Raw genomic sequence first — 69,157 nt, 5'->3', positions numbered from 1 at the left:
AGAGCCTGGAGCCTGCTTCGGATTCTGTGTCTCCCTCTCTCTCTGCCCCTCCCCAGCTCATAAATTAAAAAAACTTAAAAAAAAAAATTAAAGTTGATACACCGATAGCACCCGGACTTATGCACCAGGGCCGGACCTCACTCCGACACCCCATGCTCCCTACCTGCTCAGATGTCGAATGGGCATCTCAGACTCAGCACGCCCCTGACCTTTGCTGAGTCTCTTCTGGTACCGTCTTCCCCAACTGTCGATGGCAGCTCTGTCCCCCACTTTGCCCTCCCCGCAACACATCCAACCTGTCAGAAGTCCAGTTGGCTCTACCTTCAGAGGAGCTCCAGAGTCTGAGCCTCCTCTCCTCCTTCCAGAAGGCTCCCAGCCTGAGTTACAGCGACAGTGTCCTGGCTGGGGTCCCTGCTTCCTGCTTCCCCCACCCCTTGCCCACCTACACGTCATTCTCAGCGGAGAAGCCAGAGTGATACGTAGACCATTCTTCTGCTCCCAATACCGAAACGGCTTCCCCTTTTGCTTGGAACCAAGGTCAAGGTCCTTACACTAATCCTCCAGACCTGTCATGGTGCCACAGGGACATACCCTAGGGCCCTTCTCCCTTTGGCCCTCTCCTCTCCACCCACGCTGACTCTTGCTTCTTGAACACCACAGAGTATCAGCCCTGGCTGTCTCTCTGTCCAGAATGGCTTTCCTCCAGCCTTCCCAACGGCTAAACCCTCACCTCTTTCAAGTCTGCTCAAGTATCTCACTGAGTCTTATTTAAGGTTATGGTGCCCTTCTGCCCACACTTCTGATGGCCCTACCCCCTCTACGTTTTTCTTTAACCCATAGAATGCAGCCCCTTCTAAACATGCTAGGACAGGAGTGTATTTGTCGTGGTGATTGCTGATTGACACTCGACCCCGTGACGGGGACAGAGATCTTTGTCTTATTCGCTCGCGTACCTAAGACGCAAAAACGCCAGGCACGCAGTAGGCGCTCAATACATGTCGTTTCAAAGGGTTGGCGAGGATGCGGGAAGACAGGCAAGCTTCGGCAGGGAGAGTTCACCCCGGCCCAGGGCCCCTGAGGGGGTGGGAAGTTCATGGGAAGCAGCCCGTCTCCTCCCGGGTGCCCGTGAGCTCCCTTGGAGGCCCCAAAGGTGGTCTGAGCCCAACCACAGGACTACGCTGCCTGGAAGAGGGACAGCCAGGTATCGAATCTCCCACCCTGAGACTCCTGGCTTCCTCAGCGAGGGGCGGTCTGAAGAAGAGTGCCTTGTTTTGCACCTGCACGCCCCCCACACCCTGCACTGACCGCGCTGTTCACGAGTGCGTGTTGGCCATGCACTTCCTGTGTGTCGGTGGTGGGAGGGGCTACTAAACCTTCTGGGCGCTCCCGGGCTCCCTAGGGAGACCCTTAGCCTCATCCGGAAAAATGAAAGAATAATGCTCATGATGGTTGATTCGGCTTCCTGCCACGCTGGGACACTTGGCGCTCTGAGGTCACCGGAGGAAAGGGTCCTGGGACCCCGGGTGGCCGGGGCTGGTTTCAGAGCTTTGATCAGAGAACAAGATGGACAAAGGGCTGTATTCTCCCTGGGAGGTGCAGGAAGAGCCTGGAAAAAGGGACAAAGTGGGTGAGTGTGTCAGGCCCTGTGATGGAAGGTGGCTGACTGCCCAGTCATTTCTTTTTTTTTTTTAATTTTTTTTAAATGTTTATTTATTTTGGACAGAGAGAGAGACAGAGCATGAGCAGGGGAGGGGCAGAGAGAGAGGGAGACACTGAATCCGAAGCAGGCTCCAGGCTCTGAGCTGCCAGCCCAGAGCCTGATGCGGGGCTCGAACTCACAGACCACAAGATCATGACCTGAACCGAAGTCGGACACTCAACCGACTGAGCCCCCGCGTGCCCCATGCCCAGTCATTTCTAACATAAGGCCTTGCAGGGCAGAGCGGCCACATTGTGTGTGTGTGTGTGTGTGTGTGTGTGTGTTGCCTGAGATGCTCGCCAGACAGGGATAGGGTGTGTGGGAATGTGCTGTTCCCTCCTCCATCCTGTAGGCTGAGGGCCCTCACTTCTTCTGCTGAAAATGTCCAATGAGGCCTCATCCTTCCGGGACTCCAGCTTGTTCTCTGTCTCCCCTGCCCGCTGCCCCAGGCAGGACAGGAGCACTCCTCTTCTCGGTGGTGTAAGGGACCAGGAAGGAGGCCCCGATCTCACGGCAGCATTGAGGCTATGCCGGTTGGTGATGGGATGTTTGTGTGTCCTTCAAACTGGGTGGTTGGACAACCTCACAGGAGGCCGTGTGTGAAGGGGTAGGATGTTCACCACGGTCTGTGGTGGCCAGATGGCCTCAGCTCCAAGGGATGGGCCACAGCAGACCGCCAGTGCCCCCCTCTGTTGGCCTGAGAACACCCCCACCCCTAGGCCCTGACTCATGCTGCCCCTGGCTCTCTGCCCTGCCCTGCCCTCCGCTCCCCTAGGTAACTCATTGCCCCTTCAGGAGAATCTGGGACATTTCCAGCCCAGAGTGACTCGGTAGCTAGATATTCTCTGCTTCAACCCTGCTCCAGCTCTGCGGCTGAGAGCCCCATGCAGGCAGGCGCTGGCCTCCATTTTGGAAGGCTGGACCCTCCCCTCCCTACCGTCCACCAAGGCTCACCAGACTCTCCTTCCACCAGCCGGCCTGACCCTGAGGCCACTCCTCTCGATGTCCTCACGACCCCGTGGCCTTGACCTGGCTAGCGCGACTTACCTGTGTGGGACAGTGTGCTGTCTGACCGTCACTCCGTGACACTGTCCCTTTGCTTGGAAACGCGCTCCTGAGTGGCATCGGGGGCTCCACCTGGACAACCCAGGTGGGACGCAGGATGCTGCAGCAGGGGGCATGAGGTGGGTTGCGTCCGGAGGGTGCTGGGGTCAAGGACAGCCCTTCATGGCCACCCATGCAGCTCCAGCACCTCCCACCCTTGTTAGCCTCAGATGCCGAGTGTTCCAGGCTTTCCGGGGCTGGGTTGGCGGGATTCAGGCCGGGCAGGGAAGCTGACCAGGGCAGGAAGGGCAGCGCGGTGGTGCGGTGAGGGTGCGGTGGGGGGGCCCTCTGGCCTGAGGCTCTTGCAGCCCCTCCAGCCTCAAGTTCGCGTAGAAGGATCTGGAATGGAAACACCTACCCGGCTCCGGGCATGAACCATTGTCCCGGGGCGGGGTGGGCGGGGAGTGGAGCGGAGCAGAAGTGGTGGCTTTTCTTCCTCAAATCATCTGCATGTAAACCATTAGCTTGCACTGTATGAAATTACCCATATGGGACCTTTTTCTTTTTAACTTCTACAAATGGCCATTTTCATATGATTCATTTCAACACGCTGTTCATCCTCCAAATATTTTCTTTAAAAAATTGTTTTTAATGTTTCTTTATTTTTGACAGAGAGAGAGAGAGAGACAACATGAGCAGGGGAGGGGCAGAGAGAGAGGGAGACCCAGAATCCCAAGCAGGCTCCAGGCTCCGAGCTGTCAGCACAGAGCCCGACGTGGGGCTGGAACTCACGGAGTGTGAGATCCTGGCCTGAGCTGAAGTCAGACGCTCAACTACCTGAGCCACCCAGGCGCCCCTGTTTTGTTTCTTTTAAAGCCCCCTTCCCCGAAAATTCTGTCTGCATGTCCAGTTTGGGCACATGGCACCTCCTTCCTCCTGGTTACTAAGGTCAAAGGCCCCGGTGTCTTCCCTGACCCCTCCCCGCAGCCACGCTGTCCCCGTGGTCTCGATCTTGCTGCTGTCACTGCCACAGCTCACCTGCTGCTCTCCTGCTCCGTCCGTTCCCCCCAGGCCCCAGAGCGAGCTTTTAAACATGCAAGTCTGGTTGCCTTCCTTCCCTTCGTAAAACTTTCCAGTGGCCTCCTTTCGCATTAGAATTAAATATTAAATCTTCCCGTGTCCTACCAGACCCTGCGTGAACTGACCTCTGCCATTCCTGCCTCCCAGAGTGCAGCTTGCTCATCACTGCCTGGCCACAGGGACCTTCCTGCAGACCCTTCTGGATCTTTCCAGAAGGGCTTTCGGGTGGCTCATTCCCCAGCACGGCAGGCCTTTCCCCTTGGCCGTCCCTGCGGGTCTCAGCGTGGGCTGGTCCCCGGAGTCACCCTTTGTGTCAACCTGCCCCGGCCCTACTTGGCTCCCTCGTTACTCCTGCTCACAATTTTTGGCTCTTCTCCGTAGAGCTTAACGCATTTTTTAAAAAAATTTTATTTATTTTTAAATTTGCATCCAAGTCAGCATATAGTGCGATACTCATTTCAGGAGTAGATTCCAGCGATTCATCCCCAAGTATAACCCCCAGGCTCATCCCAACACGTGTCCTCCTTGATGACCCTCCCCCATTTAGCCCATCCCCCCACCCACCCATTTAGCTCATCCCTCCACCTACAACCCCCCCATCAGCCCTCAGTTTGTTCTCCGTATTTAAGAGTCTCTTCTGTTCTGTCCCCCTCCCTGTTTTTATATTATTTTTGCTTCCCTTCCCTTGTGTTCATCTGTTTCGTCTCTTAAATTCCACACATGAGCGAAGTCTTCGGATATTTGTCTTTCTCTGAGTGGCTAATTTCGCTTAGCACGATACCCTCCAGTTCCATCCCCGTAGTTGCAAAGAGCTTAACACAGTTTTAATTGGAGGTTGTGTGTATCTGTTTATTGTCTGTCTGTCTCTAGACTAGACTGCAAGCTTCCTGGGTGCAGGGCCCCATCTGTCTGGCTCACGGCTGTGTTCCCAGGGTGCTACCCGCTCATTACAAGATGTGCTGCGTGGTGACTGCTGGGGACAGACTGCTCAGTCCTCCGGGAAACCAGGGGCCGTTGTCCCGGTCTGATCAAGACCCACTCCCCCGTGTTCCTTTAGAGCTGCAGTGACAGCTGGTGGGGGACGCCATGGGGGGAGGTCTCAGGTTCAAGAGGTGGGTGGGAATCATGATAGAAAGAAATCCAGGGGGAGAAGTGTCCATATTGCCCTTAACACTTGCAGTGCTAAACCGAGCTAACAGTTTGTTACGGAAAACACGTCCTGCCCTCCTACTTTGACAAGTACACCTTCAAAATGACCCGGAAGGCCAGATCCAGATTCCGAAATCTTGGCTTTTGGGGGTTTCGTAGCAGGGCTCAGTCTCCAAAGAAGACTCCCCCCTCCCCTTCTTGCCCACAACTCTGTCCCACACACTGTGAGGGGCTTGCCCACCTGCGTGGCACCCTGGCTCCGTGTCTGAGCTTCGAGCTGACCCCCAAAGCTGCCTCTTAGCTGCCCTCAGGCGTAGGGGTGCCCATACAGGCACTTTGTTCCATCTTTGGGAGGGCAAGTGCAGGAAAGGGCTTGTACAAGGCCCAGGTTCCCATGTGGACAAGGGATTCCAGGATTCTGGATGTTCTAGAAGGGTAAGAGGGAGCTCCAGGTGGACGGACCCTTGCCTGTGCAGGAGACTCACAGCAAGCTCTGCGGTACAGACCCGGGGCCGCGGCCCTCTCGCCTTGGCAGAAGGGTGACACTATCTATGCTCGCGGCCTCCGGGAATAACTGGACAGGGAGTGGAGAGGCAGACACCCTGTTGTACCTGTCCTTGCTGGACACAACCCTCGGAAGAACAAACTCTGCAGGGTCCGCTGCCCGGAGTTGGCCGAGGCTCTAGCTGGTCCCTCTCGGGTGAGTCATACGAGAGAGCTCTCCATTTCCTCCTGGCTGTTGTCCCCTGGAGGGGACCCTAAGGGCAACCCGCCGACCCACCGGGGATGCTGCCCTGGGAAGACCGGCCCCTGGAAACCTCTGTGCCGTAGTTCCTCCTGATGGAAGCTCCACTCCCAGCCGGAGTCTCTGTCCCTTTCGTCACTTTCTTCGGGGACCTGACTGCCCTCCTTGGGGACCGACGTCTCAGGAGCCAGGAGATGCCTTGGCGCACACGCTGGGGGCTGCATGACGGTTTACTCGCTGGCATCGGACTGCGACGCCTCTATCTGGCCTCCTCTGCCTCCCGGCTGGTGCTGGGGCAAGAGGAGACCGGCAGGTGAGCGGTCGGTGTGTTACAGATGGACCGATAGACGCATTGCCTTCCCTACTGATCCCAGTTCAGACTTCTTCTTGCCCTTGATTTTGTTAAACCGACACCCCCTCGGACAAGATGTCCCGCGACTCTTCTCTGTTCCCCACAGGGAGGACCCCTGATCCCAGCTAGGCCGACTGCGCCCAGTTTGTTTGCCGGGAATTTCGATCTTCAGACTGAACAGAAAGAGAGCAGATTTATTCGACGGCGGCCCCGAGGACGCTGTGCCAATGCCTGTATCCCCGAGGCCACCTGGCTTTGTCCTTTCTGAGGCCCCGTTCCTCAGTGTTTTCTTTGGCTCTCCCAGTGCTGTAGACCGAACATTTGTGTTCCCTCTCCCCAAATTCATATGCTGAAATCCAGTTCCCAGTGTAAAAGTATTTGGAGGTAGGGCCTTCAGAAGAGACCAGGTCCTGAGGACAGGGCCCCTGGGAATGGAATTAGTGCCTTTATAGAAGGGACCCCAGAGAGCTCTCTCTCCCCTTCTGCCATGTGAGGACACGGTGGGAAGATGGCCATCCATCCGTGAGCCAGGAGGTGGGCTCTCCCCGGACACCGAATCAGCCAGCACCTTGATCTTGGACTTCCCAGCCTCCAGAACCACGAGAAATAAATTTCTGTTGTTTCTAAGCCACCTAGACTCTGGTATTCTTCTAGAGCAGCCTGAACTAAGACACTGAGCTACCTACAGCTTTCTAGAAAATTCCTCCTTTTGCATTAGTTAAAACCAGAGTTGGTTTCTGTTCTTTGCCTCCAAAGAACTCTGATGCCAGGTTTTCACAATATTGTTAGATATCCTAAAGAACATGGCTATTTACTTATTTATTAAATTTTTTTAATGTTTATTTATCTGAGAGAGAGAGAGAGAGAGAGAGAGAGAGAGAGAGAGAATGAGCAGGGGAGGGGCAGAAAGAGAGGGACACACAGAATCCGAAGCAGGTTCCAGGCTCTGTGCTGTCAGCACAGAGCCCGACGCGGGCCTCGAACCCACAAACCCTGAGATCGTGACCTGAGCTGAAGTCGGATGCGTAACCGACTGAGCCACCCAGGCGCCCCAAGAGCATGATTTATTAAACGGCCAAATGTATCCTATTGACTTATTTGGCTGATTTCGTGTCGTTTTGTGCTTTCCTGGCTTTCCCACTGATGCCTCCCCCTGTTCATTTCTGGTACATTCCTGGGCAACAGGCCGAGAGAAGGGCGGAGGAAAGGAAGCTGGGAGAAATCTTGTTTGCAGGAAGCTGGCGTGTTTCTGACACACAAGCTGAATCGTCTCATCGGCCTCCTTCATTTCGCTGTCCCCTCATTCTTCCCTTACTTTACAATTCTCGTGTGATGTGGGAAGGCTCTTATGGGTTGTGCAGGGCAGGGATGGCTAATAGGTTTCATCTTGGCTCCCAACTTCTGTTAATTGGCCCGAGTCACTTGAGCGTTGGGCTGCCTGGGGACTCAGTGGGAGCAGTGTGTCATAAGTAATTATGCCCGACACGGTGCTGGAGGGCGGCGTGGAGGGAGCGCATATTTGTCATTCCCGATGTGCCGCGACTTCCCACCTGACACGAAAAGGCTCTAGTCTGTAATATCGCTCTGCGATGGGTTCTGTGCCACCGCTGTCACCAAAACAGCTCACTTCATATTGGGCTCTCCATCTGGCAGGGAGCTTTTCCCTGGCAGTGCGGTGCAGGGGAGGGGCTGGGCCGATTCGATAACCTGAAGCTAACTCTGACTCTGTCACTGACCAATTATGTTGTTCCAAGGAGTAACCATCTCTTTGGGCCTTGGCTTTCCCCCTGAGAAATGAGAAACCTGAACTGAGAAACCACAACGTTTCCTTCCAGCTTGAAGGTCCTATTACTGGTATGAGTCACCATCTGCCTCTCAGGGATGTGTTCCTGTGGCCTCGGCTGTACAACCTGCCTACGGGAGAGCCCTTCGAACACTTGGGGACCCCCTGAGTCTTCTGTTCTAGGCTCAGTATGACCAGTTTCTTCTGTCATTTCTCGGATGATAAGGCTTCTAGACTTTTCGCGATTTGGGTCATTCTCTTCTTGACACCCAAGTTTTCCGGTGGTTCCCTGGAAGTGTGGCTCCCAGAACTGGCTAGTTGTGCAGAGGGAGTATCTCTGTTACTTACCTGTGTGCTCAGCCTGCCATCCCCCCCACACCCCTGGCAGACGGGGCCGACGCTGACCAGGGCACAGCCCGAGGGGAGGCACCCACTGAAACTTTCCCGGATCTGGGGGTGGTTGAGATGGTTGCTCTGTGCCGTCCTTTTTTTTGTTTTTATTTAATTTGTTTAATGTCTATCTATTTTTGAGAGAGAGAGAGAGAGAGACAGAGCACAGGCAGGGGAAGGGCAGAGAGAAAGGGAGAGAGAGAATCCCAAGCAGGCTCCACAGCGTCAGCGCAGAGCCAGAGGCAGGGCTCGAACTCACAAACCGTGAGATCACGACCTGAGCCAAAGTCGAGAGTCAGACGCTAAACCCACTGGGCCACCCAGGCGCCCCTGCGAAACTTTTTAAATGAGGAACTGGGCGTTCCTATCCCCACTGATGCCAAAAAACCATGTATCTCTCACACTTCTCTTCTGCCGTGCCCCCCTCTCCACTCTCTCTGGCATCGTGTCACAGGACCCCTCCACCCTAGCAGCTCTTGCTTTTGTGCTTTGCATGGAAGGACAGGTACAAAGCCTCTTGCTCAAGGAAAGTTGGATGAAAACAAAGAGCAAAAAACAGAGCCTACCGGAAATAATGGTATAAAGGTTGTCGTGGGAGGAATCTGGCACCCAAACAGATGGGGGCGCTCCTGGCTACCTCAACCCCAAGGATGTGTATTCTGAAGACCACAAGGTCCCCCCTGCTGTGGCCCCAGTCGCCCCGACCCTCCCATTCCGCCCTCCCCCACCGCACCCTCCCTGGCCTCCACTAGCGTGGAGTTTTGGAAAGCACTAACCATGCCCCCACTTCCGGGCCTTTCTTTGTACCCTCTGCTCTCTGGATTACTCTTGGCCCACCCACCGCACGGTTCACCCCACTTGCCCATCTGAGATGGGCCCCGCCTCCCCAGCACACCCTTCTCTAGCCTTTTACTCTGCTTTATCTTCTTTTTTTTTTTTTAAGTTTATTTATTTTGAGAGAGAGAAAGAGAGAGCATGGCAGAGAGAGAGGGAGAGAGAGAGAGAATCCCTGTGCCAGCAGCGCAGAGCCTGACTCGGGGTTTGAACCCACGAACCGCGAGATCATAACTGGAACCATGAAATCAAGCTCCAGACGCCTAACCGACTGAGCCACTCAGGCGCCCCGCTGCTTTATCTTCTTATTAGAGCCCATCGACCTCTGACACATACCTCCTTGCTTGTTTGTATTTCTAGAATATAAACTCCACGAAGGAAGGGCTTTGTCCGCTTCTGATTTGCCTCAGACCGTACCCAGCACGTGCCGAACCTTCAATCGATGTTTGTCCTGTGTGACCTTTAAACCATCGGTCCCGGTGCTTGTTAGCACGTGGTTCTCTCAGAAGTTCTTTGGGTTTTTCGGTGGAGGGCTGATTAGTCCACTAGCTGACAAGTGTATCGTGGGGAACGGGAGCATCCGTCTATTTGAGCGGCGTGGGCCTATTTAAAAAGGCCCCGGTGCACCACATCACAGAACCACGGCTAAATGAGGTCACTAAGAGTTAACTCATGAAGGGAGAAATGTGGGTCCCACCCCCCATCCAGAATTTGCCTGATCTGAGGTGGGGCCTGGGAGATGGAGGGAAGAAAGTAGGGGGGATACAGGGTGTGTGTGTGTGTGTGTGTGTGTGTGTGTGTGTGTTTCCTCCACACAGCCACCATGGCTCCTTGCTAGATCCTGGGCTGTCTCTTCCACATCATTTTTAGGGATGGAGGCCAGTTTTGCATGAGAAATCAGTGACCATAGGGAATGCCTCTAGGTGGCAGGTGGGGGCAACACCCGTTTCCAGGTTGGGAGGCCACAAGCACTGTTTAGGGGGACAGGGGGAAGGTTGGGTGGGGACAAGTGGGTGCAGGAAAGGCAAGAAGACAGGTGTTGCCCCGGTGACCCGCTGGGGACCACTGAGCAGAGCCGGCAGGCAGGGAAATTCCAGAACAAGTTGAGTGGAGGAGTGGGGATGTGACGCTAGAGGCCAGCTGTGCTGACCCTGACCATTCGTTGAAGGTAAAGTGACTTTCCAGCAATTGGGAGAAAGAGGGGAGATCCTGGCACAGGACTGACCTAGTGAGTGACTGAAGTTTCCCTGGGAAAATACTTCAAAACTTGCCCCGTTTCCTCACTGTTATCACAGAACATCCCCTCTAAGACACTGGATGTTCTGCAGGATCCACAGGGACATTGACTGTTCAGGCATTCACCCCCCCCCTCCCCCCACTGCTGATGAACTATTGTTGTGGACTGGATTTGTCTCTTCAAAATCCATTCGTCCAAGTCCTAACCCCCAAGATCTCACAATACGACTGTACTTGCAAATAGGACTTCAAAGAGATAATTAAAGTTAAATGAGGTCACTGGGATGGGCCCTAGTCCATTATGACTGGTGTCCTTATAAAAGAGGGAGAGACACCAGGGATACGTGCACACGTAGAGAAGAGGCCACGGAAGGACACCTAGACAAGGAAGGCATCTGCAAGCTAAGGAGAGAGGCCTCACAAGAAACCAAAGCTGCCTACACCTTGGTCTTGTGCTTTTAGCCTCCAAGGCTACGAGAAAGTGAATTTCTGTTCTTTAAGCCCCCGATTCTGTGATATCTTGTTACGGCGGCCCTAGCAGACCGATGCAAGTATTAACTAACTGGCACCAAAGAATTGCATCCAGTCTGGGTCCCGGACCCTAAAAGATATTAGACATTTGAACTAACAGAGAAACTGTGAATCGCCCATTTCCAGCTCTGGCCCCAGCCCCACCCCTGTAGTTTGAGACCCCGATGTCCCCTGATGACCAAGGCCTTATCATGAGATCTAGAGATAGACAAAGGTGAAGGAGGGGGTGCTCTGTGATCTTGCCCCGAGCAGAGCCAGGACATGCAAGGAGCGGAGGGTGGGGGGCGGGCGGAGAAGGAGGGGACGTGGAAGGTTGTGCCAGTGTTTTCCGTGTGGTGGCTCCCAGTGCAAGAGCTTCCCGGGCTGCTCCTGGAGGTGGGACAGGAGTGTCACCAGAGGCATGAGGACCATGGTCGTTTCCAGACACCAGCTATGGCCCAGAGCATCGTGTACTTCCTGATGGTCCAGGCAACAGTTTATATCCTCCTTCTTTGCAGACCCTACACAAGGGGATTCTCCGTCTCTGGAGCCACTCTGTCGGTACAGATGTCCTTCTGCTTTTTCCCTGGCAAAGAGATCAGAAAGGTTACCTTCCAACAGCTGCCCTCTCACTTTGGAATCTCGGCTTGGCCCGAAGCCATCCCGGACAGCCTGGGGTGGACATCCCCATGAAGCCCAGGTCAGTGGGGTGTTTCTGTCAGGGGCAGGGCATCCTGGGGTCCAGGCAGGGGCTGTGCCGGAGGGATGGCTCAGAACCCAGCCCCACCTCTGACTTTCCCCTTTTCTCTTCTCCTGGAGAAGGAGGACTTATCAGCTCCTGGCCAGACAGGTACTTCTCTCAGGGAGCATTTCCTAGGAATGGTGGGCAAGCACGGGGCTGGCGTCCATTTAGACTTGTGCTCAACAGAACTTTATCCCTACGAGCGCTGTTCCAGGGACCATCGCTAGACAACCCGGTGGCAAGTCAGCCTTTGCCTTCAAGGGGCTGAGAAGGCAGCGGGAGAGTGAGTGCAACGAGGGCTGGGGGCGATGGAGATTAAAGGAAGAACACCAACCGCGCCTGGGCTGGGGGAGCAGGTCAGGAAGGCCTCCGGGAGCAGGTGCACCTTGGAGACTGTGGAGGAGATAGTCACATGAAGAAGGGGGATTGGGCGGAAGCCATGGAAAGTGCGTTCCAGACAGAGAGAACGGCTGGCACGAAGGCCTGAAGAGGCAGGCAAGAGGAGCGGTCATTTTCAGAAGTGCAACAGACACTTTGCCTTGTTTAATCTGATTGGAGACCAGGGGATGCGGTGAGAGTCAGGACCTGATGTGATAGAGGGAAGGAGGACAGACCATGCGAAGCCTAAAACGGAGGAGGTCCAACCTTGCCTTCCTTCCCAGTAGGTCCTCCTCCTCCAAGGACATCTGGCGTCTGGAGGACTCCTACCTGAGTAGCAGGGGTGCCAGACAGAGAGGAGACCAGCCAGGGTCAGGAGCAGGGCCACGGGCACCACCACCAGCACCATGTCTTTGTAGGAGGACTTTCCTGGGGCTGGACACGGAGGGGGCAGGGTCAGAGGGGGGCTGGAGGCTTCACAATCCCTTAACCACTGACCCCCGGCCCTTGGCATACCTGCCTCGTGATGGCAGCTCTCCCAAGGGGTGACGGTGGCCACGTCCCGGCTGACAGGGTTGGAGACAGTGCAGGAATAGGCCACACTCTTGTCTCCTGGTCCCAGCGAAACCTTCAGCACCTGTCCATCCGTGAAGAGGCTGCTTGGCTCAATACCAAAGTCAGTGGTCCCCTCCCGTCGCCAGCTATAGGTTATGTCACTGATGTTGGGGGCCCAACAGGACAGGAGCACCTGGCAGGTCTTGGGGGGCTGAGCGTCCCCCGACACAGCGATGAATACTTGCACCACGGGCCTGGGCACTGCATCTAGGCAAGAACAGAAGAGCAGGCACGGGTTACAGTGATGCTGGGCAGGGCCCAGAGCGCCAGCCCCGGGATCCATGCAGGGTTGGAGGTCACCTCTGACCAGGCGCCGCACTCTTGCTGCAGAGCCTAGTCTGGTTTCCCGTTGTCCAGGACAGAAGCTGAGTTCCTTAGTCTGGGAGTCGAGACCCTTCAGGAGATAGTCAATGCCAACCTCTCCGGTGGTAGCTTCCTGCCGGTCTGACTCACCTGCCCTAATGAATTTCCAGTTCTCCGGAGCACGGCGCCCTTCCGCGTCTCTCATGCTCTCATATGGGTCGCCTGCGCACGTGTACCTTTCTCTTCTCTTCCTCCTAGGGAACTCCTACCAATCCTTCAAGACCCAGCTCGGACACGTTGCTTACTGCTCCGATTGTGAAGCCTTCCCTCACATTCCAGGCTCCGAACTCTCCAAGAACTCGGCCTGTCCCTTGTCATAGCACTTTCTTCATGATATATCAGCCAGAGAGATGATCGGCAGATATTGAGTCAGGCAAGAAAACAGACACATTCCTGGACTATTCGAGCTTACAGTTTGGTGGAGAAGACAAGTGATTGAATAACTAAGAAAATAATTACAAGGCTGCAACGCCCTACGAAGGAGACCCGGGCAGGGGGCTGGGGGTTCTGTTTTGTTTTCTTCATAACCTTAGCCCTCTAGGTGCACAGACACCTGGACCACTGCGCAAATTGGAGTCCTGGCATCCTAGACTGTGGCTTCCCTTTCCTGTGTAGCTTGATGAGTAAATCCTGAGTCTCTGTGGCAATGGGGGCCAGCGGGAGAGCATTCTAGTGACAACGGGAGGGCTCAGTCTCTGACAGTATTCCAAAGTCAAGCCGAGTAAAACCTCATTAATGCCAGCTCAATCTGGGGGGATTTGTGAGATGGCAAAGGAAAGATTTGCTGGGCACACTAATAGTATAAACAAAGATTAACACACGTGCGCGCGCGCGTGCGTGTGTGTGTGTGTGTGTGTGCGTGCGCGTGTGGTGGATATTTACATCGCTTAAGAGGACAAGCTGCTTCCAAACACTATCAGGCACAGTAGAAACACCCATTGACATTTCTAGTAACTGATCTGCTAATTCAAATCATTCTTATCTATTGTCAAAGCAGAGCTCCCCAGGACGGCTACTTGGCAGCTTTGTGCAATTAGTTCTAATCACGCTATGTATTTGGAAGCAATAAAACAGCAATTTCCTTAAAATCTGTAATTCAGATGCTGAGAACAAGGCATTTTAGAGCTTAGTGGTGTGGGTGCTGCATGTATTATCACATTCAATGTCCTCATTTCACATGTGCAGCAGCTGAGACTTAGAATAGGAAGAGGCTCCAGGGCTGCCTGTGTGGTTGTGGAGGTTATTCACTGCACAAGGGAATGGGGCTGAGGGGATAACAGGTGAGGGTGGGGCTGCCTAAATCCAGCCCCCCCTCTGCTTGCCAAGCTGGGCAGCTGGGTTCAGGGCTGCGTGCATTCGGGACACCCATCTAACCGCACACTGGCACCCCAGGGGCTCACCCAAGGGCAGCCAGCTAGCTGTCTTTGGGTTGGTTCATGGGGGGCGCTCTCTCCTTCCCAGTTTACGACTGCCCTTCTCTCCCTCACCGTCTTCTTCCTCCCAGGTGTCGCTCGTGCTTTTCATTCTTAAAGTTGGGCTTTGCTCTCCCCACTACTCTACCAAATGTCTGAGGTTTTACTGAAATAGTGGTTGGGGGTAACTCACCCACCTTTTCCGAGCCATTAGGTAGATGAATGAGAGCTCAAAGGCCACTGTTTTTTGCTTGTTCGGCAGGAATACAGTGGAGGTGGGGGCAGTAGATGCAGAAGTAGAGGGGCTGATGGTGACAGAGGTGATGTGGCAGGAGGCAGAGGGAGCAGGGGGGAAGTTGCTGGAAAGCAGGGTCCACCTAGTCCGCAGCGAAGTCAGCCGCCCCAGCTGAGGTGCCGAACGCAGCCGCCTGAACGACCTTGGCGGACCTCGGGGAGCAGGAGGCCCACCCAGCCGAGCCCCGTCACCCACAGATCATGAGAAATTAACAGCGTTGTTTTCAGCCCGTAGGTTTGGGGACGGTTTGCTCTGCGACAGTGAACAACGGAGAGAACCTGTGACCGTTATACATCGGAAAATCTCTAAACACGGCGAAAAGAACTCTCGAAAGCAGTGTCAAATAAAAATTCCACACTGTATGATAAAAAACATCGCGTCGTGGTCTGATGGGCCGTACTTTTTTCCCCTGTAGGAGTTTGTCAGGTAATGGCACATCCTATGAGCTTAGAAGTTTGCAGTGCGGGCCCAGCGCCCTCTCAGATGTTTTCCCAGACGCGCTCTGTTTCCCCCTTTGCAGGTGCCTCGTTGTGACATTGCTCACGACGCCCGTTTTCTAAGGGAGAAAGGTGAGCGCCAGGGAGGCTTAACCTTGTGTCCTTGGCCACCGAGCCAAGAAGAGGCCGCTCTGGAGTTCAGGCGAGGACCGCGGGGTGGCAAAGCCAGGCTGCCCCAGCAGGGAGCTCACCTGGGAGCACCGGAGGAACTTTCTCAGCTGTGCCGTGGGGACAGCTGTGCCCCGCGTCAGCCGGGAGGTCAGAGGCCAGAGGCCCCTGGAACCCTGTCCTCCCCAGCTCCCAGGACGCAGGATGCCTTTCCAGTGTCGGGGGTACTCACCATGCACCTTGAGCTGCAGGATCTGGGTCCGGGCCCGACCCCCCGTGTCCACCAGCAGCACGGAGAAGTTGCCGCTGTCTCCCGACTCCAGCGGCTGGAGCGCCAGGCTCAGGTTCTTGTGCAGCTGGGCTCGGCCCAGGAAGCGGGAGTGGTAGAGAGTCTCCGGGGCGCCCCGGAAAAACGTGGCCACGAGCTCCTCCGAAGGCCAGAGCGATCTCCAGATGGCCTCTCGGACTTGGAAGCCGGGGGGGCACTCTGCCGCCAGCAGCACGGAGCCCCCGATCTGGCCGTGCACTTGGGCACCATGGACGGCGGCGGGAAGGAGGGCTGAAAGGACGGAGCCCATCAGTCTGCCTGCCCCACAGCTCCTCGCCTCTCTCCCTCTGCTCCTCCCGCACCCCGCCAAGCTGCCGTGAAGCCAGCACATTAGGGCCCCTCTCCCCACGCTCCCGCCACCCACGCTGAGCAGGTGCACCGTGCCAGGGACCGGGAATAAAACCGTCAGGGAGAGAATCCCTTACGCTCACAGAGGAAGTCAGACTCTAAGCGAATGATTAAAATATAGTAAGCACCACGATGGGGAGAAAGGGAGGCTCCGGGAGAACCCAGGGAGGGTGAATGGTCTTGAGGGGCTCAGAGGGGAAATGGCTAAGCTGAGACCAGAAGGGGGAGTGGGGATCAGCCAGGCCTAGGAGAAGAGGGCTGTCTGGAGCCGGGAAGCGTCTCAGGCAGAGGGAAGGACGGCGGAGGGTAGGAAGGCCCGGCCAGCAGGCGAGCAGGAGGGCAGGGTGCAGGGAAACTGAAACCAGTTCTCTGCAGGGGGGAGTCAGAAACCGTACTGCGGAGTCCTTGGCCGGAGCCAACCCGGGGCCTGAAAGCAGCGTCTGGTTTTATCTTTAGAGCCGTGGGAGGCCTTGCGCAGGGTTTAAGTAAGAGAGTAACAGGATGAAATTCTGGTTCGAAAGACCATGGGGGGGGGGGGAGCGCGGGGAATGTGCCGGAAGCTTCGGGGGCGGGCTGCTGCTGTTTTTCCACCTGCAGTGAGTGAACTCCTGCTGCAGGGGGGTGGGCGGCAGCGATGGGGAGAAGTGGGAGGGGTGGAGAGGGATTCAGGTGTGCAATCAGTGAGGCCTGAGCCTAGTTGTGGTCCGGGGAGCCAAGGAGGGGGAGTCACGGATGCCAGGGACCCGAGGGCGCCGGTCTCTGCCGTCAGGAGCTGGCGGAGGTGAGAGGCTGAGGTGGGGTGATGCCTCTGCGGGAGGTACCCCTGAACCCTTTGCTGGCCGATCGCTGCTCATCCGGACCCACTGCCTCCCCTGAACCCCCCCTCCCGTCAGGGCAACATCCACCCTGCTTCTCTGTGCGCCCAGCACCCTGGGGCGCCCCGTTCCTCTGCTGCGATTGCCCATAGATGAGTCAGGCGCCTGCCGCGAGACGGCGAGCTCCTCTTGTCCTCTTCGTACCCCCTGCCCGCCACTGTTCAGAAACTCAACTTGCCGTACTGGGTGGATGATGGGATTCCCGGGGGACTCACCTGGCGCCTGGCACAGGGGGCACCTGGCACAGGGGTCACCCGGGGTGCGGGGCACAACACGGCCCGTAGAGAACGCACCCAAGCGCAGGGCGTCTGCTTAAGGAGTCGTGTTCTGGGGGCGACGCTCGGCCGGCCCCCTGCCCCTCTCGCTGCCCTCCCTGGCCCTACGCATCGGGCCCGGCCGCAGAGGCTACAGTGTTAATGCGTACTGGGTGTGCAGAGTGGTGCTGGCTCCCAGTCGAGGCTCCTAGGCCTCCCGCAGGCTGATGGAAAGACGTGCTTCTTTGTGAGAGTCTGCTCTGCCCTGTCTTCCTCTACGAGAATCCCCTCGCCCTTCTCACAACCGTCTCTGTCCGAACCACTGGCACCACCAGCCTAAGTTTTAACGGCCCTGGACCACAGGACATGTCTCACGGACGCGGATGCTTCTAGAGCAGCCAGCACATCCCATCCAGGACCCTGCATCTCTTTGGCTCCCTCCGGCTTTTCAAGGTTGCCTGAGAACCTGCTTCCGCCTTCCCTGGACCTCCTCGGCCCCTGGGTCCTTGCTTGGGATGAGGCCCCTGCCCAGAAGGCTGGTGAGGGGCCCTGGTCACGCACCTGCCCCACTTACCTTCCCAGAGAAGCAGACTCCACAGGGACCACATGGCCATCCTTCTCCAGAGAGGCCAGCAAGCTCTTTCGACAACCCCAGTCCAGAACATCCTGGGTCAAGTGGATACCCAGAGGGAGCTGTGGTCCTTCTGGGAAGTCCCATGTTCAGAAGGAGGAATCTTGACTCAGAACAGGATGGCCCGAAAGTGAAAATATCCAGAGGAAAGTGGAAGTTGGCCATCGGCCTAGCTGGACTTTCTCAGGAGCGGATTCTTGTAAGTCAGCCTCTTTCATGTGCCCGTGGTTGGCCAATGCCATTGCCAGTGGCAGGCGCCCCAACACAAGCCCACGTCTTCCTGTGGGACCCGCCGGCCCTCCCTGCATCCCACTGGCCCCCTGGCTGGCCGCCTTTCCTGCCGCAGCCACAGAGAGGCCTCCAGATCGCAATTCCCTCTGTTACTTCTCTAAAATTCTTCCGCACCTCCCGCCGCCCTCAAAATAAAGACGAAAGTCTCGGCCTGGTGTGCAAGACTCTCCTAAGTTCGACTCCGGCACGCTTGTCCGAGCTGGCCTCCCCGGCCCAGCCTGCTCTCTGGCCATCCCAAGCCAGGAGTGCTCCTCCTGGGAGCACCCTCTCCAGCCCGGTGCTGGCTCCTCCAGTGGGCGCCCTGCTCCGTTCGCCCCTCCGGGCCGGGTAGGCTGCAGCCAGCGGGCTCCCACCTGAGCAGACGGAGTGAGGGACCTCCTCTCCCGAGCCCAGTGCCGGCCGGGTCTCTGCCATGACCCTTGGCACGCTGTCCTGTGATGGCTTTCTTGTCTCCACGCACTGTTTGCCGGCGAGGTCTTCACTCGTTCATGTCTGTGTTCCCCTTGGCGCTCGGCACACCATGGGCGTTTAATAAACACTTGGAAAGGAGCGCACAAATCCTGCACACGGTCACAGGCCTCCTCCGCGAGGGTCTCATTGCCGCCTGTCAGGCGTGGGGCCGAGGTCAGCCCCGTGCGGAGGTCACGAGTGCGAGCTGGGACGGGAGCCTCACCCTTGGGAGCCCGGGCCACGTTGCCAGAGCTGTGTCTCCCCCGCCCTGGGTCTCTTCGCGCTTCCGGTTATGTGGCCGCTTCAGTCTGGGGAGGCTTTTCGGGAAGACGAGGGGAGTCCCCGCGTCCCGAGCGTGGCTCGCCGTGTCTGGTCCCGCAGAACTCCTGGCCTCTGCTAGGGACCCGACCAGGAACGAGGCAGCCATGGTGTCGGGACAGCAGGAGGATAGGCTTCCTGCCTTTCAGGTGCTCACAAGCCAAGTGTCCTGGCTTGGATATGCCCAGGATGAAGGTCGGCCGTGCCGCAGGCTCTGTGCCATGGGCAGCACGGCTTCTCCGTGCAGAGGGTGCGGTGGGGAAGAGGCGTCCGTGGATGTGGGCAGGGGACGCTTCCCTAGAAGGTGGGCTTTGAGCCGCACCTTGAAGATAGGCACGATTTGGGTAGGCGGAGAAAAGGGATGAGCCAGAGGCTGGAAAAGAAGAGCCAGGTGGATAAGGCCAGGCAGGGGGAGCCCCAGGTGGGCTCCAGGACAATGAAGGAGGGCAGGGAGGGGAGGAGCCCCTCAGGGCTGGCGTGGGTGGGGCTGGAAAAGGAGGTCGAGGGTCAGATCGCTTGAATACTGGCTTTTAGGCATCAGGTTTTGGTTCTGGGGGCAGCGGCTCTCAACCTCGCTGGGCTCAAATGCTTGGAGACTCTGGTTCAGTGGGGGCTGGGCCAGGACCCGGGAATCTAGTGGAACCAGCCTGTGTTCCAGGAGATTCTGCAGCTGGTGGGCTGAGGGAAGGCTCCGAGGGAGGGGATGTGGCCCCTTCTGAGCTGAGGGCGCCTGGCTGGTGGAAGGACTGCACGCAGGGCAGGCGGGCAGAGAAAGAAGAGGCAAGGAAGCCTGGGTGGCAACCGTTGGGATGGTCCTGGCTGGACTAGAACGGAAGCCCCCAGAGTAGAGAGGAAGGGACAGGGCAGAGCTGGGACAGAACTCGGAAGCCACCTGGCTTTGGGGCAGAGAGGCCAGGGGAGGGGACTCATTCATGACCCCGTTGTGAATTCCATCCTTCTTCATCAGGGGTTTACTGAGCACCCAGTTACGTGCCAGGTGCCGGGAACACAGACATGGAAGGCATGGCCCTGCCCTCGAGGAGTCTGCAGTCTGGAGGAGGGGATGGGCTGTGTCACCTGATAATGACAGTCAGCCTGGTAAGGGTGGCTTGCAAGGGCTTATTTAGAATGGGGTCTGGTGCGTGGTCAGCACTCACAAGAGTCTTAACCGTTGCTACTAAGTGGCCAGGGAGGGAAGAGAGGAGAGCAGGTTAATGCAGAGCAAGGGGGTTCGGGTGTGAGTAGCTCCATCCGCCGGTCCCAGACTGGAAGCTTGGTGAGGACAGGGCCAGGTCCTTACCCTTCCCCCTTCCGGCAACCCCCCCAGCCCCTTGCCTCGCCCCCCGTCGATAGCCACGGACAGCCTCCCCAAGCCGGAGTGCCCTGGTCAGGTGTCCGGTCAGGTGTCAGGCCTGGGACGGCGAGGGCGTGAGACGCAGGAGTGGGGCCGTGGCGGGGATGTAGGGAAAGGGGCGCCCAATTCCTGCAGGGCAGATGGTGGGCGGTCGTACTCCCTCCTCTCCCACTTGGTCTGTCCAAGCAGGCACTGAGGTGAAATCCCTGCCTTCCCAGCCCACCCCGTGCCCTTTACCTACAGGGGAACTTCAGGGAAGCCAAGGAAGGGTGAGGAGGGGGTTGGCGGGGGGTCAGCGGACATTCCGTCTCCCAAAGGGAAGAGCTCCAGGCTGTGTGACGGCTGGAGAGAGATGGACAGGGGCAGTGCGGGCTGGGTTGGGTCTGCGGAGACAGGCTCGCCCCCGCTGCTGGTCACTGGCGCAGAGCACGGTAATTACCACACCGCGGGGACAGCTCTCGAGTCACGGGCTGGGAGTTCAAAGGCACCACTCCCACATTCCTTAATTAAGAGAGCAGCTGGCAGCTGGGCCCTTCTGGGAAGCCTGACCCAGGGAGACGCTGGGGCTGCGGCCCCCTCTGCACCTTGCCCTCAGCCTACCTCCGCTGCGGGCGGGGGCGGGTAGCAGGTGTCCCCAGTGACCACGCGGGCCGCCTGAGCTCTGTTCGGGGCCAGTGGAATCTGGGGGAGGGTGTGCGTGTCAGGGAGGCACCTGCCCTGCCCACTCACCCTTGTCGTTAATTCTCGGACTGGCCTGGACACAGAATGGGGCCACCCAGAACAGGGGAGAGGTGAAGGAGGGACAAAAAGGGGAGCAGGCAGGCAGGGAGGCAGGAAGGAGGGGCATTCAGCGGGCTTTTTGGGAGCCAGGGTGGGGGAAGGGGGCAGAGATGTTACCTTCTGAGGGGTGGGGGGGTGGGGGCTGAGAGGCCAGGTAGAGCCCCGCCTAAGCCGACACGGTGCCACCGGGCGCCGGCTGGCCCCCAAGGCTGCCCAGAGTGGGGCAGCCCATGCCCGCCACTCCCTCCGCAGCCAGCTTGGGCAGCAGGGGCAGTGCCTGCATGTGTGGAAATGGTGCACCTGACCTCCCACCAGAGGACACTGTCAGCCTGCGTGCGCGGCCTGAGCTGCCTCTTTAATATTTGTGCGGATGGTGCCTGTCTTGTCCCACCTTGGTCCTGGCCTTGCCGGGGACAGGGGCAGGGAGCGGAGTCTTTGCTCTTTGGTGCCTGGGAGCAAGGTGCAGGCAGCTTGAGATGGAAGGTGGGAGAGAAGGGGGCCAGCCCATAGGAACTGGGTGGGGCGGTCCGAGACTTGGTAGGATTTGCTTCTGAGGCAAAAACATACTTCCCCAGGGAGCTGAAGGCAGGCTGCATACAAAAGCGACAATGCCAGGACTGTGCTTCGTGGGGGGAGCGAGGGAGGGGCTGGACTCTCATTTGCTCATTCAGTCATTCAGCAAACATCTGCGGGACCCCCACCCTGGGCACCTTGCGCCGGTGAGCACTCAGCACGGTAAGCCCGTGAGCGTAGGACTGGACGAAGGTTCTCCGACCCAGTCACCGCCCATCTGCACCCCGCTGGCAGAAAGAATCCCCAAACAAGTACAACGCAGGCCGATCTTTCAAAGAGCCTGAGAGTCAATATAAAGATGAAGGATGCAGGGCTGTTTCTTTTTTTTTTTTTTTTATTTTTTATTTTTAAATGTTTATTTATTTTTGAGAGAAAGAGACAAGTGCAATTGGGGGAGGGGGAGAGAGAGAGAAAGAGACAGAGAGATAATCCAAAGCGGGCTCCGAGCCGTCAGCACAGAGCCCCATGCGGGGCTCGAACTCAGGAACTCAAAGATCGTGGCCGGAGCTAAAGTCTGATGCTTAACCGACTGGGCCACCCAGGCGCCCCCTGCAGGGCTGCTTAGCGGAGGCTTGCTTAGGACAAATTGTCCAAGACCTTGCTTTCTAGCCAAATCTAAAATAAACCCAGAATTGAAAGAAATCCCAGCATCTGCAACCTGCCCGGTTCAGGGAAGGGCCACGTTTCATTTTAGTCGTTGGCATCTAAAGCGTTTAGCCGCACACAAAGCAACGCCCGGTGCCTGATGGCACCGCGCGGTGAAGCTGTCCGGCGGGTGGTCGGACCCAAGGGGGCCAGCAGAGGGCAGCCGCGAGGCCCCGTCCGCTCGCAGTCTCCCCGAAGGGGCGGTGGCTGCCTCTGCCCTCAGCCCGGCTGGGCTTGGAGTCCTTTCCCTCCCGCTTACCCAGCGGGTGATCTCTGTCGCCTGCCCAGCAGGTGCTGCGGCCCCTCGGAGCCCCTGTCCCTGGAGCAGGCAGACAACTCGCCGCGGCTGGGGGGGCGGTGTTTGCATTTAGCTCTGACTCGGAGAGGAGAATGACGTTTTGCAGCGCAGGGCCTTGCGGGCAGCGGTGCTTGGGGATGCCATGTGCCGCCTTCCTTGGTGTCTGCAGGGTCTGTCCCCAGAGACCCGTGACAGTCCTCTTCTCCTCGCCACCACTACTTTCCAGGGCCAGCAGCAGGTTCCTGCTTCCAGGGCTGGCAGCGAGCCCTGGGGCCGCCTGCTCCAGCCAGAGTCTGGGGTCCCGTCTGGGGTCCCCTCTGAAGGCTCTGCCTTCTCTGTGGCCTTTTTTCCCCCTCTAAAGTTTATTTATTTGTTTTGAGAGAGGGAGAGAGTCCCAAGCAGGCTCTGCACTGTCATCGCAAAGCCCCATGCAGGGCTCGAACTCACCAACCGTGAGATCACGATCTGAATGGAAACCAAGAGTTGGACACTTAACTGACCGAGCCACCCGGGTGCCGCTGCTTTCTCTATGTTCTTTTGGGGGATTCTCTTTGTCTTCAATTTTCTGAGTAATTGTTCATTTTTAAAAATGCCGGCTCATTCTTTTCTAAACTAAGGGGAAAGGATATTTTTGGCTCTGTCAATAGAAGTGGGGGTGGGGAGGAATTCTGGGGGAGGAGCATAGTGGGGGGGGGGGGCGGAGACCGGGCCAGGCGCGTATGTAGACCGAGTCTGTGTGTGTGTGTAGGGTGGGACTTTTCACCTATCTGGGTCAAAGGAACTGTTTTCTTTATTTTCCCATCCATCGCGGACCCATACTTTTGTAGGATACAATAAAAGCAATGTACTAAAAACTAAAAGAAAAAGAAACATACAAAATCTAAGCCCTATTTTTTAGGACTATATTAAACAAACAAAATTGCTCTGTCAGATTGCTATAAAAGGGTCTAAGTTCTTGCTTTTCATTGTTCCCCGTAGCCCAACCTGGACCGGTAAAGACCATCCTCAGCTGGGCCCCGTGTCGCTGGTGTAGGACAGAGGGCAGGAGGCGTGAATTCTCAGGGAGGAGGCGGTCCGTGGGGATGATCGGCAGGGCCGGCTCCTTCCGGGTCCCCAGCATCAGTGTCTCCTTCATGAGCTGTCCTGTCTTTGACTGGACTCTTTACGAGGGGCCCAGGGGCCCGGCCCGTTTATAGAGGGCGTGGCAAGGCTTGGCTTCTACAGTTGCTTCCTGATTGACCAGATAGGACTCTGTGCTTCCAATGACCTGGCATGTGCTTCTCGACCTGGCATGTGATTCTTGGCCTGGCAGACAAGAAGCGAGGGGGAGGGGCCCCAGTGTATCCTGGATGTGGATTGGACCAACCTCGAGAGAGATGGGGAAGAGGAGGCAGAGGCTGGGGAAGAGGAAGGTCAGGTGGGGGGAGGGAAGGAAGAGAAGGCATAGGGAAGTGAGAAACGCCAGCACATGCGTTGGCCTAGTAGCTCTCTGGGCCCCCTTGTGTCATCCAGTGACGCTCCAGAAGGCAAGTGGACAGAAGTATTCCCACGAAGTTTGGAGGCAGACCAGGCTTTTTAGACTTTACTGTGCAATACGAACCGCCTAGAAATCTTATTTTAAATGCGGACTGAGATTCAGCAGATGTGGGGTTGCCTCTGAGTGGCTACGTTTCTATTAAGCTCAAGGATGAACCCTGACCGTGTCCAGCTCTGGGTGTCGGGGCCGGAGTCCTCTGAAAACGTGGACCTCTTCCCAGGAGAGGTGGGCGGGGTCTGCGGGACCCCACTCTGTGACCCGGGAGCAGGGACCCAGAGGGAACCGGGGCTCGGAGGAGAAGCAGGGATAATTGATCTTCCTAGTTACTAGTGCGACACTCTCAGCGTCACTGAGTGTGGGCTCCACAACCCCAGACCAAACTGAACCAGCAGGCACTACAAGCGATTGGTATTGGTGAATAATATTGATGCTTTTCTACGAACAAATACGTTCTACCAGCACGCATCTTTGTAAACACAAGGGGTAACGGTTTTCTGCGGTGCTCCCCATGGGGGGATTCGGGGCAGGCCTCATTCCATAAACGTGGGTAACCTGGGAGCCTCGAAGGGGTGTGGACAGAAATGGGTTGCATGCGAAGGCAGTGTTCTCCGGGCCTGGGGAGGCTCTGGCTCAGGGGTTAAGAGTTGTGTGATATTGTGGGCTCCAGGCCCTTTCCCCCCAACCCTTGATGCCCCCGAGCCTCTGAGAGGCCCTCAGCTCTCTGGTCACTTAGGGGCCTCAGCAGAAGCTTGGAAGTTGGAAATGCTTTATGGGAGCTGCCCAGGGCCAGCCCTCAGGGTGTGCAGATTAATTCTCTCCGGCAGGGTGAGGCCAAGCACATCCATGGGGACCGAGGGCTGTGGGAGAAAGCACTTACAGATGTGTAGACAGAAGGGATTGCAATGCTTCCATTCGTGTGAAAGAAAACATCTGTGGCTCCCGTGTCCAGTCCCCTCGTCACGCGTGAGTGCGGGTGTCCCTGCCCACACGCTGCCTGTTCTGCTCAGAGGGGGGCTCCGAGATCATTTAGGCGCTCCTCGAGTCTCCCGGGGACCCTGGCCAGGACACGGGGCTCCCTCACTGCCGGACTCAGGGACTGGGGACCTACGGAAGGGGCTGGGGTCCCCGCTGGCCTCCTGGGGAGCACTGGAGGGTGGCGTTGGGGGGAATGCCGTCAGTAGTGGAGAACTTCCTCGAAGTGGCCAGGGAGGGCTTTGTGGGTCCTGCTTCTCGGATTCCGTTTCGCGGCTGGAAGCTCACCAAGCTGTGATTGTCTCACCTCCGTGTAGATGACAGAACTGTCCTGTGGGAGAGGCGGGTCGGGATCAGGAGGCAGATGTAACACAGAGGGTGGGGGGAGGGCAGGGGGCCCAGCTCACCTGAGTCCCCGAGGCTGAGGCAGCAGGCCCGGCTGTGGGGGAGAGAGAAACACTCAGGTTAGGGTGCCTGGCACATCTGCACCTGCAGCCCGCCTCCTCCACGCACGGACCAGCCCAGGGAGCGCTGCTCCCCCTTTTGCCTCTGGGGACCCCTCGTTCTTCATCCAAACACAGGAGGTCTGGGTCTTTCCACCTCAACCACAGCCCAGCCATGTGACTGCGGGCCAGCCACTCAGCCCTGGGACCTCAGCTTCCCCGGCCAGGGAGAAGGGAGGGGGTGGTCACAGGGATTATAAGGAGAAGAAAGAGAGATGAGCCTATCAAAGGTGCCTTTAAAACAGCTACTTCATTAGACAGCTACCATGCACCAGGCAATCCTTCCGGTGTGAGCATTATATTTATTATATTAATCTCACACCAATCCTGCAAAGTAGCGATGATTGATTCCTTCTCCAATTGATATGAGAAAACGGAGGCTCAGAGTGGCTGATACTCCCTGCGGTCATGTCTGTAAGAAGGGGAACTGTAGACAAATATCAAATCTTTGCATACGTGAAGCATTCTTCCAATGATAGAAGATCCAGCGTCCCCTTCCTGTGAATCTTGGAATACAATGGCCTTTCCTGACTCTGGGTTTCGGAACCCCTCGCCCTCCCATCAGGGAAAGCTTATCGTGAGCTGGGAGGAGGCCACCCGGCCCTGAATCATGCCTTCGCCTCGTTGCCCTGCTGCGATGAAAACGGCCACATTTCCTTATTGCAGCCAGTGAAAACCATATTTGGAGGTTGGCTTCTTTTTTTGTCTCTCTCGTGTTCAAGTCCCCGTTGTGACTCTCCTCTGAAATGACCCGTGTCCACGTGCGTGTGCCTTCCCGTCTACCCGGCCATGCTAGGGTCCTGGGGAAACTGCCCCTGAGTCCAAGAGACTCCTTGTCTGTCCACTTCCCCTGGTGCCCTTCATGGGAAGGAGCAGGAACCCCAGGCTGATTCAAACCCATTGTACAGCCCAGGAATAGAAATAGCAGCAAAACAAGAACTAGAAGCTTCCTGGTTTTGAATACCTGTGGCACAGCAGATAACCTGTAAAGTGTCGAGAACCCCGGTTCCATTCCTAGTAATTTAAAATAGTCTTGCAAAATTAAGCGTTATCTCCATTTTTTTATACATTAGAGAGCTTAAGAGAGAGAGCTTAAGTAACTTGCCCTGTAGCAGCACAGTGAATACACAGAGCCCAGTTTCGAACTCAGACCCGACTGACTCAGAAACCCATATTCTCCCCATGACGCCATGTTGCTTTCCACCCCCGTTGGAGGGATGACTTAGCCTTTCCCTGTCCCTGCCATCTGATTCTGGTGTCGGTGGCCGGAGCTCAGGGTCTCGGCTCCTCTAAGAGCTGGGACTGTCCTGCTGAGACTTTTACTCTGGGGCAAAGGCACACTGTGTTATTCTCTCTCTCTCTTTTCTTTGTTCCTCCATGGTGCTGAGAAAAAGGCGGAAACACTCCCTAGTTAGGGTAGCAACGGTGATGGAGATGATGTGGAAGACAGTCATTATGGTGGACGTAGCGTTTTTGGGGGGGATGGTGGTGATGGTGGGGGTGGTGATGGGGGGAGGAGGTGATGATGATAATCGTGGTCATGGCACAGCGGTAATGTTGGTAATGATACTTCACTCCAGGCCCCAAACTTCCCCTTTACATTGGCAAAAATGTCCAGTTTCATCCGAGAGTACTCACCTCTACTCTTCTGTGAGGTTGTGCACACTACAGAGTAATGATCATCTTCATTCTCATTCTGCCAACGAACTGAAAGAAGGAATGGGGCTCGAATAGGACCCACCTGCTCTCCCACCTCAAGACCCCCGTGTCCTGAAGACCCCTATGGAGGGAAGCCAGTCGGGGGCTCTGTCATGGCGGTAGCTGGGAGTGGGTGGCAGCCATTAATGTGGGATACCCATCTTGGCAGAAGGTGCCCGCCCCCACAGCAGGTTCCAGTAGCTTCACCAGCCCCAACTAGAGGTTTAAACTCTTTTTCTGTAAAAAAGAGTCAACCCTTGAGGCTTTGCAGGCCATACGGCCTCTGTTGCCTCAACTCAGCTCTGTAGTGTGAAAGGAGCCATCACACAAAACATATGCAATGTTCTTCACAAATGCAAAATTGTGTGGTGAACTAGATTTGGCCCACGGGCCAGAGTTTGCCGACCATTGGTCTAACCTCTCCACGCCCTCTCTTCGGAGGCCGGGCTTCCCTCCTACCTCCCTGTGCCTCCACCGGCTTCGCGGCACTGTCCCCTCTAGCTCTCCCCAGAAACCATCCGCTTCCTTCCCCGATGACTGATTCCTGAGACTTGGGGGCTCCCAGGGGGCTCATTCTTGCTCCCCTTCAGAGGCCCTCCTCTGCCTTCCGGGACAGACCATGTGTGGTCCTGCTGGAGGGACTCACCTTCGCCATACAGTAGGTCCTGCTCTCCACCGGGGGCTGGGGGTGGATTCTGAGATGGAAGGGACTCTGGGAGATACAAAGGCACAATTTGTTGAGTTCCCTGAGAAAGCGTGCTGGAAAGTAGGGGGTAGAGAGTCTGAGAGAAAGAAAGTCGGTGGAGGCTGCTGGAGGTCTGAGTCTGGTTTGTTTACGAGGGCTAATTCACAGGTCTGGACACGGTTAATTTTTATGGGATGTTTCCTTTGAAAAATACCCTAGAGGGTAGCATGGCCCCATGGGAATCACAGACCGGGAGGAAGTAGGGTCGCCAAGGATGGGTCACGTCCCCTGCATGGAGAGGGCCCAGATTCACCAGTCAGGCTGCTTTACAGAAGAAGGAGAAGCTGATAACTGTGACCACCCACTATGTGCGAGACACTGGGCCAGGGGGTTCAAACACGATGTCTACTTCACGGCACAGTGGCTAACCCCGTGCCCAGCACGTAGCTGGACGGCAAAAGAGCCTCCCTTCCTAACCCTTCGGGGTCTGAGAGTCTTTTTACAACCGTCTTGCAAAGGTTGATGCTATGATATCATAGTATCGTATGTAGTATTATGGAGGAGGTGACTGAGGCTGGGAGAGGCGACTTCTCCAAGGTCATACAAGGTGAGGGGTAGGGACAGAATCTCAATCTAGGTTTATATGCTTTTTCTCCACTGGCGTGCTGCCTCTGTGAAAGCGGGTGCTTCCAGAACCTTAAAGATTAGCTCCTGGGATAGGAATTGGGCCACATGTGGATTTTAGAGCACCTGCTCACACCTGGTGCCCAGGAAATGTCCATTAGCTCTGACAGCAAGAAGGCACCGGAATCGCGGGCAGGACTGCCGGAAACAGAGCCTCCCGTAGAACCAAGAGTGCATTTACGGAGACTCCGAGGAGCTCTTGGTTGTTAAGCATCCCCTAACGCTCCCTCGTCAGGGGCTGTGTTTCTGAGTCTCCATTCACTGAAGAACTCCAGGAATTCATTGGGCCTCTGTTTTACGGGAGGTGTGACAACAGGCGGTAAAACGAATGCTCTTAAACAAACAAACCAGGGCTTGCACATCGAGGCAAGGGCTGCTTTGAAGTGGGCCCCTTGCACAATTGCATATGGTGCCAGGGACACCATCATCGGCCAACATGTTTTGAAAATTGCCTTGCGAGATGCAGCCCGTTGGGCATCTTTGGTGGCGGCATGGTTTTTGCTTGTCGAAGAAGTGGCTAGGTTATCTGGAGATGGTTAAGAATCTTCCAGAACGGGGTGTGGGGGATGAAGCTGTTGATCTACAGCTTTTCTCGGGGAGCTTTGGAACTGGGCCCGGAGGTGGTCTTCTGTGTGATACTCTAAACCCTTTGTGTCGCCGAGCTTCTGAGATAGGAGGACCGCCACCCGAAGCCCTATTTTCTCTGGCGACAGGTTCCTTAATACAATAGAACCCAGCTGCTCCCGGGTTGGCAGTGGGGGGCGGGGGCGGGGGAAGCGTGGACCGTGCAGGGGCAGAACCTCCACGTGAAGAGGGAGGCTTCTTCCTCTTGAGGACCCCTCCCCAGCGACTCCCCCCCCCCCCAACTGCACTGCTTTGTCTTTAATGTTCTGACCCAGAGATGAGCGGACAGAAACAGAAACACCTGTGTTACCGACACCAGGTAAATGGCCGGGCCCTTTGCAGAGGGCTTTGTTGTAGACCCAGGGATTCTAGAAGTCACACATGCAGTGTTGGTCCGCTTTTCCAGCTGCCTCCCCATCTAGCTCTGGGCCTGCCTCCATCTTTCTCCTACCATCCGGGTAGATATACCTTAAAGCAAGGTAGCCTGCATGGAACCTTGACTCAGGACTAGAGGGAATGTTCGTTGGACAAAGACTGATAAGTCAACAAGGGGAGAGGAAGTTGGAGGCTGGCCCGAGCCCTACCTGGGGTGCTGGTAAGGCAGGGGAGAGGGTCCAGGGCTAGGGAGAGGCCCTTTCAGGTATCCTGGCTGGTGCTCAGGGAGGAATGCTTTGAGTGTATGACTGGGTGGTCTTTCTCACGGAGTGGTCTGGCCCGGCTCCCGAAAAACTCATCGCGAATTCCTTAACAGAAGGAGCTGCCAACTTGAATAAGTAAACCCAGCTTTGGAGGTCTGTGGGAGCAATCGCGTTTTCCCTTGGCAAGTGGAAAATAAGAATGCTGTCCCTGGGGAGGAGGGGGTGGGGTGGATTTGAGTCTCAGTAGGTGGGTTTGAAGGCCTAGGAGGAAGCTGGGATCAAACAGCTTTGGCACCGATAGGCCTTCCCTTAAATGTGGCCTGAGGCGAAGAAAGATTAGAATAGGAATAAGTTTGGAGCCACCCAAGGTGATGGCTGTGGGAGCCCCCATTCCTGCTTCATCGTCATGACCTCACGACCGGACAGGAGAGGAGGAGGGTCTCCCAACATCAATAGGCTCCCTGGAAATGCCATTTATCTGATTGCTTTCCCTTTTTCTCTCTATGGGCCCCACTGCATCTGAATTCTAACCACGCTTCTTATTTTCAGCGGTTCCCACGGGAGAGACTAGGGGACATGTGGCAGGAGAAGGGGTGGTCTGGGGAATCTGCGTCGACTAGACGGAGAATGTACTGAGCGCCCACCAAGTGCCAGCCCAACACGTCACCTGTCAGGTAGCTGTCATCAGCCGAAATGCTCACAATAACCCCGGGAGGGAGACACTTCACGAACTGGCCCGAGGTCACGGAATTAGTAAATAGTGGTGTTGGGAGCGGGCCATTGCTTGGCCCTCTCCACTGTGTTCCCTTCGGATGACTGAATGTCCCCTGGGCACTCACCTCGGGCTCGGCGCTGGACAAGAGGGGTGTGTGCGCACAGGTGCACAGACACGCATCGGGCTTCTCATTCTTTCTCTCTCCTCTGCCGAGCTTAGTGACAGAGGGTTGGAGGTCTGGGGTTTCCCTGCTGTATTTGCAGCCACAGATTATCTTTCGAAAGTGAAAGAATCTGATGGAGCTTGCGTTTGGCGGGTGAGAATTCCTCTGCTTGTGCCTCCATTCATGCCCAAGCGTGCAGTCGTGTGTAGTGCACATCCCTGGGTGACTGTGTGTGTGTGCGTTTTGGAAGCTGTAAGGGTCCCTCCGTGGACTACTTTGGGTGACATGTAAAGAGAAGTCCCTCCTCTCACCCAACACCCCGGAAAAGGAAGCAGCTGGCCCCGGCAGGCCTTCCAAAGGCTGGGTAATGCCCGGCATAGGGATTCAACCACCAAGAAAGTCAAAAAGGTTACTGACCAGCTTTTCTCCAGGGTCTGAAGCAAGCCAGAAGCGCAGTGGCGATGACCAGCACACCAAGCAGGCTCGCGGACAGCCCGGCAACCAGCCAGTGGGGGCTGTTGGGGGCGGACAAGCCCCAGGTAGGGGTGACCATGAGTGCTGAGGATGAAATTCAGAATTGTACCCCAGATGGACAGAAAGAGGCAGAATGGCTGGCATCAGGGGGGATGGCGTGGCCTGGGGAGCTTTGCAGATGGAATCAGGGATGGCCCCGAGGACGCCAACAAGGACGGGCAGCCGTCTCACCCACCCCCCACCAAGGATCTCCTGTTTTCCCTCCAGGTCCAGTGGACGGATACTCTGAGCAGCGTCCAGGCTCCGCCATGCAGTGCCTGCTACGGGCCCAGCTTCGTGCAGGGTGTGGGTAGGGGGCACACGGAGGGGTGGGACCTGCCCCCTGCCAGCTTGCTGGGGCTCAGAGCCCAGCTCGGGGACAAGACGTACCATCCAGGGAGAGTATCTTGGGCTCACTGGTCTCTCCGGAAACATAATTCTCTGCCCGGCAGGAGTATCTGGCATCCCGCTCTGACGTCACGGTGACCGGGAAGCAGGTGGCTCTTCCATAGGGAGATGAGATGTTCCCTAGGATCTTCCCGTCCAGGTAGAACAAGTACGAGATTGGAGGGGAGCCCTTCTGGGCCTCACAGAGGAGCTCCACCATGGCCCCCACAGCGAGGCCGGTGGGGCCAGGTCTCAGGGTGAGTAGAGGCTGGGACACAGGAACTGGGGCAGCACAGAGAGGGGAGGCTCAGCTGTGCCACCCAGGCTCCTGGCCCCTCCTCCCCTGGGGATCCCTCCCCATAGGCCCACGGGTCCCGTTGCCCAAAGCCCAGGCCCCTGGGGAGTGTCTCCCCTCCCTCCCCACTCACCCTGCACCCTGACCTCCAGCTGGGGGCTCTGCTTCTGGGCCACACCACCCTCAAGGGTGGCCCGGCACCAGTAAAGCCCAGAGTCTCTCTCCTGGGCTCCTGGGAGGTAGAGCTCCGGGTGGGGGCCCCAGTCCTGCAAGGTGCTGGCATCTCTGTGGAAGGAGAAGAGGAGCCTCGAGGCCGACTTCTGGGGGTGCAGCTTCGTCTGGCATCTCAGGATCAGCGGGCTCCCCTCACGGAGCTCGGGAGAGGGGACAGCGTTCAGCACAGGAGGCGGGAATGGCTCTGGGGAGACGTGGGCCCAGGCTCAGGGGGGGCCTCCTGAACCCTGAGTCCCCAGAGGCCGGGTCCAAGCCAGAGCGCATCCCAGGTCACAGCCCCACGCCCCACGGGAGACCCTGTCATTGTGTCCCAGGACCCGCCTCCCAGCTATGACCCACACCGCCAGAGCCTCTCTGGAGTCCCGAGCCAAAGCCAGAGGGCCGTAGGGGTCAGCTGGTCCCCAGAGGGGAAGGGTCTGGCCCAGACTGGTTCAGGGCACTTCCTTCCCCTGGCTCTAGACGGGGGCCCTGTGGTCACCTGGCATCAGGGGCAGCCAGAGGGACAGCTGCTGACCTCTAGAGACCAGATCCCTGAGCAGCATCCCAGCCCCACCCCCGACCCCCCTGAGCTGGTGACTCACCTTGGACTTGAACCTTGACCAGCTCTGAGGTTTGTCTGCCCAGGTATGGGACGTAGGCCACCTTCCCAGAGCAGCTGTACTGGCCGCTGCTTTCCAGGGTAGCTGTCCCCACGGACAGGGACCATCTGGTCTTCGGGTTTTGGAGTAATCTTCCGTCTTTGTAGAACTTCACCTGGGACAGGACGTTGTTCGCCGATCCATGACATCGCAGAGTCAGGGCATCTCCCTCAAACACGGGGTCTGGCCAGGCTCGGAGGTACAGCCAGGCTGTGAGACATGGGAACAGGGTGGCCCCGGAGCCACACACTGCGTGGGCGTTTTCTCCCTCTGTCCCCACCACCCCCCCAAGCCCGCCTCAGGCCTCCCCCTGGGGACACAGGCTGCTGGATGGCACCTGCTGAGCCGCCCCGCCCCCCAGGCCTTCCTGCCAGACCTGGGCGGGGCCTCTGCTTTCCTCTCCCCTCCCCTCCTCCCCTCCTTCCTCTCCCCTGCCTCTTCTCTCTCTCTACTCCCCTCCCACCCTCTTTCCCCTGCCTCTTCTCTTTGGCCTTTATCCCTTGCACTTCCCCTCTGCTCCTTTTACTTCACCCTTTCGATGTTGCCAAGCTTGGGTCCAGTTGAATTCCTTCCATCCATTGTCCTAACTCCTTCCTTCTCACCCAATCCTCACCTCCCTAGACTGGTTACTTGCCCCCTGACTCCCCCAGTCAAGCCTTTCTGCAGCGTCCACCTCTGAGAACAGCTGGCCCCGGACCGCCAGCCAGAAGCCAGATGGATGGATGTAGGAAGTGCCCGCCAGGGCTCATCCCTCCTGCCTTCCTTCTCAGGCCCCTGGCCTCCACCTCCTCCCCCAGCAGGGAGTTTCATTTCCACCACGGTCGTGGGGAGGGATCTGTCCTGTCTGTCCTCATTCTTAAAACGCGTTCTATGGCCTGATGTGGACAAGAGAAGAGCTCCCGGGGACCCCAGCCTGGGTCTGTCCCCAGGTCATACTTCTTTGACAAGTCAGACACCATTGGTCCCAGAGAGTCTCAGGAGCCAGGCCTGATAAACTGAGAACAATAATGAAGAATCAGATAGGGACTCGCGGTATATCCTGCCTTTGCCTCAGTCCTCAGGACCCGCCCCTGGAGCCTCACGGGGTGACTGAATGACGAGCCTTGCTTTTACTCCTGTTCTGTCGCGCAGCACTGAGCATGGCTTTGAGTTCTGCCCAGCAGCCCCCATTGCCTCCGGAACCATAGAACATGTCCTTGGAGGTGAAGATGTTCATAGGTCAGGCTTCTTCCTACTTGATAGAAAGCCCCGTGAAGGTCAGGATGGACTAGAAGGCAGAAGGAGCTGAGGGTCAAAGCTGCCTTCTCTGAACATACGAGGGATGGAAGGGAGTCCAGGGCCTTGCTGAGTGGAGAATACAGGAGCTCCAGAGCCACCCTGAGAGGGACAGAGGCCAGTGCCACTTACAAGGGAATAGGATGAGCCCCAGAGCCACTTGCTGGGGCTTGAGCCACCTAGAATTATCCTCAGCCTGAGAACAGTGGAGTCCCAGGTCTCATTTCTGCCCGGGTATCAGTCAAGGCTCCTAAGGAATGGGCCTAGTATGCTGTTGTGAAGATGCCTCCGGGGGACCCAGTGGCCCATCAACTAAGTTTTGGTCCAGAGACACACTTGGAGATGGAAGGGACATACACAAGACTCACCACTTTGCCCAACACAGGGAACTGTAAGAGAACAGAGTGATAGAATTAGGGTAAATAATAGAACTTTTTCACAAAGAGGCCTGTCCCCTCAGGCATGGGTGCTCATGTCCATTCAATAAACCAACCACCCAGCCCCCTAAGCACCTACTCATCCAACTACCCAGCTACTCAACCACTCAGCTACCTAGCCATTCAACCACCCACCCAGCCACTCAGTCCCTCAGTCCCTCAACCATTCAGCCATCCAAGCACCAAACCACCTAGCTTTTACGTTGGACCCAGCGCCTGGAATCCTCTGCTCCCTGTCTCTTTCAAATGTCGCTTCCTTAGGTGGTTCTGGGGCCCCCCACTGAAGGACTTCTCCTCAACCCTTATTATAACACCCCACTGTACTATCATCAGAGCACTTATCTCTATTTGAAATTATCTTATTCTTTAAATTGCCTACTTGTTATCAGCTGCCTCACTCTGGGACGTAAGCCCCACGAGGGTGGAGACTTGTTCACCGTCTTGTCACCTATGTCTCGGACCCGTGCCCGGAAGGGTCAGTGTTCAACAAGCATCTACTGAATAAATGCTTTCCTCTGTGTCCAGCCATGTGGGGCAGGGCACGCGACGTGGGAGACACAAGAGTGGACTCTTGCACTAGTGGGTCTGAACGCCTACGAAGAACTCAGAGAGCAGACCTGGCGTTTCCTGCAGCCAGATCTGTCTACGCGGCTCTGGAGAGTAGAGCCTGGAAGTGACGGCTGAGGGAGGTGAGGAATCCCCGGATGGGCGGGTCAGATGGGACGGGTGAGGGGATAACACACAGGCCAGTGCATCACGCACTATGCTTGGAACTTTATATGTGGTATAAATGCTTTTATTTATTTTTTTTAAATGTTTATTTATTTTTGAGACAGAGAGAGACAAGAGCATGAATGGGGGAGGAGCAGAGAGAGAGAGGGAGACACAGAATCTGAGGCAGGCTCCAGGCTCCGAGCTGCCAGCACAGAGCCCGATGCAGGGCTCGAACTCATGGACCATGAGATCGTGACCTGAGCCGAAGTCGGACGCTCCACTGACTGAGCCACCCAGGCGCCCCATGGTATGAATGCTTTTAAATGAATGAATATTTGAGGAGCATAGGTGGCCCGGGAAGAGAGGCCAAACCACGAAGTGATGACAGATGAGGTTAGACAGGTATGAAAGGCACAAGGGATGGCATGGGTGGGGGGGTGGTGGGGAGGCACAGCTGGGCGTGACGTGGTGGAGAGTGTTCTAGACTGCGTGACAAGGGGTGAAGCAGTCAGTGGCATTGGGCGAGCGTGGTCGGGCCAGCCGTCCTCAGGCAGTTACTGTGTCCTTCACACTGACATGTCCTAGGTGCTGTGTAGACAGGGAGGAACGTGGGAATGGCCTTGGGAGGGGTGGGTGAAGACCCTCTCACCAGGGGCTTGAGGTGCGGCTGTTTGGTGTGTTGAATCACTTGCTGTCACCCTTGCTGTCCACGTGGCCTGGGACCCAGACGGAGGTTTTTAGCCTTAGTTCTCTGCTCAGCTCGGGGTTAGCTCAGCCACAGGATCAGTGTGTGCAGAATTATGAGTCTTTCTTATCAACCCTCTATCTCTCACTGGGTCCATCTAAACATATCTCTTGGAAACTTTTTTTTTTTAAGTTTATTTATTTGAGACGGACGGACATAGGACGAGCTGGGAAGGGACCGAGAGAAGAGGAGAGAGAATCTCAAGCAGGCTCCACGCTGCCAGCGCAGAGCCCGACGCCGGGCTCAAACCCATGGAACCATGAGATCATGACCAGAGCCGAAACCAAGAGTCGTGACGCTTAACTGACTGAGCCCCCCAGGGCGCCCCTAAGCACATGTCCTCCCTGGGCTTAGTGCAGTGGGAAACAAGCAGGGTTCGGAGTCACATGACCTGAACTGGACTCGTGATTCCACCTCTTTCTATGTGAACTTGGACAGATCATTGAAATTCCAATAGCCTTGAATTCCTGGTCCTGTCTACACAGTGGGAGCCGTCACAGCCATTTCTTCCCTGCGGACTGTTTGCGTAGATTACCGTGACCCACCACCTGGAAAAGCGGTTACCGCATTGACTGAAAGCAGAAAGGAGGCCTGACCTCAGAGTGACTAATACCTCGCAGTATAGTGATGTCCCTCTTCCTTTTCCCTTCTCACCCGCAAAATACCTCTGCAGCTTCAAAGTGATGAGTAAACAGGAGTGAGGGCACTGAAGCCCTACAACCAGAGAAGGGGCATCCAGAGAGCACAGAGACACTTCAGATGAGCTTGTGTCCCCAGACCCCATGAGACCTGGGAGCTGTGCCCACAAAGCCAGTGCCTGTAACGAAGGCAGTGGGCAGCGGGACGCGCAGAGGGGCAGCGGCCACGTTACAGCACTTCCTACAAAGAGGGCCATGGGCTGAAGATGAGGCGACAACACAGCCAAGAGCCGCTGTTGAATAAGCTGCACAACAGAGTCCTGGACAATGGAGGCTACAGCCCCGCTGACCTTGGCACTACTCAGGCCACGGTGGGGGGCGGGGAGGGGAAGGCACAGGGCCTGGTCCACTGACAAAGGGCATCAAGCCCAAGCAGACCAGGCTGATGAGCAACGCCAAGAAACCATTCCCCACTCGAGGAAGACACAGCCAAGCAGGGACACAGTAGGTCTCCAAATATTTGATGGGCTAAGTGTAAAAGAGGGAAGAGACTTTCAGGTAAAAGTGAGACTAATTCAGAGGAAATGAGAGAGACCAAGGAAGCAGATTTCAGCAAAGTGTGAGGGACTTTGTCACAATCGAGGTCTAGGACATTGGAATCCGCTGCTTTGCCAAGCTATGGCTTCCGTGGTGCTAGGGGTGGCCGTGACGTGGAAGCCCAGAGACACCTGTCATGGATGGTGTGTGTGTCTACGGGTGGTGGGTTCCAGTCCTGGGGCTGAACCTGGTTGATGCTCAGCTCAGAAGGAAATTAAGTCTCATCTCCTAAACTTCAAATCACCTTTAACGTACGGCCGTGTCCCAGCACGTTCAGGGCCAGGGGCCCCTCGCCTGTCGAGTGTCTGATGGCCAGTAAGAGTAACGGGCACCATTTATTGTGTGAACATGCCCCACCAGGCACTTTAAATGAATTTTATTTTCCAGTCTTACGTGATTAGAACCCAACCAGAGTCCTGCCCGAGGCATCCGGGTGGGATGGAGAAAGCATGAGTCTGGCAACAAGTGGAGTTGGAGTTGTATTTCTGTTTTGCTCTTGTTGCCAGAGCAATTCTACACAAGTTTCTTAACCTTTTTGAACCTCAGTTTCCTCAATTGCTTAATAGGGACAAAAAATACCCACCCAATAAGATTCGAAAGGTTAGATGAGATAATATGTGTACTACTGAGCAGGGTGTTTTCTCTGTCTCTCTGCCCACATCTAAGAGGAAATAGCAGCTGTGCACATATGGTAACTCTGTTCCTCCACATCTAGCCATGGGGTCTCCATTTTAGGCTGGTCTTCTGGGGTCCCCAAGCATCACGCATGACCCTGTCAAATCTGGGTCCTCCACCACTCTGTCCCCTAGTCAGTCAGCTTTTGACTCTCTCCTCTCTTGCTTTGGTCTTCCCCATCCAGATACTGGGTTCCAAGTTGGGAAACGCTTGGACTTTATCCAGTCAAGTCCAAGGGCTGTTCCTCTTACAAGGTGGTGATTTGCCCATGATAACCTTTCTTCTGGAATATATCCAGGCACTAGGCCATCCTGACCTTGTCCAGTATGACCATTAGACCTTTTCCCTTGTCCAAATGGCCATTTGTAAGCACACAGGGTAACAATGAGGTGGGAGAAGGAAGAGCATTGGGCAGAACAAGTGTTTCTTTACAGGGTCAAATGCCTGCAAATCCTGTCCAGGAAGAGATCACATTTAGGAATGGTTTGCTTTTCTGGTTCAATGGAAACAAACAAACAAACAAACGAACAAACAAACAAACACAAACAAACTATTGGGAACAAGTTTAAAATAAAAAGTAAGTCAACTCAGAAATTGTAACGTGAAACATATGCCCAGAATTGTTCCTTCTAAGTGTGGCAGGGTGATAGTGGCTGAGACTGAGTTGAGTCGGGGAGGCCCAGTGGCCCTCTCCCCACTCTCATAATCCTCTGCCCTTGGAAGACCAGTCCCTTCAGTCTCTGGTGAGGGTGACGGGTGGCCCCTGGGGAGGTAGCTCAAAGAGAGAGATATAGATCAGAGAGAATGGATTTGATTCTTCAAACCATCCCCAAGGACCAGTCAGACCTGAAACAGACCTCCCCACCACAATCCCCAATAGAGAGAGGCAGAAGGAGGATGGCCAGTTTGTAAAGGGCTTGAACACTCCGGGCAAAGCCTCTTAATCAGGTGAGCAGCCTGGACATTGTAGAGTGGTTCTAAAAAAATGCGGAGGTTTCATAAAAATTTATCTTTGATTTCTCCCAAAGTTTATTGATGTATTTTGAGAGAGGGAGAGAGAGAGAGAGAGTTCAAGTGGGGAGGGGGCAGAGAGAAGGAGAGAGAGAAGCCCAAGCAGGCTCCACACTGTGGGCTCAGAGCCCACATGGGGCTCGAGCTCATGAACCATGAGATCATGTCCTGAGCTGAAATCTAGAGTCAGATGCTTAGCCGACTGAGCTACCCAGGTGCTCCCCAAAATACTTTTTGTAAAATCCCACCTTCTACTGCTGAGCAAAATGCACAGAACTGCGTTTTCCCATTTCCCTGGTCCTCCAGCCCACCTCTGCCCAAAGCCTTCCTTCTTCCATAACTTCATTTTCCTTTTGAGGCAGCCCAATGAGTAACTTAACCTTATTTCATGGGGTAAACATGTGGGTGGGCCTCAGAAGGTGATTTTCTGCCTCCTTAGTTTAGCTCTGATACACTGAAGGCCTGCCTTACCAAGGACCCAGGAAAATGCAATGGGAAACATCAGGGAAGCCCCCCACCACACCCCATGTGCACACACTCATTTCAAGCTCCAGCCATAAAACCCACTTGAACGTGGAAAGGGGAAATTAGGATTCCCATAAATAATTTACAGTTTTTGGTGCCCAGGAAGTAAAGCCCATGCTCGGTGACTTACCGAAAAACAGCAGAACCCTGCAGAGCAGCATGGGGCCTGGCCTGGCACAGAGCGGGGATACAGGTCCAACCGAAGGCAGACGAGAAGTCGGGGTGGAGGGGAGAGCATCTGAGCCACAGGCCCAGGGGTGGGTGAGTGACCCCTGTGACGTAGGTGGTGTTACTGCTTCGTAGCCTATATAGAGGAAGTGGGGAAGAAACTTCAAAAGTTCAAATTTCCTCTCTGGTTGAGGGGGTATTATTTAAGTGAACTTTCTTCACCATGAAGCATGAAGGAGTCAGGGAATTTACTAGTAAGCACTTTTGAACATTCTCCATGGCTTCGAAAAGCTCATGCTAGTGAACAGGATGGGACACGGCTATGGGAAGATCCAGAGACTACCAGAATTTGTGTGATTTCAGCATCACTTAGCTTGCAAGGCAGCACAGTTCTGGATACACTCAGATCTGTTCTCTACCTTGAGTGACCTCCAGTTCTCCAAGCTTCCCTCCTATCCAAGGAGAAATGTGTTTGGACACTGCAATGAGGTGGAAAAGAGGAATCCTGAAAATGGTCCACAAGACCATCAGAGGAGCTCAGAGATCGATGAGGTCAGAGTAGATCAGGCTAGAGTTCCTGAATCTGAGGTTTTAAGACTGTCAGGCTATTATTTTGAGAACTATGCCTTAAAAAGACACCATTGAGAGAGCAATTAGGCAAGCCACAGGGTGACAAGATATTTTCAATACATATGACTGAAAAAGGATCCATATCCAGAATATAAGACTTTCTACAAGTCAGTAAGAAAAAGACAGACAACCTACTAGGAAAATGGGCAAGATAATTGGATAGGTGATTTACAAAAGCAGACACCTGAGCGCCGAATAAACAGAAAATGAAGCTTGACTTCATAAATCACTGTAGAAATGCAGATTTAAACTAAATGAAAACACTACATTCCCCATAAGAATGGCTAACACTGTTAAGATAGACAGCCAAGTGCTGGTGAGGATGCAAAGCAGCCAGAACTCTTGTAGACCTCCGGTAGGAGTGTAAATTGGTACAACCACTTTGGAAAACTGCATGGCAAAATCTCCTAAATGGGTTATACGAATGCCCGATAACCCAGCATTTTTGCTTCTAGGTACATACTGAACAGAAATGCATATGTATTGGCACCAAAAGACATACACAGGACTGCTCACTGCAGCATAACTTTTAATAGATAAAAATCTGGAGGGGCGCCTGGGTGGCTCAGTCCATTAAGCATCCAACTTCAGCTCAGGTCATGATCTCATGATTTGTGAGTTCAAGCCCCACGTCGGGCTCTGTGCTGACAGCTCGGAGCCTGGAGCCTGCTTGGGATTCTGTGTCTCCCTCTCTCTCTGCTCTCCCCTGCTCGCATACTCTCTTTCTCTCTCTCTATCAAAAATAAATAAACATTAAAAAAATAGATAAAATCTGGAAGCTACTTAATGAGCCCTCAACAGAGAAGGAGGCCATGAACCCTCATCTCCTCTAAAGACAGAACATGTGAGTTTAAACTGAAGCATGGAGGGCCGGGTTAAATACCAGGAAGCAGTTTCTGAGAGTAAGGTTTTTCTCAGAAGTCTTTAGGTGAGAAGTTCCATAGAGTCTGGAAAGAATTCAGTGTGCTTATTGCCAAAGACAGGAATGGAGAGTGTGACCTTTCTAACTTTTTGTGTTCTAGATTTTCTGATTGACTGGAAATGGGAAACCAATCCGACAATGACAGGCAATTCTGTCATGACTCTGTTGATCGGGAGAGAGGTGCACTTAGCGAGGAAGTAATGTAGGAAACCGGTGTCTTATCCAGTCTCCCTAAGATGTTAACATTTATGCATTTCCCTTACTGTTCTCTTCCCACCAGATCTCTTGGCTTGAGTTGTCTCCACTCCACCTCTGCTCAGCTGCAGGTCCAGAGTGTGGGGCAGCAGCTCTGCAGGGCTGCAGCTAGGGTAGATGGGGCAACCGCAAACGGTCTAGCTTGCAAGCACTTACTGTGCTTTGCATGCAGAACAGTTGAGGCCTCTACCCTAGCTGCTTCTATTTTCGCCAGGTTCTAGCAGTTTGGGCATGTGAACTCTCCCTGACTTCTCACTCTACCCTTGAAGAGTGAGATGTTGCTGCAATTTTATTTTATTTTATCTTATTTTTATTTTTTTAATATTTATTTATTTTTCAGAGAGAGAGAGAGAGACAGAGAAAGAGACACACACACACACACACACACACACACAGAGGGAGAGAGACAGCACAAGTGGGGGAGGGGCAGGGAGGGAGAGAGAGAGAGGGAGACACAGAATCTGAAGCAGGCTCCAGGCTCTGAGCTGTCAGCACAGAGCCCGACGTGGGGCTCGAACCCACCAACTGCAAGATCATAAACTGAGCCAAAGTTGGACACTTAACCAACTGAACCACCCAGGAGCCCCAGATGTTGCTGCAATTTTAAAGGTGTTAGTGGGATTTGCTCTCCAAGCTGAGCTGGCTGCATACCATTGCTTTGGGGATGAAGGTGGGCTGCTGCTAGGTTAGGAATTATCCAGAACCCAGACTGACCTTGAACTGAGATGGAAATGGGTTGGGAGAGGGATCAAAACCCATAATACTAAAACTCTAAGGGAAATTCGGGGTTAAAAGGAGGTGGGGAGGATAATGGGGGCGAGGGAATTCTCATCCAGATGGGTTTATAGACTTCATAGATACATATCAAGCATTGCATCCCCAAATGTCAGAATACACATTCTTTTCAGGTGTGCATGGAACATTCTCCAGGATAGGCCACATGTTAGGCCACAAAACACGTCTTAATAAATCTGAGAAGACTGAAATCATATCAAAAATCTTTTATGACCATAATGGTATGATATTAGGGATCAGTTGCAAGACAAAATTGGAAAAAAACATAAACATGGAGGCTAAACAACATGCAACTAAACAGTCAATGGGTCAATGAGGAAATCAAAGAGGAAATAAAAAATACACTGAGATAAATGAAAATGAAAACAACCTTCAAAAATCATTGGGATGCAGCAAAGGCAGTTCTAAAAGGGAAGTTCATAGCCATGATAGGCTTACCTCAAGAGACAAGGAAAATCTCAAATAAACAATCTAACCTTATACCCGAAGGAACTAGAAAAAGAATAAACAAAGCTCAAAGTTAGTAGAAGGATTGGGGATAATAAAGATCAGAGTGGAAAGAAATGAAACAGAGACAGAAACATAGAAAAGGTCAATGAAACTAAGAGCTGGTTCTTTGAAAAGAAAAGAAAGTAGGTAAAACTTTGGCCAGACTCATCAAGAAAAAAAGGGAGGGGCCAAATAAATAAAATCAGAAGTTAAAGAGAAGTTACAATTGGCACCGTAGAAATACAAAGGGTCATAAGATAGTACTATGAACAATTATATGCCAACAAACGGGACAACGAGAAGGAATGGATTAATTCCTAGAAACATATAATCTTCCAAAAATGAATCATGAAGAAATAGGAAATCTGAACAGACTGATTACTAGTAAGGAGATTGAATCAGTAATAAAAAAAAAAATTCCAACAAAGGTCCAGGACAAAACAGGTTCATGGGTGAATTCTACTGAACATTTAAAGAAGTATTAATACCTACTCTCAAGCTATTCCAAAAAAATTGAAGGGGAAGGAACATTTCGAAACTAATTTTATGAGGCAAGGATTACCCTGATACCAAAACCAGACAGACACCACACACACACACACACACACACACACACACACACACATTACAGGCCAATATCTCTGATTAACATTAATACAAAAATCCTCAACAAAGTATTAGCAAGCCAAATTCAACAATATATTAAAAGGATCACTCACCATGATCTAGTGGGACTTATTCCAGGGATGCAGAGATGGTTCAATATACACAAATCAGTCAACCTGATACATCACATAAGCAAGATGAAAGACAAAAATCATGATCATCTTGAGCTTGTTCAATAGTCACAAATCAGTCAACTGTGATACACCACATTAATAAAAGAAAGGATAAGATCCATATGATGCTCTCAATTGATGCAGAAAAAGCATTTGACAAAATATAGCATCGTTTCTTGATAAAAACCCTGAATAAGGTAGGGATAGAAGGAACATACCTCAACATCCTAAAGGCCATATACAAAAGACCCACAGCTAATATCATCCTCAATGGGGAAAAAGTGAGAGTTTTCCCTGTAAAGTCAGGAACATAACAGGGATGTCCATTCTCACCACTGTTGTTTAACATGGTACTGGAAGTCCTAGCTTCAGCAACTAGACAACAAAAAGAAAGAAAAGACATACAAATTGGCAGGGAGAAGTCAAACTTTCACTCTTCGCAGATGACGTGATACTCTATGTGGAAAACCTGGAGGACTCCACCAAAAACTGCTAGAACTGATACGTGAATTCAATAAAGTCACAGGATCTAAAATCAACAGACAGAAATCGGTTGCATTCCTATACACCAATAATGAAGGAGCAGAAAGAGAAGTCAAGGAATAGATCCCATTTACAATTGCACCAAAACCCATAAGGTATCTAGGAATAGGCCTAAGCAAAGAAATAAAAGATCTGTATACCGAGAACTATAGAAAGCTTAAGAAAGAAATTGAAGAAGACACAAAAAAATGGAAAAACATCCCATGCTCATGGATCGGAAGAACAAATATTGTTAAAATGTCTATACCACCCAAAGCAATCTACACATTTACTGCAATCCCTATCAAAATAACACCAGCATTCTGCACAGAGCTAGAACAAACAATTCTAAATTTTTTATGGAACCAGAAAAGACCCCAAATAGCTAAAGTTGAAAAAGAAAATCAAAGCTGGAGGCATCACAATTCCAGACTTCCAGCTGTGTTACAAAGCTGTGATCATCAGGACAATGTGGTACCGGCACAAAAACAGACATATAGATCAATGTAACAGAATAGAGAACCCAGAAATGGACCCACAAATGTATGGCCAACTAATCTTTGACAAAGCTGGAAAAAATATCTAATGGGAAAAAGACAGTCTCTTCAGCAAATTTTGTTGAGAAAACCGGACAACAACATGCAGAAGAATGGAACTGGAGTACTTTCTCACACCATACACGAAAACAAAGTCAAAATGGATAAAAAACCTAAACATGAGACAGGAAATTATCAACCTCTTTGACCTTGGCCACAGCAACCACTTACTAGATATATTTCTGGAGGCAAGGGAAACAAAAGCCTCCCTCACTGGGACCTGAAGATAAAAAGCTTCTGCACAGTGAAGGAAACAATCAGCAAAACAAAAAGGCAACTGATGGAATGGGAGAAGATATTTGCAAATGACATATCAGATAAAGGTTAGGATCCAAAATCTAAAGAACTTATCAAACCAACACCCAAAAAACAAATAATCCAGTGAAGAAATGGGCAAAAGATATGAATAGACACATTTCCAGAGAAGACAATTCAGATGGTTAATAGACACATAAAAAGATGCTCAACATCACTCACGATCAGAGAAATACAAATCAAAACCACAACGGATACCACCTCACACCTGTCACAATGGCTAAAATTAACAACTCAGGAAACAACAGGTGTTGGCAAGGATGTGGAGAAAGGGGAACAGTTTGGTACTGCTGGTGGGAATGCAAACTGGTGCAGCTACTCTGGAAAACAGTACAGAGGTTCCTCGAAAAATTAAAAATAGAACTACCCTACAACCTAGCAATTGCACTACGAGGTATTTATCCAAAGAATACAAAAATGCTGATTTGAAGGGGCACATGCGCCCCAATGTTTATTGCAGTGCTATTACAAACAGCCAAATTATGGAAAGAGCCCAAATGTCCATTGATTGATGAATGGAAAAAGAAGATGTGATACATATATGCAGTGGAGTATTACCTGGTAATCAAAAAGAATGAAATCTTGCTATTTGGAACAATGTGGATAGAACTAGAGTGTATTATGCTAAGTGAAATAAGTCAGAGAAAGACAGATACCTTATGATTTCATTCACATGTGGAACTTAAGAAACAAAACAGAGAAGAGAAGGGAAGGAGAAGGAGAAGGAGAAGGGAAGGAAAAAAAAGATAAAAACAGAGAGGGAGGCAAACCATAAAAGATTCTTAAATACAGAAAACAAAGTAGGGGTTGCTGGAGGGGTGTTGGGTGGGGCGATGGCCTAAATGGGTGATGGGCATTAATGAGTGAGGGCACTTGTTGGGATGAGAACTGGGTGTTATATGTAAGTGACGAATCACTAAGTTCTACTCTTGAAAACAATGCTACACTATATGTTAACTAACTTGAATTTAAAAAAATAAAAAAATAAGCAAAAAAAATCATGATCATCTCAACAGATGCAGAAAAACCATTTGATAAAATTTAACATCCATTTATGATAAAAAAAATCTCAGCAAAGTGGGCATAGAGGGAAAATACCTCAAAATAATAAAGACCATTTATAAGCAACCCACAGCTAACATCATACTCAACAGTAAAAAGCTGAAAGCTTCTCCTCTAAGATCAGGAACAAGACAAGGATGCTCATTCTCACCATTTTTATTCAACGTATTATTGGAAGTCCCAGCAACAGCTATCAGACAAGACGGAGAAATAAAAGGCATCCAAATTAGAAAAGAAGCAACACTGTCACTATTTGCATAGATGTAGAAAATCCTAAAGATTCCACCAAAAAGCTATTAGCACTAATAAATGAATTCAGTAAAGTTGCAGAATACAAAATAAATACACACAAATCTGTTGCATTTCTATACACTAATAAGGAACTTTCAGAAAGAGAAATTAAGAAACCAATCCTATTTATAATTACATCTAAAAGCATAAAATACCTAGGAATAAATTTAACCAAGGAGGCAAAAGACCTATACACTGCAGACTCTAAAACATTGATAAAAAGAACTGAAGAAGACACAAATAAATGGAAAGATGTATTGTGCTCATTGATTGTTAAAATGTCCATGCTACCCAAAGCAATCTAGAGATTTCGTGCAAGCCCTATCAAAATACTGATGGCGTTTTTCCCAGAACTCGAAAAAATAATGCTAAAATTTGTATGGAACCACAAAAGTCCCTGAAGAGCCAAAGCAAATTGAGGAAAAACAAAGTGAGAGACATAATGCTCACTGATTTCAAATGATACTACAAAGCTACAGTCATCAAAACAGTATAGTACTCGCACAAAAATAGACAGAGGGCAGTGGAAGAGAATAGAGAGCCCAGAAATAAACCCACACTTTGTCAAGTTAATCTTTGACTAAGGAGGCAAGAACATACAATGGGGAGAAGACAGTCTCTTTAATAAACCATGCTGGGAAACTGGACAGCTACCTGTAAAAGAATGAAACTGGACCACTTTCTTATACCATACACAAAAATAAACTCAAAATGGATTAAAGACTTAAATGTACAACCAGAAACCATAAAACTCCTAAAGGAAAACACAGGTAGTCAGCTCTGGGTCATTAGTCGTAGCAATGTTTTTTGGGATGTGTCTCCTCCAGCCAGGGCAACAAAAACAAAAGAGTTTGACTACATCAAACTAGAAAGCTGCACAGCAAAGGAAACCATCAACAAAATGAAAAAGAAACCTACAGGGAGAAGATACTTGCAAATGATATAACTGATAAGTGGCGAATATGCAACATATGTAAAGAACTCGTACAACTCAATACGTAAAAGATACGAACAATCTAATTTAAAAATGGGCAGAGGACCTGAACAGACATTTCTCCAGAGAAGACATCCCGATGGCCAACAGACACATGAAAAGATGCTCAGCATCACTCATCATCAGCGAAACGCAAATCAGAACCACAACGAGATACCACCTCACACCTGGTTGGAAGGGCCCTCTCAAAAAGAGAAGAAATAGCCAATGTTGGCGAAGATGCAGAGAAAAGGAAATCTTCACGTACGGTTGGTGGGAATGCAGACGGGTGCAGCCGCTGTGGATGACCCTGTAGGATGACCATCCTCAAAAAATTGAAAATAAAAAGACCTTACAGTCCAGCAATTCCACTTCTGGGTATTTATCTGAAGAAAACCAACACGTTAACTTGAAAAGATACATGCAACACTATGTTTATTGCAGCATTATTTACAAGAGCCAAACTATGGAAGCAACCTAAGTGTCCACTGACAGACGAAGGGACAAAGAAGCTGTGGTATATATACCCACTGGAGTCTTACTCAGCCATAAGAAGAAGGGACTCTTGCCATTTGTGACAACGTGGGTGGACCTAGGGAGCATCATGCTAGATGAAATAAGTCAGAGAAAGGCAAACGCAGTGCGTTTTCACTTGCGTTTGAAATCTGAAAACTGAAACAAATGAACAAGGACAACAACAAACCTGAAACAGAAAAAAACTCAGAAAGACAGAGAAGCGTCCGGTGGCCGCCAGAGGGGGAGGAGGTGGGCAAGATAGGGGAAGGGGACTAAAAGGCACACACTTGAGGTTATAAAATAAATACGACAGGGGTACCATGTGCAGCATGGGGGATCCAGTTAACAGGTCGTAACAACTCGGTGTGGCAACCACAGATGGCGATCACTTCATAATGTCTAGGACCGGTGACTCCCTAGGTCGTGCACCTGAAACTAATATAATTTTGTTTGTCAACTACTCTTCAATTTGTTAATTTATTTTTTGAGAGGGGGGCGGGTGGTGATGAGCAGGGGAGGGGCGGAGAGAGAGAGGGAGAGAGAGAATCTCCAGCAGGCTCTGTGCTGTCAGTGCAGAGGCCGACGGGGGGTTCCATCCCACGAACTGTGAGATCATGACCTGAGCCGAAGTCGAGAGTCGGACGCCCAACCGACTGAGCCATCCAGCAATCCCACTTCAGTTTTAAAAGTGGTGGTGGGGGGTGCTTAAACCTCAGTGTCCCCATCACTCAGGGTCAGCCGTGAGGGACAGTGGGTGTTGAGGACCAGAAGGTCAGTCCCACTCATAGGAGGTTGGGGGGAAAGAACCACAGCCCAGATTAGGGGCAGCTCTGGGTGCAGAGACAGCGTGTTGGGCCCTGGAACTACCCATCTGAGCTTAAATCCTCGCTCTGGACCCCAACCCGCTGAGGGCCGGGCTGCAATTGCAACCTGTGTGCATGTCCGGGTCCTTACCTCCGGTGGATGCATGGTTACCCTTGCATCGTAGGGTTGTTGTGAAGGTTCCGTGAGACAAAAACGTGAGAGGCCCCTGGTGCTGCCAGAGCTTTCTGTGGCCGTGGAGCTGTTCTCTGGGCTGTCTGACCAGAGAGGGAGCCAGCCCGGAAGCCTTGAGCCCCCGACCCTGCCTCCCCCGTCGGCTTTTACTAGCGCGTCCCAGAGAGGTGGGGTGATGTGTGCGAAGGTACTCAGCCACGAAGGCTGCCAGGATCCGGGCCGCATCCCTGGCTGCGACCGGAGGCCCAAGGCAAGACCAGGAGCCATTTCCTGAGTCTGAAAAACAGCAAGCTGCAGAAAGGGGTCGAAAGCCTAGTCCTTAGGACAGAGCTGGGTAGACCAGGAGTCGATGAGGATGGAACCGGAAGGAGGACGGAGGTCCGAGCTGGTCTGTAGGAGGAGGACTCGCCGGGAGGCATCTGGTCACCACACTCTCCCTCCCCGCCTTGCTCTCCTTCCTTCTAGCAGCTGCTGGAGAGAGGCCGAGGGACCCGTGGAGACAGCGTATCAGGTCTGCAGCGACCCCTTGTGGCCACATGGACAGCAGGGAATTCATCCTGGAAGGTGGCTCGCCACCCACCCAGCTTTCTTTGTTCAGCTCTTGGTCAGTGCGCAGCCCAGCCCTGCCTGGGGAGCTCGGGAAGAGACGGGCTTATACTCGGTACAATCTTTGTGCTTCTTTACCTTTTTTTTTTTTTTTAACGTTTATTTATTTTTTGAGAGACAGAGAGAGACAGAGTGGGGGAGGGGCAGAGAGCTAGAGGGAGTCACAGATTCCGAAACAGGCTCCGGGCTCTGAGCTGTCAGCGCAGAGCCCGACGTGGGGCTCGAACCCACAAACTGCAAGATGGTGGCCTGAGCCGAAGTGGGGCTGAGCCACCAGGTGCCCCTTTCAGTAGTTCCTAAATGCCTCCATTATTCTATTTTGTCACAATGCATCATGATTGTTTCATTGCCTTTCTCGACTTCTAGGCCGTGACCTCCTCAAAGGCGAGGCTAAGTCTACTTCCTGTCGGTGTCTCCAGGCCGCGCACGCTATGAGCTTCTAGACACATCGAAGTGTAACCGTCAGGAGTTCTGGAATCAGAAAGATCCGGGCTCTAATCCAGATTCTGCCGCTTCTTAAGTAGGGGACCCCGGGCTGCGACTTAGTGTCACTGACCTCCGCTGTACAACCGGTCAGATTTCTAGTATCACGGGGGGGATTACATCTGGACTCCCGTCCCTCCGCCTGAGAGTGAATTCCGCCCCCACGTGTTCTTAGGCGCCGTGGACTTCCAGGGCCACACTAACTCTCTGTCTAGGCCTATCTGGCGGGCAGGTTCCCGTTGTGTTTGCTTGTGTGCTCCCGTTGTTACCGCAGACGACCCCGTCCGTCCTTAAACACGGGGCACGGGGACACCAGGACGCCTGTCCTGTTTTCCTCCCCATTCCCTGGCTTCTCCTTCCCGCGCTCTCAGCCTCCCTCCTCTGGGAGCTTTAGATGAGTTCTACAGACCCAGGCCCCAGGGCCCTTGCTCTCTCTATGTTCTCTCCCTAGCTATTCTCATCTGTGACCATGGGTCTGAATGATGGCCTCTAAGGCAAGAGTCCCAAATGTGTCTTTCCAGAGAAGGCGGTAACCCCCTGTTTCGGGACGTGAACCAACTTACCTGGGGGCTAAGCTGTCATGGGCGCGCAGGACTTGAAAAGTACGGACGTGCCGATGGGATTCACACAGAGGCGGATCTCGGGGTGGCGATTCAAAGGAGCAATGCAGGCTAAGTGGGCCTCCTGCCCAAGAAAGTGACCGTCCCCTCCCGTCACGGAGGAAGGAATACGGGTGGTGAATTATTTGGTTGTCAGGCTAACTCAGAGTCAACCAAGCGCCTTTATGTAGGAAAACCTCGCCTAAGATCCGCTAGCGTAGAAATACACACAGCGCCATGCTTCCCAGTCCGTCTGGCTGTGTGGCACCTGGAGAAAATCACATTGCAACGGAACACCGGGTGACGGGATATCACGCGTGGGGGGCTCGGAGGCTCCTTAAACTCTGCGTGTCAAGACCGCACCCAGCCTCTGCCTCCCAGAACCTCCTGGTTCTTTCCTGATGCTTCCTGCGTTCGTCGGTCAGCAGCACCACTCACCACCCTGCTGTGCAAGTCAGAAACCTGCTGTCACCACTCTGACTTGCCCCAAAGTGCAAATTAGCTCAGCAAAAATGTTCCCATGAATGGCACCTTTGGGATAGCAGCTATCGTGTGTGTGTGTGTGTGTGTGGAGAGAGAGAGCACATGCTTTGTATTTCTGTTGTTCGTACTTTCCCCACCGCCTGCCCCCACTGCCAGTCCGGCTAAAATCCTGGTAACGTTCCAGATTTCAGTTTATAGAACATTCCCGCACAACCCCAGCCTGACCGCGGTGCCCCACCCAGCTGGGTCAGGTGCACACGCATCCTGTCCCCGCTCTTAGCACGTCCATCCCGCATGCGTGGCCTCTCACACGCATGTCCCCAGGACTGCCGGCTTGCCGAGGGCACGGCTGTGTTTGTCTCGTGCTTTTCTGTACCCTCAGCGTCTGGCACGGCTGTGGGTGGAGACTGAGACGGGAAGCCGACCCCGGGGGGCCCTGCTCCTGTGCAGGTGCGGTGGGAGGGCTGCTAACTGGGGTCTCACGGGCTCTCCTTCAGGCCTTCCCACCCTCTCCTTCTCTTATTCCCGAATCAGTGGATCTTAGGTAAAATTCCCCGGCATAAGGGTGCTTGGCTGACCCTGAGTGAGCCTAGCATCCAAACAATTCAGTACCTTTGCTCCTCGCTGGTGGTTCTGCCACTCAGTCTGCAGCTTCTGTCCCTGCTCTGCCGTCCGCCGTGCATGCCCGTGACATTCTTCCCTGCCCGTGTGGTCCTGGCAGCACGTGACTGGTGTTCAGGTGTGCTCCAGGGAGGACAGCCCGGACCCGAAGCCCCAGGTCACCAACAACAGACTTAGAAAGTAGGTCGGGCGCCCGGGTGGTTCAGTCCGTTAAGCTTCCGACTCTTGATATCTGTTCAGGTCATGATCTCATGGTTTGTGAGTTCAAGCCCCGCCTCTGGCTCCGAGATGGCCTGCTTGGGATTCTCGCACTCTCTCCCCTTCTCTCTCTGCTCCTCCCCCCTCCCAAAATAAATAAAAAGAAAGAAAGTAGGGAGGAGCCCTGCCCAGAATGGACGGAGCTGCTTTCTTCCCTGGAGATGGGAGAAGAAAAGCATACATAATTCAAGTGATGAATTGGATTGTTTTGGGTTCTCTGTTTACCACCGTCAAACATAATCTATTTCACGCATTTATACAGAATGCATAAAATAGGTCAGACTTCATGTTTTGCGGTTTGCTCATTTTCTCCTCCAGTTCCCTGGGCCGACGCGGCCCCCACGTGGAAGCGGAAAGGCCGGAAGCCGTGCGTGCTTAGAGGCGGTGGATGAAGGATTTCACACGCTGGGCCCCGGGTTAGATGCCGGTGAGCAGGCACAAGCTGTCAAGAGGCCAGGAGATATTTGGGAAGGAGTGTGGCATTCGGGGTCAGACAGGAACCCCAGCTTGGCTGCATCCATAGAATTCGGATCTCATCCTCCTCCCTCCCGCCATCCGTCCCTCTCGGTGCTGATGTGCGGGGGCGCCCAGACGTCATCCCCGATGAGACAGCCTCTCCCTTGGCCTCACTCGCTCCTTCCAGCTCCCACCCCACCTCACTCCTCCCTTTGCTGTCCGGCTTCCCCAGGTGGCCCACATCTACCGCGTCCTCTGCTGGAGTCACTCCCCGTCCCGTCATGGAGGGTCTGGCTCCACTGGCCACACCTCTCAACTGACTGTGCCCCAGTCCCAAGGCTTTAAACAACGCGTGGTGGCCCCCAAATCCCTGACCGACTGACCTCGCGGGTGGACTCGAGGCTGGAATATACGGGAAGGCTCTCCCCCTCCCCTTGGGTAGCTCTCGGACACCTGCTGCGCCCTGTCCTTCTTGGTGGCAGTGGACCAAGACGCCCACAGCCCTTTGCAGCACCCCTGCCCCCCTCCTCCTCGGTGGCCTCGCCTCAGCAGACACCGCCAGCAATGACTCCAACAGAAACTCCGGGGTCACCTTGATCTCGCCCCCAGTTCCACTGGCTCCTCTCCGAAGTGTGCCTCAGACCCCCTTTTCTCTCCCCGTCCTCGCCGGCCCTGCCTCCGGGGACCCTCCACGGTTTTTGCCTACGCTGCTGTGAAAGCCTCTTAAATTCTCTTCCCGGACTCTGCTCTGGCCTCCCATGGGTGTCACACACAGAAGAAAGAAGTGACCTACTCAGAACATAAACAGACACAATGTCAACACGCCTCTGCTTAAAACTCCCACTGTGCCTCCACCTCCAGAGCATCAAACATACCCCTTTGTGTCATGCCCCGCAGGCTGGACCCTGTCTGCCTCTCAGGCCTCCTGTGAGGCCGCGGCCTTCTCTGTCTGTGCGTCCGTGTGGGGGGTGAGGGGTGTGTGTCCTTCAGTTCTTCGAGCAACTTCCAGCTCCTTCCTCCTCAGGGCCTCCTCTTTGCTCTTCCCCTCGCCTCTGGGCTCTGCCGTGTGTGTGCACAATGGCATCGAACATTCTGGAAGGCAGAGCAGGTGACACAGACACCTGGGTACCCACCATCCAGCTCTATTACTTTAAATACAGTAATACGGAATCAGCCGAGGCCCCGCCCCCACCCCCGCTGTGCCTTCCAGAAGTCACCCCTGAATTTGGTATCTGTCGTTGCCCTCTCTCTTTTTGTACTTTCACGACACGTATTTGTCCCTCAACTATATCTAGTGTTTGGGGCACATGTAAAGTTGACGCAAATGGTGTTTTATTGTGGGAGGATCGGGTATGGCTCGGGAGATGGGTCCGCGCTGACGCACGTGGCTCTAGCTGTCACCACCACCTTGGCCCTCATTTCATCGGATACCTACGTCTAACTTTATCGATTCTCCTAATGATGGATAGCGGTGACAGTTTTCGACTTTTGGCCATCTTAACCGCAGCTGCAAAGAACATTTGTACACGTCTCCTTTGGCACGTATTTGAGTTTCTCTAGGGTAGACCCTTAAAAGCAGCATTTCAGAAGAAAAGCGGACGCGCCCCTCCAACTCGGCCAGGCGGCGCCAGGTGTTCATCCCCGCGGTTGCACCTGCCGGGGCCTGGGCGCCGTCGGGGCTGCCGCGCTCGGACGCGCCGCCAGGGGGCGCAACGACGCGCGCCGCCGCCTGGGCCGCGCCTGCACCTGCTGGTGCCCCACGGAGGGCCCGATCCCAGAGAAGCGACGGCGGGCGCTCTGTGGCCCCGGGTCGCTGAGGGGGGAGGGGGGGGGGATGTGGCCTTAATCCTTCTTTCAACCAACTCTTTTCGAAAGTGAAAGCAATACAGAACAAAAACTTCCCCACCTTGAACTAAAACTGTATATAAAGGACCCAGGATGTGAAAACACACATCTGTGTGTTTCACACCCGGAAAGTACAATGCTAGCATCTTAACGTATATATTTGCTTCAGATGTTTTCTTTTTAGGAAATTTAACATTCCAGAGTTTGCTTGGAGTTCTCCTCCCTAGTCCTTCACTTAAACTCTCCCCCACACCCCACCCCTCCAGCAGGCAGCTAAGCCCCTGGGTTTGAGCAGTGGCTTAGCCAAAGCATTAATTTCATAACACAGGTATGTATCCATAAGCAATTATATAGTAGTGTTTGCCTTTATTCACACAAATGGTTCTGTACCTAATATTCTGCAAGCTTCTTTCTTTTTAAAAAAATTTTTTTAACGTTTATTTATTTTTGAGACAGAGAGAGACAGAGCATGAACGGGGGAGAGTCAGAGAGAGAGGGAGACACAGAATCCGAAACAGACTCCAGGCTCCGAGCTGTCAGCACAGAGCCCCACGCGGGGCTCAAACTCACGGACCGCGAGATCATGACCCGAGCCGAAGTCGGACGCTTAACCGACTGAGCCACCCAGGCGCCCCTGCAAGCTTCTTTCTTATACACCCAACACTGGTCCCACGGCATAGCCACGTCCACGCCTGTGTATTCAGTTCAGTGTTCATCCGTTCTCCTAACGACATCTTTTAAAAATGTTTTCAGGTTTTGGCCATTCAAACAATGCTGTATATACACTCCGTGAGGGTGGAGATTTTCGTGTTTTGTTCACGCTCGGTTTTGAGCTCCTAGAAGTGTGCGATATGCTAGGTGCTCAGCACATCTGTATCGAGATTAATGAATAAACGAACAGCCTCGCACATGTTTCTAGGCTCACATGCAGAATTTGCCCAGAATGTACATACCGACGTGAAGTGGCTGGAATTTCCAGGTAAGCTGGCCACATGACTCTCTGAAGAGTATTGGAGCAATTTACATACCCCTCCCCCCCCCCCCCCCCCCCCCAGCAACTTGCAAGCTCCCGTTCTCCCAGCCGTGCTAACTCTGGTGCTTTGAGACTTTGGTGTATGTGTGTCCAGCTTGACCTATATAAACTCATATCTTATTGCCGCTTTAATTTGCACTCCCCTAATTCCTTTCCAACCACCGCCCCCCCCCCCCCCCCCCGCCATGATTTCCTCTGTGGCTTCTGGGTTATCAGATGAGCAGAAGTGGATTGGGGCGGGTTGAAGGTCAGTCACCCTCAAGCTCTCAAGGGTGCAGCCTGACGCCTGCATCGTGGGCCTGGAGGTCTCTCCACGCATCCCCAGCCTCCTTCCCTTCCCGGAGGGTTTTGAGTGCACCTGCCAGGCCAGACCCAGGACCCGCAGGACCGAGGAGTAAAGTGTGCAGACTTAGGCTCCCGTGTGGGGCAGGAGAGGGCTCCCTGGGTGCCCGTGCTGGTCTGTTCTTCTCCAGGCCCCCAGGTGGGGCTCAGGGGTACTCTGGTGTTCACAGCTGCCTCAACTCCACTGAAAATCTGCGTGTTCCTGCGCTGGGGGCGGGGGCGGCCTTTGGAGCCCCCGGCACTGCCCCTCCTTGGCAAGCACGGTGCCCTGAACCTGTGGGAGAACATACCATCTGGTCTGTTTGCTCGTCTATACTTGACAAATTGACCACCACTTGACAAAAGGAAGAAAGTATGAAGGTCAGGGGACAGACATCACGGGAGGGGTGGGGAGCAGGGGAAAGTTTGAGCTCATGGGGCACCCTTGGCCTTGGGGCACTAGGGAGACACGCCAGGGCACTGGACTGAATGCAGAATTGGGGCCACCACCGCTGCGGACCTTAGAATAGGGTCAGTTGGCTTAGGGCAGCGGCCCGAGATTTAAAACGCGACACCAGCGACTTGGCCAGGGCGGTGGCTGCGCGGGAGCGGGTGCCAGCCGCCGTGGGAAAGACACGCACCTCTAGCACGCGGGCGCGACACTCCCTTGAGGTCCTTTGGCATTTGAAAAGCATTAAAAGTCATAACCCGCAAGCCCAGAGGCTGGAACAACCCCTTTACACTCTCTGGCAACGCGTTAACGTCATTAACTTTCAGCAAGCGGGGAAAGCGGGTTCTTACTTAACTCGCATCTTCTGCAACGTCGTAAGGATCAGCAGCGGTGAGGCCTTGTCTCTCTTTGGCCGGCGTGAAATCACAAAGCACCGCAGCGCCGCCCGGCGACGGGGCCCTGCTGTCGCGCGGAACTGAAGAAAAAACGCGGAGCCCGGCGGGGTGGCCTCTGCTCAGAGGCCTGCGGCGCCTGCGCACTGGCGATCGGATGCAACCCACCCAGACCCTCCGGCAGGAGTGTCGTCGGCCCCTTCACCGACCGAATCTACCCACGTGTGTTCCGCCGCCCGCTCGGGGAGGTTTTAGCTCCTCGGCGCCAGTCGGCTCCCTGTGCGCATCTTTGCGTCACACTTCGGGTCACGCGTGCCACGGATCCGCCACTAGACGATATGCCCCGGATTATTCTTCCCGGTTCTGCGTCTCGGGGCAGGTACCCGGTCAGTCGGTTGCCACGTGTTTACGGAGCACCCGGGGTTCCAGGCATTGTGCTGGGCGCCGGCAGCATGGGCGAGGTCCCGACACTCTAGTAGGAGAGAGAGACAATGAAAGGAATCATAGGTGAGCAAGGGCCCGTGAGGGAGAAGGACAGATGCTTCGGGAATATGTGTGAGCGTATGTGGGGGCGCTTGGAAACCTTTTCCCAAGAAACGGTTTTAAACCGAGACCAAGGGGGGGGGGCGGGGGCGGGTGTTGGGAGCTGGGCACAGTTGGGGACAAAGCCTCGCTGGCAGAGGGAACAGCACCCCCCCAGGCTGTCACGGGCAGAGCACGGGATACCTGGTCGTGCGCAAGACGGGGTCAGCTCAGCAGGCAGGGTGGCCCAAACCTTACACTTTCCCAAGGTCGTCAGGCCTGCCCCTCAACTGGCTCCTGTGAGGTGATCTCTGAGCTCTTGAAACATCCTGCCTCATAAGGACGTCTTTGGGCACCTGAGACCCCGGGCCGGGCAGAGGGTGTGTGCTGACAACGTGACTGTGTGGACGCCAGGCTGCTTGGGGCCGGGCGGCCTCACTCTGCCCTCTGGGGCTGCAGACCGAGCGAGCGGCGAAGGTCAGTCACACCGGGGCTGCGTGCCTTTGTGAGTGCCCCCAGCAAAACCCCTGGGCACTACTAAGGCTCCGGTGAACCTCGCCGTCAGGCAGTATTTATGCATTTTCACAATTCCGGGGGAGATAAATGTGCCCGTGTGATGCATTTGGAAGCCCATGCCTGGTTTCCCCGGGCTCTGTCCCTTGTGCCTTCCTCCTGTGCTGATCGTCATTTGTGTCCTCTCTCTGCAATAATATAATTGGTAATGTAACAGTTTTGTTTGTGAGTCCTTCTAGCAAGAGTGGTCCTGGGGACCCCGAAAAGGACTGGATTCTTTGGGGCCTCGTAGGTCAGGGTCAAACGTAGCACTGTTCTCTCTGTGCACTTGATCCCAGTGTGGTTACTTTATTCAATTCTACTCCACGCCCCAGGCTGCACCCAGCTCCAACCAGCCCTCACAACAGGTGCCTAAACACGCAAATCGGTGAATTTGCTTGGCGTGGGCCTGGGGAGCCCAGCGGCACAGAAGACGCACTGCAGGAGGTGAGCAGTGCGACACGTGGGGCATCTACACTGGTTATTCCCCATCTGTCCCACCCTGGGTTTGGAGCAGGCTCACTACTCAGCACGCATCGCCGGAGGAGGACACAGTGATGTCTTTAGTATAAAAGGCAGGGGGGACATCCCAGAACTGTTGGCGGTGCTGAGTCCCATACACCGAAAGCTCAGAGGTGACATTGCCACTTTGTTTCGTGATCACATGTCCAGGGTGACAGAGCGAGTCAAGGGAAAAATAGGGTGAGAGGGTGGCCGAAGCAATTCAGGGAATTTGTTGGCACAAAGGATTCGGTTATCAAGGTTGCAAATAAGTCATCAACTTGAGGCATAGACGTGCACCAAGTGTTTCTCAGATTTCTGCTTGCTTGCACAAGCACAGGCCTTCTCGAGAGTACGCCTCGAGTCCATAATAGCGGAGACAAATTTTTAAGTAATGGAAGAGGTGCTTATGTGACTCACTTCTAAATCAATAGGGGACTATATTTTTGATGGTGCAGCAGGCTTGAGGCGGAAGCCGGCTGGGGTGGCGGCTGGTCAGGCAGGTCAACACTCCCAGGACAGAGTGGTGGTGCCCGTGGAGGGGGGGTGCATGATCCCAGAGCTCCACCGGGAGCCTGTTGGTCCAAATACTTTGTTTCTGGGGAAACACGAGATGCTGCTGTGTGTTTTCTAATGAGAACAATGTCCCCTCTCCACCCCTGAGAGACAAGGCATTTACAGTTAGAGAAACCCAGGTTTGAGTCCTGGTCTAGCTATGTGACTGGGCATGTTATTGAAACTCTCTGGGCCTCAGTTTACTCATAACATGCACTGGTCATTATCATGGCCTTGTTCGTAGGGTCGCTCTGCGGATCGACTGCGATAATGTCTGTCGGGCACTTGGCATAGAGCCTGGCACGCATTAAGGGCTCCAATAACGACAACAAAGCCAGAAAGGAGATTCGAGTTTTCAATAAATCATCGGATATTTTCAAGGGCTCAGTGACATTCACACGTGCCTCCAGATCGTCCTGCTGGGCGAGGACATCACAAGCTCCGAGTCCTGTAGTAGCAGCTGTGACAGAGGTGACCTGATGACCGGCTTCCCTGTTCGGGACTTAAACGCTGGGGCTGCATTTTAAGGAACAGCCACAGCTCGGATGCATTGGCTTCAGCGTCAGGTGCAGTGTGTTCTCTGACCTCCTCGGAGGATGGACAGAGGGACGTCAGAGGTTGTGTGAACACGGCCCTCGAGGCCGAGCTCTGACCATGAAGACAGACTGCCACACGCGACTGGGGCTGGGGGGAGGTCGGGCAGCGGGAGCAGGGTCCCTGTTTGATCCCAGCTCGGTCACTGCAAATGTGGGCAAGTTAGCCAGCTCTGCACGCCTCAGTTTATCTATAAAAAGGGGAAAATACCTGATTCGCAGAGCGGTTGTAAGGAGAAGATGGTATAACACGATGTGTGTAAAACAGCTGCTACGCGGTCGGTGCTTCATAAATGGGACGGTTCAGTCACGACGCAGCGTGAGATGCATTCGTGGTCACTGATGCTGTTTTGCGACACAACGGTCCCGTGAGACCAAATTAGTTTCCTTCTTAGGAAAAATGGCAACGCAGACAGCAGAAGTTTTGGTCTGAGGCTCGGCGCAGGAGTGCGGTTCATTCTGGGAAATGGTTCGAGATCTGGATCAAATCCCTGGTCCCCGTGACGTGCTCATCATTCTCCTGGGGAGACCTGGGGGCCCGGGCACGAGGAGCGGACTTCCTTCACCAGGGGGAGGAAGGGCCGCCCCGTGGGACAGGTCCCTACGCGGTGGGTGCAGGATACATGATGCAGACGGATCTCTGCACAGGAGGACGCATGTCCCCCCCCCCCCCCCCCCAGGGCGGGGACACATGGCCTGGGAAGAGCCCACGGAGAAGTACCCCTGTGGGGCTTGCGGCAGGCGAAGCGGAGGAGGAAGAACCAGGGAGCAGTGTCTCAGAGAGCGGCCCGTGCGCCTCCTGTCCCGATTCTGGTTGCTCGCGCATCCGAACAGCTTTCCGGGAGAGGAACCGAAACGGCGCCGGCCGCAGAACCCGAATGACGTGGACGGATGTCTTCCACTTAGAACGGCCTCCACCGGGCAGGGATGGCAAGCCACCTGCCGGACCGTAAACGTGAGCTGTAAAGACACGGGGGTGTGAGTCCACATCACTGCAGACGGTGAAAGTGAACGGTGTCTGTCACCATCTTGGAAAGCCACCCTGGGCAAGGGGGCGGGGCTGGGAACGGGCAGCAGGAAGCGCTGCAAGACGGAAGCGTTTGATGGCGTCTGGCCCTTTCCCCACCCCTCGAGACGCTTGCGTCCACAGGAGAAATGCCCGAGCACGTTCCTATAGGGAACGAAAGCTCACGGTTGCCTCTGGTGCTTTGCTGGGCCGAGGCACTGGTTCCCAACTGGGGCCAATTTTGTCCTCCTGGGGGACATTTGGCAATGCCTGGAAGCATTCTCGAGGTCCCATTTTGGGGGGGGGGGGGTAGGCACGCTACCGGCATCTGGTGCGTGGAGAGATCACGGATGTTGCTAAACACCATACGGCGCGCAGATGGCCTCGCAACCAAGAAGAAGCGTCAGCCCCAGATGCCAGCGGTGCTGAGCTGGAGGGAGCCTGGTTTGAGGGGGGGGGGGGGGGGGGCACAGGCTCCGTGTCGGCGGGGGTGGCCCGTTCCTCACACCCGTCATCTCAGTGAAGGTGGGACGGGGAAGGGAGGCCTGTAGCCCCTCCTTGGTGGTCACAGGAGAGGCGAGCAGGCCTCTGCTCCCAATCCCCAAGTATCTGGGGGTGGGGGTGCGCCCAAAAGGCGCCTCAGGCTAACCTCCCCAGGTAGGTGGAAGGATACGGGCAGAGTTTTTCATCTCAAGTCAACTCTTACTTATTTAAAAACCGATTTCCTTAAGCACATAATTATATGTTTATTTCCCCGAGGAACTCTTGAGGCAGCAGAGATCTGCTTGAATTATGGGGACGGAGGCTGCATAGGGGGCTCTAATGGGGTTAGAAAAATGTTCCGTCTCCTCTGAAGGAGCCCCGGGAGGAAGGGAAGGGCAGGCTCCCCTCCTGCCGTCCAGAGGACAGGATGCGGGGGGTGGGAGCGGAGGGCAGGAGTGTGAGGACTGGCTGCTCAACAGGGCCTGGCAGGATCAGAGCAGACGTGAACCCTGGGGTGCAGCCTCGAGCCCCCACTTCCCTGTTCCCATCCTGGTGGGTGGAGGGGAGGGGTCCGGGGAGCAAGCCATCCACAGGCTTGCTCCCTTCACGCACGTGTGCACACACACACGCACGCGCTCCCCTGTGGAAGGGGGCTCTGGTGCACGCACGCACGCACACACGCACACACACACTCCCCTGTGGAAGGGGGCTCTGGCACGCACACGCACGCACGCACACACTCCCCTGTGGAAGGGGGCTCTGGCACACGCACACACACACATGCACACACACTCTCCTGTGGAAGGGGGCTCTGGCACATGCACACATGCACACGCACACACACACTCCCCTGTGGAAAGGGGCTCTGGCACACGCACGCGCACACACGCTCCCCTGTGGAAGGGGGCTCTGGTGCACATGGGAGAAACAGGCCCAGGCCTCCGGTGAGGCGGCAGGTGGAACAGGTGGCCGGGCTTCGGTGCATCGGTCTCCGAGCCGCTTCCGGCTAGGCTGCAGCCGGAGTGCCTGCAACTGTGGGTGCCTCTCACGCGCGGCCTGGCCCGGCTGGTGGGGACCCAGGGGAGCAGGATGAAGGACCGATTACTCGGCTCTGATAGTCCTCAGCGGAGAGGGGCCCTTAGTTAGTCCGCTGTAGGACTGGAACTTAACGGCCTGTCTCCCTTCCGGGGACAGCGGCAAGACTCCAGCCGTAACACTGCGTGAGAGAGCAGAAAGATGGGTCAGGAGCGGGCGGCTTGGGCCTGCCTCTGGCCTAGGCTATACGGGACGGGGTCCGCGGTGGGGGGGCTGGCCTCCTTCCTCTGTGTCCACTGCATCTGGAAGGCAGGTCTGTCCCACTGCCCCTGTCCGTGCTGCGGCCCTGTCCGCGCCCGTCCCTGCAGGAGGTGGTGAGTCATCTCACTCAGCTGGAGCCTCCGCACCTGACAAGGCCGGGGACGCACAGCACTCAGGACGTGGTTCAGGACCAACCTCTGCCTCGTGCAGCCCGGCCTGCCGCACAACAGGGGACGGGGATTCAGACAGAAGTTACAATAAAGAGTCCATGTGGCTGGTCTACCCCATTCATCCTGTGCCTCAAAGGCTCTGGGCCTTCTAGAATGGTCTCCAACCGGGAAGGGAAGGGAACATCAGAGAAACACGCTAAGAGTCATGGCCCCGCATCCCTTCATCTAACCATCAAATAGCCCTCTCCACACAACCTCCCAGGCTGGCTCGGTTCCAGCCTCCCTGGGCCTGGGGCTGGGGGACAGTGTCACAGGCAGGGGCTCACGGGGGAGCCCAGAAGCCCACGGCTGGTAAGAGACGCCTGGTCCTGCGGAACTGGCAATAGTAGTTATCTGTGCGCACAACACCCAGGCCTTCTCCGTCTCGAGAGGGTGGACAGGATGACACAGGAGGGGCATGCGGGTCCAGACTGAGGGGTTGTGTCCACAGGACGCTTCCGGCCTGTGAGCATCAGAGACCCCGGGCCCCTGGGGATCTGTGACCTTTTCGCTGACCGGCTCCCCAGGAGAGACATCAAAGATTGTCAGAGAACAGACACATAGCGTCTCAGCATCTTTCAGGGGCTGAAGACGTGTGCTGTGGTCCCGGCACACCCTTCCACTTTCTAGAAGCCTGGCCTTGGGCCTGGGCCTGAGCTACTTCACCCAAAGAACAGCGATGGCCCTGCTGTCATTCCTGGGTCACAGGGCTAGCGTGAGGCTCCAGTTAGTTGGCATGTGGGAATGCTTTGTAAACTGCACGGGGCTATACACTGCGAGCTGGCTCTTCGAAGTTATTTATTCGGGGAAGCAGCGGAGGCCCCCCCCCCCCCGGCCCCCCTGCAGTGCAGCCCCAGCCCTCTCTTTGGTCAAGGCCTGCCTGCAGGGAATGGCCACTCAGTCTCTTGAGCCAGCGGGAGGGCCTGGTGCTTCCAGTGCAGGTCAGGGCATGGGCCAGGCAGATGGGTGCCGGGGGCCCTTATTTAGTCCGCTGGTAGAACTGGAAGACGGCTTTCTCCTGTTCGTAGGTCTCGATGGAGCCGGGTCGAAGGCGCCGGAGTTCAGCAATGGCATCTCCCGCGGCCAGGCCCCTCTCTTTCACCAGGTAACAGGCCAGCATGGTGCCAGTGCGGCCAAAGCCCAGGGCACAGTGCACTCCCACAGCCTGCGAAGAAGCAGCTTGGTCGGTGGAACCTGGTGCCCTACCCCTCCCCCCCTGCCCTTCCCTTACACCCCTCCCTCTCCCTGCAGCTGCTGCTTCTGGGTGAGGCCCAGGACCTCACAGGCCGGCTCAGGCTCTCAGGAGCCGGAGAAGTGACATCAAAGTCAGGGAGGGCTGTTCCGTCCCTTGTGGTTTGGAGGCTGCCAATCACACCTCAAGTAGCTGGTTCAAGAGCCGGGTTCCTGGCCTGCCCGCCCACAACCCTCTACCTGCACTGACCAGTGACACCCCCACTCCCCCGCCCGCCTCCCCCCTGTCCCACCCCCCGCGGAGCGCGGAGCCGCTGCTCATCCGGATTGAGATATGACATAAAGTACAACCAGGTTTTGAAGACGTGGTACAAAAAAGTATTAAAATATCTCATGAGGAATTTATATTGATTATATTGCTGAAATGGTAATATTTTAGACTTACTGGGTTAACCTACATCATCAAAACGAGTTTCCCCTCATTCTTCTTTACCTTTTCAAAATGTGGCTGCTAGAAACTTTAAAATTGCAAATGTGGTTCCGTTATATTTGGACTAAGTGTGGCTCGGGAGAGCGCTCACGAGCCACTGCCTTCCACCCGCATGTCGCCCCAGTGCGGCCACCCTTCTGCCTCTCAGCTCACAACACTCGTTGCTTCCTTGCGGGCCCTACCCGCCACTGCGCGCCTCCGCCCGTCTTCTCGTCCTGGCCCCTGGGCGCTCCCTCTGCTCCCCGAGTCCCGCGAAGTCCCTCCCTGCCCGGCCCCGCCCAGTCCCCCCGCAGGCTCCTCCCTGTCCCTCCCCCCCGCTCACCCCCTGTAGGCCCCTCCCTCCCCAGCCCCGCCCTGTCCCCGCCCAGTCCCCCGCGAGCTCCTCCCTGCCCGGCCCCGCCCTGCTCCCAGCTGACGCTTGCAGGCTCCTCGGTGCCCGGCCCCGCCCCGCCCCGCGCAGGCCCCTCCCAGCCCCCCGCTGACCCCCGCAGGCTCCTCCCCGCCCACTGACCTCCCCGCGCGCGTTGGCCTCGTCCACTATCCGCACGAAGCGGTCGATCTGCTCGGGGGCCGGTGGACAGAAGTCCGGGATGCGCAGCCGGTGCAGCGTGAGGCCGGGGCAGGTGTCGCTGTGCGGGGGCCCGCGCTCCGTCAGGGACACCAAGTGCCGCACGCCCCGGTCCAGCAGGAACTGGTAGTGAGCGGGCAGCCGCGGCAGCGCCAGACCCGCCAGTCGGCCCGGGAGCACCCACGAAAAGTTGGGGGGCTGCACCCCCATGGCGGCGGCAGGGCACGCGACCGCGCCAGCCCCTCGTCCCCCGCCCGCCCCCGGGGCCCGGCACCACCCACCCGCGCCCTGGTACCACGTGGGCTCCGCGCCCCGTCCGGCGACGCCCCGTCCCGGCGCGGGGATTGGCCCACCCGCCTCGGGGGCGGGGCTGGAGCGCCGGACCGACGAGACGGGCGCCGCGAGCCGGCCGCAGTCCGGGGCAGCGCGCTCGTTGATTGGTTGGGTAGCCGGTAATGGGCGGGATTGCCGCAGCGGTGCTCACGGGGATTGGTGGAGCTACTCAAACAGCCGGAGGCAAACCTAGAGGCCGGGATGAATTGCTTTCTGCGCACGACGCCACCCGGGGTCGGGCTCTGCTGCTCCCTGGCGGCCGGTGGCAGTTATTACATCAGTGTCCCCTGCCCCTGCAACCCCAGGGCCTGGCCTCATGGAGTCTTCCTTCACAGTGGACGCCCAGCAGATCTTCCGCCTCCGGGGAGGAACCCCTTCTATGATGACCGACTGGTCTCTCCAGTGACTTGGTGAACCCGTCCAGCTGGGGCGATCACCGCTGCGGGGACTCTTCTCATTTTCTATCGCTGGAATTCTTCAAAAAACTACGGGGCTGCCATCTGGTGCCCTGAAATCTTACCCGGGTAGGTATTGGAGTCCAATGATAATAACAACCCACAGCATAAGAATTACCGTTTATTGAGCATTTGCTACATGCCAGTGTTCTAAGCACTTTACCTGTAGGAACTGATTTAATTGCCGCCATAATCTTACGATGTGGATAATCTAATGCACCCTGCTTTACAGGTGAGAAAACTGAGGCTCCAGAGAGGTTCAGGAATGCCACCGATATGACTAATGTCCGGGGATTTGAAACCAGACAGCCTGGCGCCGGCATCTTTAACGCCCCAGTTTTGTTTGCTCAGGTTAAATGAAAGGATGCTGCCTCTTCATATAACCGCCCTCACACTCCCAAATCATCTGCGTGAAGCAAGTGCAGCACTTCTTAATTTCTTTTCATATTTCATGACTTCCAGGCTGAGTCACCCTCCGGTGGGGAGACCAGAGTTCATCAGCCTTGCTCGGAGAAGGTGGGGACCCAGCTCTGAGCACAGCGCCTTCCCTGTGATCTGACCCGCCCACATCCTCTTTTGGACAATGCGCTTGCTAGTGATGCAGACTAATTATAATTGTGAAAATATTTAACCCTCCTTGAATTTGCTCATGTGCCAGGCCCTGTGCCAGGCGCTTTCTGGAAGAACAACACGCGGACGGTATTTTTATGTCCCTCTTGTACGGGAGTAATCTGAGGATTGGACAAGTTGGTTAACCTGGTCAAGGACTCTCAACCAGTATGTGGCTGGGCTGGCTGAGCCCAGGCCTCCCTGAGCCCAAGACCAGGGCACTTAGCCATACAGATGCGCTTCCCTCCCCCTGTCCCCTCCAGCCCCTGATGCACACATTGGGCCATTGAAAGCTCTGGTTCCAGCAATATGGAAAGGAACTTTCTTCCCCCAAAGTTCAGAGGCTCTGCTGACCCTGCGGAAGATGCACTTACCGTTCACCCAGACAGGGCTGAACATTGCCTCCCCCTCGCTCGCTGGGTGCCAGGAGCTGAGCCATTTCCCCTTTCCCTGCCTTCCCTCCAACCCGAGCCTTGATGAGGCCCTTCCTTTTGGCACTCACATTTCCTACCAACCCCTGATCACTCTTCTTGCCTATCCCCATCCATCCATCCCCTCCTTGCCTGCTGTGGCTCCCCAGGGCTTCTGGCTGCACTGACTGTGGAGAGAAGTCTCCAGGGCTCCTGGGGTTGAACATTTCTTGGTCCCCCTGTCTTGCTCTCCTGTCTTTGCAGCCCTCACTCGTCAGAGGAAAACTTCCCACATGCCTCCCTGCCACCCGGTGCCCCTTCCTTGTCTCCTTGAGATCTACGTCAAAGCCTATCTTCTCTGGAGCTATTTCTGGGGAAGACAGAGATTCCCTTCTCCCTTGAGCCCCTAACAGTGACTCTCCCCTTGTGCATCCTTCCACCTGCCTGGGCCCCCTTATGGAGAGCCTGTAGGAACTCCTTTCTTCTCTACAGCTGTGCCCTTCCCTTCCAACAGAGCCCCGGTGAAAAGGGCCCAGGGTCCCTGCCTTGGGCTGTGTCCCATGGCCAGGGGTGCTGTTTAACTTTTTGTCTTGGGCCTCGGGAGTCTCAGACTGAAAGGAAGACCCCTCTGTGATGGTTTCCTGGCCCAGACCTTTGCCACTAACCACGTCAGCGCCTTGCATGCCCCGTATGATACTGGTTTTCCTTCAGGTGTTACCTGACGCTCAGGAAGAGTTAGGCTTTTTTTTTTTCTTTTTTCTGGGCTCGCCCCTCACCTTATATAAATATGTAGTCCCAGGCAACAGTTATTTTATTGCATTGTGGTTACCTCTTTGTGTTGAAGCCAAGGCTGCATCATTCCGTCTTTGAATTTCATCTTTGAATTCCACAGATCTAACGTGGAGTCTGATACGCAGTGCTCAGAAGTGTGCAGTGAACCAACGAATGGGGGAGAAAAAAGAGTGCATAGGCCAGACTGAGAAGACACACTTCTGGGAGCGTACGTGAGTCTCCGGGACTCTGTGACAACGGGTGATGTGTCGCTTCTTAATCGCGTGGATTTGAGGACCGTATTGGGTGTCCTGTAACACCTTCTTATGGTGTGTTTTTTACCTGTCTGTGCTTTTAAGGAAAGAACACCTGTGTCGGTATGATCCTGGCTAAGTCTAATTACTAGTTTTGTTAAAGAGGATAAATAACCCTTGGTTTTTTTTTAGAGCTCCTCTCCTGTTGTGAGCGCGTGTGTGTGATTGCGTGTGTATGTGAGTGTGTTGGGGGGGGGGCCATATTCCCGGAGAACGTTCTGTTGACACTGATGGTGAGCTGAGTAAGAAGCTTAATTTCCCCGACTTGAAGGAATTTACAACATACTTGCGAGGATTTAGACTCAAATGTCATTGTTCTCATATAATGAAGCACTAAATTCCTCATCAAAGATAATCAGTTAATATATATTAAAACGTTAATTGTGTAGTAAAAATAACAAGCACAAAGAAGTCAGCAGGGGAAAGATAAGCCTGGGTTAGAATCACCAGAAAGTCCTGTGACCTTACATTTTGTTCCCTCCATTGCGAAATCCTACAAGTCACTTTTCATTGGACCACCTGGGTGGCTCAGTCGGTTGAGCGTCCGACTCCTGGTTTGGGCTCAGGTCATGATCTCGAGGTTTGTGAGTTCGAGCCCCATGTTGGGCTCTGCGCTGACGTTGGGAAGCCCCCTTGGGATTTTGTCTCCCTCTCTCTCCACCCCTCCCCCACCCTCTCTCTCAAAAATAAATAAACATTAAAAAAAAACAATAAAAGTAAAAAATATATTAGAAGTAACTTTTCATCGACAAGCTCAACAGAACAGTTTGGGGGCATCCTGTACCATAGCTCCCCCTTCCCCAGTCCATACAAATGTTTTGACCTACTCTTACACGTTGTCTGGACTGCTTGGGCTGGGTCCCTGTGGCCCCTGGATTGCAGTCAGAATTCTCAGCATCTGAAGTATGCTGCTCTTCCTTTGTGTAAACGCATTTCATATCTGGAACCTGAGGATTTGGCGATTGGGCTTAAGAAGGGATGGTGTGATGCCGGCCTCCAAGGTGGCCCCCGTGAACCACCTCCTGCCTTGCCTCGTCCTTTCCCACAGTGACAGAAGTGTAGCCGGCAGGATTCTGTGGAAATGATGGCGGGTGACTTCTTAAGTCATGAAAGACATTGTGGTTTTGCCTTGGAGAATCCAGCTGCCATGTTGCGAGGACACTCAATGAGCCTTATGCAGAGATGAGGTGAGGAACTGAGGCTTCATGGCCATATCACTCGAGGGAGCTAGCTGCTGGAAGTGGATTCTCCAGCCCCATCAAGACTTTAGATGGCCAGCATCTTGACAACCTCATGGATTCCCTGAGCCAGAACCACCCAGCTAAACTGTTCTCGAATTCCTACCCCATGGGAACCGGGAGATAATAACTATTTCTTACGCCATCAGATTTAGGTGTGATTTTTCTGCAGCAACAGGTAACTAATACGAGGGGGGAATATCCAGATCGAATCAGATCGAATCAACTCAAGACGTAAAATAAAATCAGATTTGTTTTTACAAGAAAAAGTTATACCATAAACAGTTGTGGTCTAAGTGTGTCGTACGTGCATGTTTGTTGGGGCTGAGGTGCCGTGGTAGATCAATGCCAATATCCCATTTAGAGAGCCGGGCTGTGTACAGGATCGAGGCTGAACAGCTTGAGTGTGGGTTGTGTGTGTGTGTGTGTGTGTGTGGTGTTGGAGGTATGGGGGTTTACGTGGTATCCGTATAGTTAGGGATGATATACAAATTATTTAATTACTGCCCATGGCAAAGGAAGCAAGCTATCAGAACAGACCCTCCACCAATCAGCTCTGTGGCTGTAAACAAAGAGTGAAGCCACCCTACTCTCTCTTGGATGCTCATCAGCACTGAGTGTGGAGGCTTCCACACGGTCTGGGTGTGGCCAGATTACCTTGGACATTTTAATACAGGTCTTTCCACAAGATGGCACTGATAGCTTTTCCTTGTTTTTCTTTGTCGTCTTGTTGAAAAATTTCTGACTCGTATACTGTTACAGAACGTTCCATGACTGGACCCTCCCAATTCACCAGTTGATGCCTTGTATTCCCGACAATTCCATCACCTTCATGACACTGTAAATTTTTCCTTTAGAGCATTCCAGAAGTTCACTGAGGCTCTAGGTTGAGATGTTGGGGCACGGTGTCTTATACCAGAAGCT

General features: G+C 54.3%; 3 protein-coding genes and 2 long non-coding RNA genes across 5 annotated transcripts; 2 read left to right on the top strand and 3 right to left on the bottom strand.

Annotated features, from left to right (window-relative positions):
- Positions 1-9,201: 9,201 nt before the first annotated feature.
- On the bottom strand, positions 9,202-18,045 carry SLAMF8 (SLAM family member 8). The gene is made up of 5 exons (XM_019433353.2): positions 17,612-18,045; positions 15,465-15,791; positions 12,459-12,764; positions 12,273-12,377; positions 9,202-11,408 (listed from the first exon to the last, which is right to left on the bottom strand). The coding sequence occupies exons 1-5, from the start codon at positions 17,700-17,702 to the stop codon at positions 11,344-11,346; spliced, it is 894 nt and encodes a 297-aa protein (XP_019288898.1). The 5' UTR covers positions 17,703-18,045; the 3' UTR covers positions 9,202-11,343.
- A 5,621-nt stretch (positions 18,046-23,666) lies between these two features.
- FCRL6 (Fc receptor like 6) lies at positions 23,667-39,540 on the bottom strand. The gene is made up of 10 exons (XM_019433164.2): positions 39,411-39,540; positions 34,307-34,327; positions 32,607-32,873; positions 31,925-32,209; positions 31,500-31,778; positions 31,014-31,154; positions 27,734-27,799; positions 27,028-27,096; positions 25,294-25,325; positions 23,667-25,217 (listed from the first exon to the last, which is right to left on the bottom strand). The coding sequence occupies exons 1-10, from the start codon at positions 39,439-39,441 to the stop codon at positions 25,089-25,091; spliced, it is 1,320 nt and encodes a 439-aa protein (XP_019288709.2). The 5' UTR covers positions 39,442-39,540; the 3' UTR covers positions 23,667-25,088.
- A 16,996-nt stretch (positions 39,541-56,536) lies between these two features.
- On the top strand, positions 56,537-67,124 carry LOC109257298 (uncharacterized). Its single transcript, XR_008424524.1, has 2 exons — positions 56,537-56,644; positions 66,803-67,124. It is a non-coding gene; the product is annotated as an uncharacterized LOC109257298 (long non-coding RNA).
- On the top strand, positions 59,257-59,829 carry LOC128778811 (uncharacterized). The gene is made up of 2 exons (XR_008424525.1): positions 59,257-59,329; positions 59,541-59,829. It is a non-coding gene; the product is annotated as an uncharacterized LOC128778811 (long non-coding RNA).
- DUSP23 (dual specificity phosphatase 23) lies at positions 62,636-64,395 on the bottom strand. Its single transcript, XM_053908897.1, has 2 exons — positions 64,047-64,395; positions 62,636-63,019 (listed from the first exon to the last, which is right to left on the bottom strand). The coding sequence occupies exons 1-2, from the start codon at positions 64,311-64,313 to the stop codon at positions 62,834-62,836; spliced, it is 453 nt and encodes a 150-aa protein (XP_053764872.1). The 5' UTR covers positions 64,314-64,395; the 3' UTR covers positions 62,636-62,833.
- Positions 67,125-69,157: the final 2,033 nt, after the last annotated feature.

Source organism: Panthera pardus, unplaced genomic scaffold (genome assembly GCF_024362965.1).
Source record: "Panthera pardus isolate Hobbes unplaced genomic scaffold, ASM2436296v1 HiC_scaffold_21, whole genome shotgun sequence".
In the NCBI taxonomy this organism is placed as follows: Eukaryota; Metazoa; Chordata; class Mammalia; order Carnivora; family Felidae; genus Panthera; species Panthera pardus.
The sequence above is the reverse complement of the archived record's forward strand: the minus strand, read 5'-3'. Positions and strand labels throughout refer to the sequence as shown.

Coding starts and splice junctions, on each gene's coding strand:
- FCRL6 (XM_019433164.2), bottom strand. CDS start 39,441: ATGCTGCTCTGCAGGGTTCTGCTGTTTTTCG. Junction 34,328..39,410: donor CAGGGTTCTGCTGTTTTTCG/GTAAGTCACCGA, acceptor GTTCTCTTACAG/TTCCCTGTGTTGGGCAAAGT. Junction 31,779..31,924: donor GCTGGAGGTCAGGGTGCAGG/GTGAGTGGGGAG, acceptor GTGCTGCCCCAG/TTCCTGTGTCCCAGCCTCTA.
- SLAMF8 (XM_019433353.2), bottom strand. CDS start 17,702: ATGTTCTGGACTGGGGTTGTCGAAAGAGCTTGCTGGCCTCTCTGGAGA. Junction 12,765..15,464: donor CCTGCAGCTCAAGGTGCATG/GTGAGTACCCCC, acceptor GTTCTTGCCTAG/ATGCAGTGCCCAGGCCCGTG. Junction 12,378..12,458: donor GAGCTGCCATCACGAGGCAG/GTATGCCAAGGG, acceptor CTCCGTGTCCAG/CCCCAGGAAAGTCCTCCTAC.
- DUSP23 (XM_053908897.1), bottom strand. CDS start 64,313: ATGGGGGTGCAGCCCCCCAACTTTTCGTGGGTGCTCCCGGGCCGACTG. Junction 63,020..64,046: donor AGGCCAACGCGCGCGGGGAG/GTCAGTGGGCGG, acceptor GCTTCTTCGCAG/GCTGTGGGAGTGCACTGTGC.